The sequence below is a fragment of the Ranitomeya variabilis genome, chromosome 5 (assembly GCF_051348905.1).
Source record: "Ranitomeya variabilis isolate aRanVar5 chromosome 5, aRanVar5.hap1, whole genome shotgun sequence".
Classification (NCBI taxonomy): Eukaryota; Metazoa; Chordata; class Amphibia; order Anura; family Dendrobatidae; genus Ranitomeya; species Ranitomeya variabilis.
This window is the reverse complement of record NC_135236.1, coordinates 648,301,151-648,368,797: the sequence shown is the minus strand read 5'-3', so window position 1 is coordinate 648,368,797 and position 67,647 is coordinate 648,301,151. Positions and strand designations below refer to the sequence as shown.

Genomic DNA, 67,647 nt, shown 5'->3' with positions numbered 1-67,647 from the left:
AATGGGCGCTCAACCGTCCAGTTGGTGGTGCTCAGAAGGAAATAGATATAAAACATATGCGGATATTCTTTGAGCTGTATATGCAATATACTTTATGGCCTGGTAGGTAAATAATGGGGCTACTGGTAGTGAACTTGTTGCCACCAGTATTGATACCATTGGTGTTTGCAATTTAGGGACTCTTTAGTCCACGACTCAATCCCATTTGTGGGTAAACTTTGGCCCGCGACACTCTAAATTTGCCAGGATTGTTTCTGAAAAATTAGGAGTCGGACAGCCCCATCAAATTTGGCACAGTTGTTATATATCTATTAGACGGGCACGATGGTAGACATCAGTATTATAAATGGCATATGACTATTGATGAATAAAGCATAGCTGTCAGCTCAATATACTGTTCCTTGTAAGGGCAACATATTACAGCTACGGGTCTGTACTCACAGTAACCAAAATGGCACAAAAATGTTCCACTGGATGAATATTAGCCGTCTAAAAATTTAGAGGACTCCTAGTCATGAGTCCGGCTTATGCATATGGAGAGAACTCTCAGCTTTAGAGACAGTGGAGATGGGCAAAAATCTGCTGTCATGAATACGCCTGATAGCTATGGGTCTATTTTATTCTTTAACTGGTCCTATATAAGCCAAAATGGTTAATATTTTTGAGTTTTGGCAACTGGAAAAATAAAATTTGGCGGTAACATGCTCTAACATAAGAAAGTATATTCAAACTAGCTTTAATAATTAAAGGGGGTTTCCAGTTTCAGAAAATCCCTACCAACCTCCCTTCCGGCTGCAGTTAAAAAAAAAAGCTGTATTTAGTGGAGTCATTGCCATAACGATGACGGCGCTGCAGCCAATAGCTCTGGCTGACTTTTCAGCATGAGCTGCTGAGCTCACTGATTGGCTGCAGCGCTTTTGATGTGAGGTCAATGCAGCGCCCCAGAGTCCTGGTCGTTGCAGTACCGATGCTCCGCCGCTAAGGGGGGCTGTGGTACGTCTGATGGCACTGAAGGAGTTCATCTGACCAGGTATCACAGACACCAATACATTTCATAGTCTGGCCTCCAGGGGGAGCTAAGGGCACTATGCATTAGGCCACTCCTCACAGTCTGGTAAAACTGGGGGTTGGATAGGAAGTTAGATGAGAAAGCTGACTGGGTTGGAACCAGGCAACATCTTGTGGCAGAGGGTGTTGTAGGGGGAATATTCAGAGGGGTCCCTGTCAGGGGTGGGATCCTGACAGAGGCCTAGCAACCAGAGAGAACGTTACGGGACCGCGCCTGCACTTGATCGCGGCGGTACCCTAAGAAAGGACAAGAAGCGAGGTATATTGTGCTGAGTGAGAAACGAGATCAACGCAACAAGGAGAAATACCAGTAGGAGTCGTGCTGTAAGATCGAGGCAACATCCTACTGAGGCGCGTAGCCGGTGGCCGGAACGCCGAGGAAGTATCAGGCTCCAAGCAATACTTCAAACCTACGGCAGGACAGTCAGCTATAGGCGGGCTGTCTCACACCAATCACCTATGAAGACTTGGGGGGCATACTAGGAGAAGGGCGACACTAGGGTCCAGGAAGAGCTCCGAGCCTACCCGTCATACGGGTGCGTCCTAGCCATATCATCTGGGGGACGAAGAAGAACATCATAATACAGTTGTGAGGGAACACGAGAAACAGACACAACAGTTGTGGGGACTATCCTGTAAGCACAGCAGGGGAGGACCGCAACACACAAGCGCTAGAAGGTAGGCACAGATTTCCACCTGCAAAGGGAACTCTGGAGGTGCCATCGGACCGGCCGGACTTGCGCAGCCTGGTTAACCGTATTCCGGACTGAGGACCCTGAAGCCTTCAGTAAAGAGGTAAAGAGACTGCAACCTGGTGTCCTCGTTATTTACTGCGACCGGCACTGCACCGCACTACCACCATCATCCACATCTATTATTGGGCGCCCCTCAGCAGGGTCACGGACCGGGTCTAGCCACCGTGACAATCCCAGAGCAGAGACTCAGAGGTCCGGTACCGGGTACCCCTCGGCCCTGCGGCAGTGGGGGCGCTGCAAACTTGGCGTCACGAACAGGATCTACTTAAGCCTGAAGAATCGGGTCATGTGTGCCTTGGAACTGTGATTTATTATACTTGGACTGTGACTTATTGCAAAGACTGTGGATTGCCATTTGCCGCCAAAACCAGCCGCCATTACAGCGCTAAGGAGAGCGCAGGAGAAGAAGAGGGGCGTGGAAGTGGGCGTAAACCAGCTGAAGAGCGCGAAAGACAATGACCGCCCAGTCTAAATATTTCTGTACCGTGAGGACGTGTCCGTCAGCAGCCGAGATCCGCCTCCTGATTCTCAATGGTGGGCGGAGACAGAGAAAACGAAACCGCCCACGAAGGAGGGAGCGGGAAAAGGATCAGGAAGCGACCCACGTGGAGGACGCCATGGCCAGCAGCTCGGGACCCGAATGTGGGGTTGAAGCAGAAGTCTCCCCCAACTACCCGGATGAGCACCGCAGCCAATTCTCCACGGACAGCGCTGATCTCTTGCAGGCTGAGATGGGGGACTTGATCCACCAGCTCCTTCAGCTGAACGTGAAGGCCCAGGCTCCGCACCAGGTAGCGCCGGAAGGAAGTCCTCTGGCATCGGATCCTGTACCACTACCGGAGTTGTTGCTGAGGCCCTCGCCGACACAGCCAGCGGAACCCGCCGCGGAGGAGGAGCCTGTATTGGCTGGTGAGTCCGCCGACCCCGTCCCGCTGGCAGAGGGTTTGTTAGTAGGCCCCGTTGCGGCACCCCCTCTCCCTGGGACCCATAGACTCCAGCCCCTGTTACCATGGGAGGAGGCAACGGGTATGGAACACCTCCTGAAAGCCCCGATTCCGCCAACTACCCTGCTGTGTGAGGCCCATGCGGAGCGCACAGTATGCCGCTGGGTGAACCCAGGATCCAACCTCATGGGGTTCCCGGGGTGACGACACGGGAAGGGGAGATGGTGCAGGCCCTGAGCTGGGAGGAATACCAGACCCAGCTGGAACAGCAGTGGGAGGAGAAGAAAAAGGCGTACCAGGCCGGGCTGGAGACCCACCATCAAAAAGACCTGGCGGTCAAGGACCGGGCCCGCAAGGACCCCACCGCTCACCAGGCCCCGCGCAGGCAGGGCACTATTGTCGCCTTCAAGCTCCGCGGAGGCTGGGGCTTTATCAAAGAGCCGGGCCTATACGCTGAAGTCTTCGTCAACCGGCGGGATGTGGAGTCGCATCTCAGAGAGGGCCACCCAGACCGGGATCTCTACCCGGGGGACGAAGTCACATACACCCGGCATTTTGGGGAAAAGGGGTGGTTCGCCCTGAATGTCCACAAAAAGCGCAGCCCCGTGACACCCTCGACTAAGGTGTTGGAGAAGCTGTCCCCCATAGCCAAGGTGCTCCCTTATGATCAGCCCACGGTCATCACCAAGACCACCGTGGTCACTCCAACGTGCATTATGGTCAAGACCACGACCTGCAGCATCGTCACCTCAACCACCCTCGTGGCCAAGGAGGCGCCTCTTCAGGTGGGCGATGCCCCTGCTGCTCCAGAACTGAAGACAGTGGGTACGCAGACCCCCAGATGGGACAACACTCCCCCTTACGCAGTACCAGGCGGTGGGCAATATCCACAGGGGTTGCCTCCGCCGGTGCTGCCTCCTGAGTGGTTCAAGTAAATATCTTAACACTTTGCCAATGTAGATAGTTAACTGTTTGTTTCCCTGCTCTTGCTGCTATGACCCGATCAGGGTTAACTCTTAAAGGGATCCCTTTGTTTACCCGGGATCCCTTCTTCTGCTTTTTGTTTTTGTTTCCTGTTTACTCATCATTGAAAGAACTGCTGAATCATGAACAATGCATGATTACAAACTTTTTGTACATAGTTTGCACCTTCTTAAAGGTGCTCTCTACTGGTTTTACACAAGGAAAGGACTCTTTGCGAAGACACTGGTCTTGGAACCAGCACCGGAGTCCTTACTGCGAACAGACTTGCAGCGTGAGAAGTTGCACTACCTCATAGAGACTTGGTCCCCTCTTAAAGGGAATGTTCACATATTGCACTTATGAACAGTGTTGCCTTAAGATGGTTAAATGGCCATAATGTCTTGAAAGATTAAGTTAAATGTAACTAACTAGTTGATTGTGAGAAATGTTTAATGATGTTGATAGAAGAATGAGGACAGAAAGTGAACCCGTACGGGGTTAGTCAGTGAGTCCTCCTAGGAGCCATACAGAGATGGCTCAGTAATCCTGAACTGAAAGATGGATGATACGTTCTATACTGTGTATAGTAGCAGAAAGGCAGTAGGCCCGGGCAGAAAGGGGCGGTCCTGTAACAGAAAGGAGAGGCAGTAGGCCTGGAGCAGATAGGACAGGCGGTCCTGCAGATGTAAAGATGGAAAACGAAGAAAAAGTTGATTAGCCTTATAATGTTTTATAAGAAGGTCTTTAGTGGATTCAGTGAGTACATCCTTAAAGGCAAAGTTAAATTATTGTTCAAAAATTTTGCACTTAGTAGAATACCCGGTTGGGTAAGAAAAGTTATTTATAGTATGTTATTTAAAGTATTTAACCATGTTTGTAACGTTCAAGTGTCCTCACCTCCCATAAAGGGAAGCTCTGTTAAAAAGTTTACTTGTACTTGCATTTTTAAAATTGTATGTCTTTTTGCTGACATGTATTGTTGTTTTCTTCCCAGTCCAGGAGTACTGGATTTAACCGGGGGGGAGTGCAGCGCCCCAGAGTCCTGGTCGTTGCAGTACTGATGCTCCGCCGCTAAGGGGGGCTGTGGTACGTCTGATGGCACTGAAGGAGTTCATCTGACCAGGTATCACAGACACCAATACATTTCATAGTCTGGCCTCCAGGGGGAGCTAAGGGCACTATGCATTAGGCCACTCCTCACAGTCTGGTAAAACTGGGGGTTGGATAGGAAGTTAGATGAGAAAGCTGACTGGGTTGGAACCAGGCAACATCTTGTGGCAGAGGGTGTTGTAGGGGGAAGATTCAGAGGGGTCCCTGTCAGGGGTGGGATCCTGACAGAGGCCTAGCAACCAGAGAGAACGTTACGGGACCGCGCCTGCACTTGATCGCGGCGGTACCCTAAGAAAGGACAAGAAGCGAGGTATATTGTGCTGAGTGAGAAACGAGATCAACGCAACAAGGAGAAATACCAGTAGGAGTCGTGCTGTAAGATCGAGGCAACATCCTACTGAGGCGCGTAGCCGGTGGCCGGAACGCCGAGGAAGTATCAGGCTCCAAGCAATACTTCAAACCTACGGCAGGACAGTCAGCTATAGGCGGGCTGTCTCACACCAATCACCTATGAAGACTTGGGGGGCATACTAGGAGAAGGGCGACACTAGGGTCCAGGAAGAGCTCCGAGCCTACCCGTCATACGGGTGCGTCCTAGCCATATCATCTGGGGGACGAAGAAGAACATCATAATACAGTTGTGAGGGAACACGAGAAACAGACACAACAGTTGTGGGGACTATCCTGTAAGCACAGCAGGGGAGGACCGCAACACACAAGCGCTAGAAGGTAGGCACAGATTTCCACCTGCAAAGGGAACTCTGGAGGTGCCATCGGACCGGCCGGACTTGCGCAGCCTGGTTAACCGTATTCCGGACTGAGGACCCTGAAGCCTTCAGTAAAGAGGTAAAGAGACTGCAACCTGGTGTCCTCGTTATTTACTGCGACCGGCACTGCACCGCACTACCACCATCATCCACATCTATTATTGGGAGCCCCTCAGCAGGGTCACGGACCGGGTCTAGCCACCGTGACAATCCCAGAGCAGAGACTCAGAGGCCCGGTACCGGGTACCCCTCGGCCCTGCGGCAGTGGGGGCGCTGCATCAACACTAGTGATGAGCGAACGTGCTGGGATTAGGTGTTATGTGAGCATGCTCGGGTGCTAATCGAGGGTCTTCGGCATGCTCGAAAAATATGTTTGAGTCCCTGCGGCTGCATGTCTTGTGGCTGTCCGACAGCCGTAACACATGTAGGGATTGCCTCTCTTTAGTCACCCATTGACTACTGTTATAGAAAAAGAATGATGTATTCCACACGGTGCACTTTTTTTTTTACAAGATGCTTCTGCATAAAAGGTATGTTGACTCATACTGTCTCAAGTGTTGCCAAAAGGACACTTTTGAGGCATATTGGCAGGACTCATTTTAATTTGCGGATTAGACAGAGATCTATTGCAGTCATGTTTTGCAGTTTCTATTGTGAAATCTGGTGACAGATCTGTTTTGAAACCTTAAGGCGGTAGTACAATGTTTAAAAAAAATATGGCTGCTTTCTTCCAAAGACAGCTCCACACGTATCCATGGGTTTTGTGCGGTATTACACCTCAGATCCCTTCACTTCAAAAAAGCCAAGCTGCAATGCCAGTCCCCACCCATAGACAGGAGGGGTGCTGTTTCGGGGGAAAAAAAAGTAGCCATGTTTATCTAATCTTGGACTTGGACATCCCTTTAATATGTTGTATATAGAGCATAGCTGGATTAGATTATGCAAATTTATCAGTTTTTGAGTGGATCCTCTGAAATCATCTTCAAAAACTCTTTGGAAACTCTTCCAATTCATTTTTTTTTTAGGGGAAATCCATTCTTGTTGTTCATATGAGGAGTTTTTGAGCATTTTATTTTTGGAAAAGGTTTTGAAAAACACCTAGTGGAGGAGGGGGGAAGAAAAGTGCATTTAACTTCTATGAAGTGGATCCTGAACGGAAACCTCTTCAAACTAATTTCTGTCCAATCAAAACTTTTCAAATACAGGAAAAGAAAAACTCACGCAAAAACTTTTTCATAATACTCTAAAAGACGTCCGGACCGCTTTTGAGCTTTCACGTTGACTAACTACGGAGTGCCTTTCGAATGGAAAATAGTAGACGAATGGACATGCCAGTTTTTTTAACCACTTTACATTTTTAGTAACCTGAAGTGGTTAAAAGATATTAAAAAAAGCCTGAACATGTGCACAGCAAGTCATTTTTACATAGAAATGCTTATGTTCATTTTTTGATTGTTTTCTGATAGGGTTTCCGCGGCGGAATCAACCTGAAAAAGACGTGTTGTGCACATACCCAAAAAGGAAGGATTTCTGGAAACAGTTTCTGCTTGAAAAACTTTTTATTTTTGAACACTTCCAAAAAATTCGAAGCCATATTTTTGACTTTCTTCCAGTTCTTTAAGAATGATTATGAGATTCTTTACGCATATCACATCACCATGCGTGTGGGCGCCTTTAGGCGCATGTCATTTTTTTGGCTTCAGTAAGATTATGTTCTTATCGACACCCGCCTTTCTGTATGTGATATTTCCTATAGCACAGGTGCTCGCTCTCTGCAGTTCTTCATCTTTCATGCCCTCAAGCATCTGAACTAGTTTTAACACAAGTGTTTAAACTTTGCTTTTACAACCATACAACCATTTAATACCTCCACATCAAACACATACTTTAACCCAGTGCTTCTCAGCGACTGCTGCGCCAGTGCCTATAGTACTTATCCTCTTATTGTCCTTGACCAACCACATAATTAACAGCAAGTTCTACCGCCGCATTATGTAATATGGTCATCAGACATGGCAACTTCTTAAACGAAATGTGCACTTCTAAGGCCGGTTGTGTCTTACTATACATGGGTTAAATATCTCCGAGGTACAGTACATACTTATTATGCAGGTCAGCATTCCTGTTTTTATCATATGTAGATTTTTACTGATTGCATGCAAACCTGCAGGTGTGTCTACACGGGGCGCGGCCGCGTCTGGGGAACATTGCTACATTTCTGTGTGTGCTCCGATACATGGAACAGGTAACTAGACGCAGCAGGATATCCATTGGACAGAGTCACAACAGAGTATACGGCCACTGGACAACAGACCTTCCCAGGTAAGACAAAAAGTTTTCTTTTTCTTAGACTGATAGCAAAATGGCAGTTTAAAGGGCTTCACCGATTTTTCGAAAATCTGGATCAATGCGGCAGATTTGCTATTTCTCTTTTTCTACTCTTGCTAATTCTACATCAAGGTGCTTAAAAATGAAGAGATGTATTTGGCACACACCAGTATATAAGTTTAGATCGTCAGCAAATGTGCCAAAAACTTTGGCACAATTAGTTCACATGTCCGTATGGATACTCCATTTTTAGGACAGACAAACAGAATAAGTGATCCGTTCCGTCAGGCTTCATTAATTGGGGTCAAATAACTCCGAACTTTTTCTATCGTGCTAAAAATTGGAACCCTATAATAATCAAAGGGACCCTTCTGTTTGTGTTCACGTAATTGATACAACGGATCATTTACCCCTTTTGTCTCTTCTAGCGTTAGACTAATTAGCGGGTATTGTTTGCAACAACATTTTGCACCAAAGTAACTAGATATGTGCCCCATTATCTTAAGCCAAAATGCCATAAATTATCTAGTTGTTGTAACCAAAATTTGGTGCCCTTGACCAATACATTTTCTTATAAATCTTGTGCATACAGTGCTCTTGCAACCAGGCTTGGACTGGCCCACAGGAGAATCCTCCGGTGGGCCGCGCTGTGCAAAAATGGGTCATCGCCTTCTTATATGAGTAGTTCTTGGCACAATATACTTAATTCACTATGTACAGACAAAGGCAGCATCTTATTCATTTATCAATCTACCCAGTCCATAGTTATATAAATTTGTGATTGAGGATAATGTCACATTTGGCCGTAGCTGAAAAATGGAACCCTGGTGTTTTGGTAACTGGTGGGCCCTTGTCACTCCAGTCCGACACTGCTTGCAACGTTATACTTTTTTTAATATAAAACTACAGGGATCTTGTAGGTTTCATGGAAAAAATCATTGAAGAAATGCAAGATAAAAGCCGATTACAATTGATGATTTTTAGGGTTGTTTTTAACATGTTTATGAGACCATTGCAATTTTTCCCTAATTTTTCCATCCAGATTTCCTTAACCTTAAAGGCGACCATTCACTTTAATACAAACCTTCTTATATATAAAAAAAAATATGTAGCTTTGTAAAGATTTTACATAGTCTACATTATAATTGGAAGCTGCTGTAGCAATTCTGCAGACTTCAAAGCTTCTATTTTGTAGGTGTATTTTGTGTGTTCTAGGACATGTAGTCTCTACTATTCTTTTACATTATGCAATAATCTGCAATTGGAAAAACTAACGAAAACCAACATTAGCTAAGTTGATAAAGGCAAATTTTTCAACGAGCTCATCCAGTGTTTTTAATAGTAAAAAGAATACTTAAATAAAAATATAGAAGTGTTAATGGTATATTTTTGTCAATTAGCAAAATGCAAGGTGAATGAACAAAACAGAAATCTAAATTGGTTCAATATTTGGTGACCACCCTTTGCCTTTGACGCATCATCACTTCTAGGAACGCTTTCACACAGTTTTTGAGGAACTCTGCAGGAAGGTTATTCCAAACATCTTGATGAACTAACCACAGATCCACAAATCTGTGACTATCGCTTGTGCAAATCCTTCTGTGTCTTCATGTGAGCCCACACATACTCGATGTTGAGATCGGGGGTCTGCGGGGTCCATATCACCACTTCCAGGAACCCTTGTTATTTATGCTGAAGATAGTTCTTAGGTTAGTTTCACACTAGCATTTGGCATGGCTGCGGAGGGCTTCGGACTTCCTCCGTGAAACCCTGCCCACTGTCGCACCTCTTTATTCAGCTCCGCCTATGGCTGCATGCATCCTGCGTACCCTATCTTTAACATTGGGTACGCAGACCATGCCACCACATGCGTCGTTTTCACGCTGCGCCGACCTGAGCCGAACGTAACATGTTGCAATTTTTGCGGTCAGTGCAGCGGGAAAATGACGCATGCGGAGGCATCCGCATACATCCGCATGGCCAGCATACCCAATGTTAAAGATAGGGTACGCAGGATGCATGCAGCCATAGGTGGAGCTGAATGAAGAGGTGCGGCAGTGGGCAGGGCTTCACGGAGGAAGTCTGCAGCCATGCCGAATGCTAGTGTGAAACTAGCCTTAATGACATTGGTTGTATGACAAACAATGCCAAACCACATACTACATCCATCACAACAGCATGGCTCCGCAGAAGAAGGCTTAGGGTGATGAACTGGCCGCCTGCAGTCTAGATCTTTCAGCAATATAAAACATTTGGCGTATTATGAATCAAAAACCTGGCAAAAAGACTACAAATTGTGGAGCAGTGAGAATCCTACATCAAACAAGACTGGAAGAACATTGCTCTCCTAAAACTTCCTAAAAAGAAGTGTCTCCTCACTTCTCAGATGTTTACAAACTGTTGTAAAAAGAAGAGCCCAATGTTACACAATGGTAGACTGTTGTGAACTCTATTTTTGGGCTCCCTCTAGTGGTCACAAGCGGTACTGTGTAGTGTTGTCTTTCTGCAGGTTGGCAGCATCAGCTGGTTCGTTATCCTTGGTTGGTTTCCTATTTAGCTCACCTGGATACTCAGTTCCTTGCCTGCTATCAATGTATTCAGTGCTCTTCAGATTCCTGGTGACTACCTTGCTCCCAGTCTCTCCAAGACAAGCTAAGTTTTTGTTTGTTCAGTTTCTGATTATCAGCGTTCATCATGTTTTTTTGTCCAGCTTGTTAAAATGTGATTTCTTACTTGCTGGTTGCTCTTGGGGACTGAGTTTCTCCCCTCACACCGTTAGTTGGTGTGGGGGTTCTTGAAATCTCAGTGTGGATATTTTGTAAGGGTTTTTTTACTGACCGCATAGACCCCTTTTCTATTTTCTGCTATCTAGAATTAGTGGGCCTCTTTTGCTGAATCTGCTTTCACCCCTGTGTATGTGCCTTCCTCTTACCTCACCATTATTATCTGTTGGGGGCTTCTATATCTTTTGGGGATTATTTCTCTGGAGGCAAGAGAGGTCTTTCTTTCTCTCTAGGGGTAGTTAGTTCCTCAGGCTGGCTCGAGACGTCTAGGATTTTAGACACGTTCACCGGCTGCCTCTAGTGTGGTTGGATAGGTTCAGTTTTGCGGTCAGTCCAGTTTTCCACCTCCCTAGAGCTTGTCCTATGTTTAGTCACCTTGCTGGAGTAATTTGTGATTCTCAACCACTAAGGATCATAACAGTAGACATGGTCCAGAACCAACTATGTTGATGCCAAAAATTTTTGAGCTAATTTAAAAAAATAAATTGTAAAAGAAATGCCTAACGTTTACCTTCTTATCTGTGTTCTGTTTTACATAAAATAAGGCTATAAGAGATGTTCATATCATTGTATTTTTGTTTTCTATAGATTTCAGTGTCCCAACTTTTTTTGCAGTTGTGGTAATATTAATTCACATTTTCACTCCTCAGTCCAGATCACCTGCTACCAGTTTTCTGCACCTTAGTTCCCATTTATTGTGCACAGTTTAGTTACACATCCTTCTTTAAAAGTTGAAGGTATGGGTTTTTGGCCACAATTCTTCCATGAAGACCACTTCTGGCCAGACTTCTCCGAACCATAGATAGGTATAGCTGGGTCCCACTGGTTCCTTTCAGTTCTGAGTTGATGGCACTGCTGAACATCTTCCGATTTTTGATTGGAAGTAATCATGAAATGTCTTTCATCTGCTGCACTAAATTTCTTTGGATGACTAATGTGTCTTAGTTTGTTAATATTGCCCATTTATTGGTGCATCTTCAAAAGAGCTTGAACAGCACATCTTAAACTCTACTTTGCTTTGAAATCTTTGCCTGGGAGAGACCTTGCTGATGCAGTATAACTACCTTGTGTCTTTTGTTGTGCTTAGTCTTGTAAGGGTGTATGACCAGTGACATGAAACTGTCTTCCAGAACCTCACCTTTGTAGCAGAGTTTAGCTGTTCCTCACCCAGCTTTAAGTCTCATACATGTTTCTCTTTAAGTTAATGACTATATTTCCAACTACATATGAAAATGCTGATCATTATCCCTTGTTTGGTATAATTGTTTACTTACACACCTAACTATACAGTAATCCTAAAAAATCCCTGACTTTGTGCACCTGTACCTAGAATTGATGCTATTTTGAAGACAAAGACTGGTGGCAACAAATATTAATATTAGATTGAGATTTTTCTTCTGTTCATTCACTTTACGCTTTGTTAATTGATGAATATGAATATAAAACTTCTATATTTTATATTTTTATTTATATATTTTTTTATAGAATCCAGAATTCTTACTATAAAGCATTTTTTTTTTCCGCATCTGCCTAAAACTTTTGCTCAGTACTGTATACTAAACTTTTTATGCAGATCATAACTTTGATGTTAAAGGGTGAATACAAACCACACTTTTTAGTATAAAAATTCATGGAGGAGAGGGATTTATCAATGTCTGTATTTCAATTTTCTGGCATAAAAAAAAGTTGCAAAATTTGGGTCAGGCCTTGCTTACGCAAAAAAAAAAGTTTGATTTTTGTTTTATAGTTTACAAAGTGGGTGCACATTAGCAGCTGGTTTCTGACCCATGAACACACTTTTGGGGGGTACATTTTATATTTTAGAGCATGTTATAGTGTATGAAACACCAATGATAATTTTCCTCAATGGCGTTCAAGACTCTTCTTCTTTCAAGTCACAGTATATTTCCACCATAACACTCTGTTCTATATATTGCATTTTTAATAAACCTTTAATAAACCTCCTGCAAGCTCTGACAGGGCCATTGATGGGCCATGGGTGCGGTTGGAAGTTGGCAGGTGGCCTCTGGTCACACCTGAGCTTTTTAACAAGAATATATCATGAAAATCAGGGCTGAAATGCTGCACTGCGACACAAATCTACGCTCAGAAAATACTTTCCGTTTCTTATCAGGAGCCTTTTGTTATATGGCTGACTAATGATACGAGCTTCTGAATTATTTGTCGATTTCCATGGAAACTGCTCCAGCACGAAGGGAACAAATAATATCACTTATCACGTTTTTGAAGAACAGAACAAGATCTTCACATTTTCAGCACATTGATATTTCATATAATATACCCGGAAGCCATAAAAGACGTATTGTTGCATTTAAGAAATGCAGAAATGAAAAATAATTTACCACCCATCCCATGTCCCCTATAAAAGTATACTTTTCAAGGGCACAATGATATATATCAATGTCTCACCTCAAACTATTAGAAATGTTAATCAGATACTCAGGGGCAGGACGTGTCGGAGCTTACGACACTCAGATGACCCAATCTGCCCTGGTTTCAGGTAGCTGAATTTTACATATGTTAGAAGAGAAGCAGGACAAAGGCACAGCTGTATGACCTTGGGTTGATGAAGCTGCACACACGCCAGGGATTACGGGTGCCACTTCCAAAGAAAAAGAATCTGTATGTCCGTAGAAAAAAAAGCGGATTGGCACATACCGTCCCGTGCAACAAAATCCTTTATTGTGGCATCATCATACCAACAGCAGGCAGATAAAACAGTGGAGCAAATGCAGACGACGATCGTTTCACGCTTACATTGCGCTTCAACAGGTCATCCTGCTGTTGGTATGATGATGCCACAATAAAGGATTTTGTTGCACGGGACGGTATGTGCCAATCCGCTCTCTTTTCTATGGACATACTGAATTTTACATATGTACTGTGTTTATACAGCGGGCTCAAGAGCTGAGCCTGCCGCATACAGCACAGATGTTGGCGGGGTTACACAACTGGCACTGGAGTATAATTGCTGCGAGCTGAGTCTGATCATGGCAGATTAGCCTCTTGAATGCCAGTTGTGGCATTTAAGGTGTTGGAAGTAGGTGAAGATTTTCCTAGTTCCTTCCATCAGCCATCCTGCATCACACGATAGTGGGGTGCATTGCCAAACAATGCCCCGTTTTTACCATGTTTGCACACCGATGAAGCTCTGGCTGGGCTTCCTAGGAGATACGTGATGTTATAATACCCTACAATATAACTGTGCTGTAGTATATTGTACAAGAGATCAAGTGGTCCCCTAGTTGGACCAATAAAAAAAAAAGAAAAAGAAAATGAAAAATATTTTTTAAAATGATACATATTCATATCATATCCCTTTTTTTCCAAAATGTAAATTGAATCTAAAAAAATAAAAAACATGTACATATGTGGTACTACTGCATATGTTAATGTCAAATTTAGTAAAATATCATAACTTATCCAATATGGTGAATGTCGAAATGAAGAAAAATTCAAGATGTCAGAATTGCTGTTTTTTGGTCACTTTGCCTCACAATAAAATGGAATCAAAGGAGATCAGAAAGATGTATAGTTCCAAAAATGGTAATGATAAAAACATCTCTTAACCCCCAGAATAAAGCCCTGATACAACATTATCAACCAAAAATGTAAAAAGTTATAGCCCTTGGGAGGCGAGAAGGAAAAATTGAAAGCGAAAAATTAGACTCTTTTATCCAAGGTTTCTTATAAACCTGGTATTAGCCCTGCAGATATTTCTCAGGCAGAAAAGCTAAGCAACAACCACTACAAATCCCTCATTATGGCCATAGTGGTTGTTGCTGGTCAGAAAAATTTCAGGCATATTTTATATTGGCAATATGTCCATACCAAAACACATCAGCTAAAGGGGTTGTCCACCTCGGTACTCTGATAATTATATCATCACATAGTGACTTCCTGCTGGAATCTACAACGATCAGCTATGTGCAAGAACCAATTGTTAAATTTTCCTGCACTGCCCCCCACAGTAAAAATGAAGTATTACACATTTCCAATTAAAATCACTGAGATTGTTATGTAATACATGGAAAAATCGGGCCGTTCAGAGATGGTCCTAATAATTGTTTTCTGCTCTGTTTAATAGTTGAGGGTCCTGAATAGGGCATCTCTCCTATAGCTAGCTACTAAAAATTGTAAGTTAATAATCGGTGGAAAGGCTAACAATATCCCAGTCTCGGAGATCATGTCCATAAAAACATATTCTTAGTCGAAAGAAAAATAACTTTTATTCCAATCTAGTGTAAAAGAACACCATCATTATTAAGTTAGTTTCTCTTTTCTTAAATTGCTAACATTACCTATGTAGTGTGTGATCCCACAACAAACTCATGTTGGCAATTCTGTGAGCTAAGTTGGAGCTTCACTGCGGTAAGAATGGCACACATCAGTTGTTCCCCTAGTAAGTAACTACGGACAATAGGAAATAAAGAGTTTTGGGTGCTCGGGGGTGTAACTTAGATAATCAGGGGCGTAGTTAGGGTGGAGCCTAATTCCAATTTGTCTTAATCATAGCAATTAGTCATTTTTATGGCTCTTTAACGACGATTGTGCTGTCATTTCTTGTATTTATACAACTTAAAACTGCACTTTTTTCACTTGGAAAATTTGTAAAATCCAGCACATGATTTCCAGTGTGAATGAAAAAAAACTGCCATGATTGCATTGACGGATTGTGTGCAAAATTCATCAAAATTTGCGCGGAATGTTTAAATTGGCGCAAATTCAAAGATTGTATTTTGTCTCTTTAGCTTTTCTTCTTCCTTTTTACAATAAAAAGTCACATAATCCTTGCAATAAGCTTTTAAATATCTGACATTAATTTCTAACTGAAAAAAAAAATACAGATTTTGTATTGAAGCAGGGTAATGGAGTACTATTGCGCAAAAATTAAGTGACATTTCGAAAAGTCACAACTCTTGAATCGGACTAAAACATCTAGAAAACCAAATTCCGACCCACAATGCTTAACAAAAATGTAACAGTAACTAAACCAAGTAAAGTTAAAGGGATATTCCCATCTCCAAAATCCTTTCCTAATACGTAGTAGGTGTAATAATAGTAATATTAGCAAATGCCTCCAATTAGAAATGTAGCATAGTTCTTCTGATTTGCTATGTCACTTATCCCATGTGCAGGGCATTGCAGTAGCTTAGGTATCCATGGTTACGACCTCTCATATAGTGACAGTTGTGGTCATAACCATAGATACCTAAGCTACTGCAATGCACTACACATTGGGTAAGCGACATAGCGAATCAGAAGAACTATACTACATTTTTAAATTGGAGGTATTTGCTAATATTATTATTTGCCATGGACAGCACAGTGGCTCAGTGGTTAGCATTGCAACGCTGGGGTCGAGGATAACATCTGCAAGTTTTTATGTTCTGTGTGGGTTTCCTGTGGGTTTTCTCCAGTTTCCTCCAAAAACATACTGATAAGAATCTAGATTGTGAGCCCCAATGGGGACAGTGCCAATAATGTCTGTGAAGCGCTGTGGAATAAAATGGCGCTATATAAATGAGGAAAATAAATAAAAAATAAATAAATATTTTAATGAATATCATGCAAATAAAGTCACTAGCGGCGCAAAAAGCAATGATAAATCGGCCTTACATTGCCAGATGCATAGAAATAAGTCTATCCCTGGAAGAATTGTGTTCTATTTCAATACACAGGACATAAAATGTTGTGCCATAGACCTTCATACCTAACATATGTCAAATTTCTTTGCAGGGCGGACTGCTGTGTGTACAAACATAATACTCTTCAGTCATGGAGAACGTGGTCCTAGTCCTTTTTCTCTATGGTCTTGTGGGCTGCATGGTCCATGCCCACTCTAATCATCTGGGAGATATCAGGAGGCTTCTTCCCGTGGGACAGAGAGTGGACGGATTTCTTCCCTTGGACCAGCCAGTCAGGTAAGAATTGTAAGCAGCCACTCGTATAGTCTCGTCTAGGGTAGTAAGATGAGTCAGTAAATGCCAGACACAAGGTGGATGGTATCATCATCATACTTATTCCAGACAGATGGTGTCAAATGAATGAAACTGGAAGGGAGAAGATACAGATTAGATATTAGAAAAAACTTTGGCAGTGGTGAGTTCTCCTTCAATGGAAGTCTTCACATAGACTGGACAGACATCTGCCTGAAGACTTCCATTGAAGGAGAACTCACCATCTCAAAATGAGTCTGGACAGACATCTGTCTGAAGTCTCCCATTGTAGGCCTAGCCGACCGCTGCGCTCTGCAAACGACTTTCGACTAACCTCTGCACTAATCCGTACCTCCCACTCCCGACTCCAAGACTTCTCCCGTGCTGCGCCAATCCTCTGGAATGCTCTACCACAAGATATTAGGACCATCCACAATTTGCATAGCTTTAGGCGCTCACTCAAAACTCATTTGTTCAGAGCGGCCTATCACGTTCCCTAATCAGTCATTTTATGTTTGTGTGTGTGTGTAGCCCATTCACTATCTCATCTACCCCCCACCCCCTGAAGATGGCTGGACCATCATTGTAAATACATCATTGTAAATACACACCTGTACTTTGTATCTCCCCACCTCATTGTAGATTGTAAGCTCTCACGAGCAGGGTCGTCTTATTTTGCTTTATTGCTGTATTGTTAACATTGTTACCTATGACTGTTGTGTTTGAAACTGTTAAACTGTAAAGCGCTGCGGAATATGTTGGCGCTATATAAATAAAGATTATTATTATTATTATTAGGAGAACTCACCATTTCAAATAGATCCTGGACAGACATCTGTCTGAGATGGTTTAGTGAATCCTGCATTGAGCAGGGGGTTGGACACGATGACCCTGTAGGTCCCTTCCAACTCTAACATTCCAGGAAATGTTTGCCAAATCTAGAAATTAAGCTCCCCATTGCCCCCCATCCTAATAATACTCTATAACATTAATGAACTTTATTTTCATTACAAGACCAGATGATAAAATAGATGTGTGTTCACATCTGGTGACATCTGTATTGCACTGTGCTTCGTTTCCATGATGTGTGGATGAATTTCTATGGAAATCCCATTGCTCTTGTGATTGAAATGACACAGGGTAGAGCGGTGGTCTAACTTTAAATGTGCTGTTTTATCACTGATGATTGGCGGAGGTCCCACTGGCAAACATTGAGCACAAGATTATCTTCTGCTAACTTTTATCCTTCATCTCTAGTCTTGGTGTTTCTTTAAGTGATAATTATGCCATAAAAGTGAAGGGAAATCTTTTATCAACATGTTTTAATTTACTCTAAGTAGAATGATTCTGTCATTGTTGAGCTGCAACTATAAGGCGTCTTGTGTTCCCTACCGGGTCCTACTGCCCCTATGAGTACTATCAATGATCGCTGGGGGTCCTGATAAGGATTATTTATCGGGGCCGAGGAGCTTGTTTTATATCTCTGTATTACTGTAACATGAAGTTTTTATTGTGGTCACATAAAGGCTTTGAGTGGCGTTACCTCCAGTGAACTTCTCAGCACTGCGGTGGGTTTGTCGTCACGAGGACAACAGTAATAGTCTACTCGTCATAGCTCAGTCCTGTCCTTGCATTACCTTACTCTGAAAAGGGCGGATGTCATGAGTAATAGATCTGTTTTGTCTCTTTCCATGTAGTGGAGAAGGTTATAAACAGTTCACTTTATTACCTGCAGTTCCTTGGCGTGCATTGTAGAGTCCATTATATTTTGTGCACAACCGGCTTCAGGAACTCTTGGGCACTCCTATGGGCACAATGCTTCTACAAACAACGCCACTCTTGTCCTTAGACTGCAATACCAGGCACAGTCTATCATCTTTTGCAAGAGTGGCATTTAGTTTAGGTAGTAAGCAGCCATGGTTTTTATTCTCATGCTTCTCCATTAATGGCACTTGTTATAGGTCTCTCCCCCCACGCACCATGCATCTCAATAAAGAGAGACGGCACATGGGCTAAAAGCCAATGCATTTTTGGGAATGGCATGCTGTAGAATATAGTAGTGGAGCAGTATGTATGGCTTTTTTAAAGGGGTATTGTTCTCTTATCTCGTTACTTTGGCTCGCAGTACAAAACTGACCATACACACTGTAGGAAAGTTGGCCTAACCAAGGACAGGCTGACTATCCAATATCTGAGGGTCTCCCTCTTTTTCTTCTCCTCGTGCAGGAAAAAAAAAAAAGAGGTGTACATTTTGGATCCCAATGTGCATGCTCCAAAGTAAGCTAAACCACTACCAGGTGGATCTGGAAGAATCCAATTTGTGCCTCCAATTGCAAACAAACCGGCGCATTGCATATGTGTACGGCCATTGTGGGGTATGTGGTGCAAAGTGGAATCCCCATTAAATGATCACATATCAATAAGATATGTCATCGCTTACCAATCAATAGATGTCCAACCTCTGAGTCTGCACTACTCGTCAGAATGAGAGGGACTGAAGAAGAGCTGTGTCTTCTTCCCAATTTAGCCCCTGAACAGGTGCGTGCTCCTTGTTACCTGACTATGCAGAGACCTGCAACAGTCTCCATTGACCTCAATGGAACAGTTTTGCAGTCATTGCCGGAAATATTCAGAGGAAAAACACTGTGGCCTCTTCATTCTCAGGATCCATGAAGATTCCAGAGGTGAGACCCCTACAGATCATATCCTGGCAATTACCAGTTATCGCTCACCTGGTGAGGTGGATCCTCGAAGACTTGGGTCTGAGTGAGCAATTATTGTACAGCACTGACAGATGACGTTGGTGCAGCAGGGATATTCAGATGGAACATTGGGAGCTGGGGAGGCAGAACGGAAAGAGGAGTCAACAGGAATCACAGGATCTGATGAAGCAGAGTTGAGAAAATGGCAACAGACATGACAGAGTTGTATTTTTTTTTCAAAGTAAAACTCAGAGCTGGCAGCAGAACATCATTGTTGACTCAACAATCTAGCAGAGCTGAGTTTGGCAAAGAGTCTAATATAGAAGAGCTGGTGAGCAGTATAGTAGAGCTAAGTTTGCCACAGAGTCCAGTTTAGCAGAAATGACCAGCGGTAAAGCATTCTTGGGTTTGTCACATGGTCCTAGAGCTGAGGCAGTTCATTTTAGCAACGTTGACGCCAATTACCTAAATTTTCGGAAGGCATCGCGTCGCCTGATTCAGCCTGTAAGGCCTGGGTGAATGATGTCAGAGCTGTGTGTCGAATTGCAATGGAAATCTGATGTGCCAATGAACAGACAGAGACAACACCAGGAGATCACAGTTCGAGGTAACTTTGTTAAGATAGAAGGGGTGAGTTGGCAAGAGGGTGACAAATGGTGAGGTAGACATGGCGTCACTGTGACACACCGACTTCCAAAGAAACCTTCATGCAACGTTGACATAATCCACCATTTCTACTATCAAAACAAAGCTTTTGATACAGAGTTCATGGTTTATTGCAAAACATTTGAGATGTTCTTGCACAAGTTTGTACATCTGTATTTGCATATATTTGTTCACAAATGTATTTATTAGATAACTTGGTGAGATATTCTCTGGAAGCTTTGCCGAGTCATAAGTTGCACATTCGCATCTGCCATTCTTGTGTCCCTTGGTACACACAGAGGTGATGTTTTCGTGTGATATCGCGTCACTCAGGGCTGTGTTAGGACAAAGTTTACTCACTTGTTCCCAGTAACTAAATGCAAACAAATAGGAGAAAAATCGCCAAGTCCACATTAACCATTTGGTTCCCTTTCACTGCACCAAGTTCATTTTTTCCCTTACGGGAAATCACTTATAAATCACTGCAGTCATTGAGGTCTATGAAGGCAGCGCTTTCATGGCTTCACTTCGGCTTCCTCAAAGTATTAAAGATGTCGTCTTGATAAAGACATTGATGACATATTGCTAGGATAGGCCGTCAATGTCTGATCGGAGGGGGTGGAGTAACCATTGTGACTCCTGTCCATTAGAAGAGTTGTCAACAGTGTCCAATTTGCTTTGTCAGAATTTTTTTCAGAGGAGGCCACCAATACACCGATAGACAAAGAGGTTGTCCAATTTACAAAACCTATTTTCCTTCATCCAATTCTGAGTTGGTATATAGAGGAGTTCAGAATCACCATCTCTTAGTTGAGTGGATAGTGTCTAACTTGCTGTCCATTGCCGGATGTCAAAGGAAATCTGTCACAAGCAGCAGAGGCACCACAACAGATTACAGGAAGTGGAGGAGAGTCTTCGTGTCTGTACAGGAAGAGGCGTGTCTTTGTCTCTACAGGAAGTGGAGACAGGTCTTTGTCTCTTCACAGGAAATGAGGGTGGGTAATATACAGGATGTGGGGGTGGGTCTTTATCTCTGTACAGGATGAGGGGGCGGGTCTTTATCTCTGTACAGGATGTGGAGGCGGGTCTTTATCTCTGTGCAGGATGTGGAGGCGGGTCTTTATCTCTGTACAGGATGTGGGGGGAGGTCTTTATCTCTGTACAGGATGTGGAGGCGGGTCTTTATCTCTGTACAGGATGTGGGGGGAGGATCTTTATCTCTGTACAGGATGTGGGGGAGGATCTTTATCTCTGTACAGGATGTGGGGGAGGATCTTTATCTCTGTACAGGATGTGGGGGCGGGTCTTTATCTCTGTACAGGATGTGGAGGCGGGTTTTTATCTCTGTACAGGATGTGGGGGCGGGTCTTTATCTCTGCACAAGATGTGGGGGCGGGTCTTTACCTCTGCACAGGATGTGGGGGCGGGTCTTTATCTCTGTTCAGGATGTGGGGGCGGGTCTTTATAACTCACTTTCTGCTCTGCTGTCTATCATACTGCATACAAACAACATAGATGTGGGCTTTCAGTTGAGGGCTGGCAAGCGATTGGACAATGGCAAGCTCAATGCATGTTGGGAAGTGAGGGGAAGGAAATTCCAGCACTTCTATATAGGTGTTTCTGGAAATTGAACAATTATAGTGCTGGCAGAATGCTGACAAAGAGGAAGCATCATATTTCTTGATACAGTGACCTACAAGAGAGTTCAAACCCTTCTGTAAAATAAGGTTCACTTATTGACAAAATGCAAGTCAAGATGCAAACGTTCACCGTTATGTATGATAATTTAACTTCTTGCTATTTTACTTTTATGCTCATTAGTTGTCATTATTTCTGTTTTTATGTTCCTGAGTTAATTCATGATTTACAGTTGAACTATTTAACAGATATAAATATTTTCAATTTTGCAGTAAAGAGGAAACCAGTTCATGGTTCACTAAGGGAAACTCTTCTGTTTATATTGTTTATAATGTTTTTTTAGTACAATGCATTATCTATACGTTATCCCCTTAACGTGGACATTTTGACATGTTTTTTATTCTGTTTTTTAATGTATCTTTATAGGAGTAAGATCTTTGTTTTTTTTTTTATACAGAGCTTTACATTTCCTGTTTAAGATCGAAGTATAAGATCTAGATCTAAATGATAAAACTCTGGCTGTTTGCAGCTACCACTAGAAGGAGATTTGGAGCCCACTAGTGCTGAATATATCATGAATAGAGGTCTGCAGAATTTCAACTTGACCAAATTTTCATTTGAATTCGGCTAGTGCTCCGATTCACTCAAATAAATTGCTGTGAGGGGAGGGAAGTGGTTAAAAAATGACCAAAACCCTAAGGCTACTTTCACATTAGTGTCGTTCGACGCACGTCGCAATGCATCGTTATGTAGAAAAAACGCATCCTGCAAAGTTGCCCGCAGGATGTGTTTTTTCTCCATAGACTTTCATTAGCGTCGCATTGCGACGGAGTGCCACACGTCGCAACCGTCGCGCGACGGTTGCGTCATCTTTTGGCGGACTGTCGGCACAAAAAAAGTTACATGTAACATTTTTTGCGCGTCGTGTCCGCCATTTTCGACCGCGCATGCGCGGCCGAAACTCCGCCCCCTCCTCCCCGGACATTACAATGGGGCAGCGGAAGCGTCGTAAGACTGCTTCCGCTGCCCACATCGGGCATCACTTTCACAACGCGCGTCGGCACGTCGGGCCGACGCATAGCGACGGCCCCGTGCCGACGCTAGTGTGAAAGAAGCCTTACACTCACCTTTCCTCCCCAGTTATTACACATCCTTTGCCTCCTCTCCAGATCTCTGGTCCTCAGCATCTGCCCTTTTTTTCTTCCATCACTCCATTCTGTCACTGAGGCCTGTGATTGGCCTCATCAGATCATGTAGAGGGGGCGTATGTGATGACGTGTGTCACCCACCCAAACGACTTTGTGAAACCAATCACTGGCTCTGTGCTGAGGACTGAGGAGCTGTGGCTGCAGAGGCACGGTACGTATAAAGTGACCGAGGGCGGTAGCCATGGGCGAGCTGCTGCTCCATAACACCCTGGCACTTTACAGGAAAAACATATCCCAATCCCAATGTACTGTGTAGTGTGGGGTAGGGTTGAGCGACTTTCATTTTTTTAAGATCGAGTCGGGTTTTGTGAAACCCGACTTAGTCCAGAGTCGAGTCGAGTGAAGTCGGCCGATTATCGCTAAAAGTCGGGGATCGACCGAAACACGAAACCCAATGCAAGTCAATGGGAAAGCATAGCCGGCAGTGAGTGGAGGCCAGGAAAACACCTACAGTGCCCATTTTAATGCCAAAAACATCCATTCTTGTTTTCTGAAGCTTGTCAATCTAAATTAACTTTATAATAATAGTTGGGCACTGGAAATTGGGGGTGATTTGGCAAAAGTTGTGGGGGGTAGGGCTGGTTCAAGGTTTTAGTGGGCACAGGAAACATGGACTACGTCACGGCGGTGGAGCAGTGAGAGGTAAGTATGTCAAGTTTACAAGTGCTGTGATCCTGAGCAAGCAGGGGGGGCCCACTCGTTGGCATTGGCACTGGCACAGGGCCCCTCAAAGTACAGCGGTGTGTTTGCACGGCGGGGGCGCCTCCCACCAGCAGCGACACTTTTGCGTACTCTGAGGGGCCATGTGCCAGTGACGTCGCCAACGAGTATGCCCCCCCCCACCTGATGAAGGAACCTGCACTTTCATCTGCACCTTCCTCTTTTGTCCCTGTGTAAGGTGGTATAACATGCGGGAAGGGGAACCTGACTTTCAGCAGGGTCAGATTCTGGCTGTGTAGAGTGCAAGGGGAATGTAGTGGTCTAGGTCAATGTACCAAATACACATACCACTGATGCATATCAAATTTCAAAAAGGGAAACGCCCTATAAAGGACATGGGATATAACAGGGTAAAACTCCACTAATATAAATCCTACAGAAGAGCAACGGAGTATAAACACCCACCAGAGTATAAAAAGGTAACAAATTTTTATTGAAATATATAAACAACAGTAACCACACAATATAAACAGACAAGGTACACGTTTGAGCACATGTATGGCGGAACAACCACACTGAAAAGGTAGCACCTGGGGCTCAGGAGTATCATACGCAGATGTCTAGTAGGGACACATTGCTCTCACAGTAATTAACAGTTATAGCTATAAAGTGCATAGTGCTCTGTATGAATGGCACATGTGTCCAGTACCTTACTGCGTCTTAGTTCAAGACTCCAACATCATAATACAGAATGTCCAAATGTTTCTGTCAGTCTTACCCCAAAAACGTCCTATGGTGCCAGTGTGTGTCCGGTGGCCCCGATGCGCGTTTCGCGTGAGCTTCCTCGGGGGGACATGTTTTGTGTGTCAAACCGGGCTGTATTTAAGGAGGTCTAGTCAGCTGTGGCGGCCATCGCGCACTGTAATTGGCGCATGCGCACCGCCATCTACGGAGCCTCGCACATCACATCTCCGGCCCCTGCGACGCTGCGGGCAGGCAGAGGAAAAATCCTCAAGACGTCATTTCCTGCCCCACCGCACTTGAATGCCGGAGAGGGCGATGTGCGAGCACCGCCGTGGCGCGCATGCGCGCGTGCACTCGTGGCCATCTTACTAAAGGGAAGAATTAAGGGCAGCAGCCGCAATGCTGTATATGGTATAAAATACTAGGGCCATGAACATAATAGCCATGGAAATCTGTGTGAACTCCCCCATAACTCTAAACGAAATATGGGGCAAAGCCCAATATGCCCCCTATATGTGAATAAAGTGCAGCTAGTGCAGTAAAACATGTATGTGATAATGCCAAATAGTGATATAGCCGAATATATGGCCACTAATTCTATGTCCAAAAAAAGAGAAAAGGAAGAGAAGTGATACGACTATCAATGACAGTCATCTTTAAATCCACCTCATACGTATCAACCAAAAGGGGACAACAAATCCTAATATATGTATAGAGTAAGTTAAAGTGAAAAAAGTGCAGTTACAAACTATTGATGAGACAGATCATGAGAAGGAGATCTGAAGGTGACCCACTCAATAGATGCGTGCCTCCTAGTACATGCAGGAGCTCATTATACCCCCACCAGAGGCTAGAAAACACGTCTATGACCCCTACATCTTCATCCCAGCTTAATCCTGTTCCCTCCCAAAGCCTCTATAACCTATAAAAGAAAAATAGACAAATACAAAGAAATATTTAAAAAAACAGTGTAGACTACTAAAACACATTTCAGAAGGCAAATCCCCTAGTATATGGTATCACCATCTTGTTGCTACCCTCCACTATCTATTCTTTATGCAATATATATATATCATAGTCCATAACAAATTTGTATGTTCTTCCAAATTCTTCAGATGTCCGAGGATACCGCCGACAGAACCTCCAGAACCTCCAGATGTCACAGATACGCCCAGACGAACACCAACGATGGAGAAGAATACGTGCAAAAATTACTACAAATAACAAAGACACACAAAATTAAAATCCAGAACCAGGGAATAAAAAGGTAATAAGGAGCGGACCCGGAGCTAGAGATTTCATAAGAATGATGCAAAACTATTCTGTTCGTTAAGCCCGTGTGGGGACATTGTCCCTAATACATTGATCCATCGGCATTCAAGTTGTGCGAGTTTTTTCTTTAAATCCCCGCCTCTTATTCCCCCCCTAACATGATCAAACCCAAACACAGTGAGTTCCTTGGGATTACATCTATGGTGCTGCCTGAAGTGTCTGGGTATAGTTTTAAGAGGAACATCATCATCTGCCTCCTTAGCCGCCATGATGTCCCTGACGTGCTCACGCGTTCTGATCCTTAATTCGCGTGAGGTCATCCCAATATAGGATAGGTTACATGTACACTTTGCCATGTAGACCACGTAAGTGGTACTACAGGAGATGTAGTCTGTAATTTTAAACTGCTTCCCATCCACAGAGGCAAATGATGATGTCCTCACAATATATATATCCTATATTGGGCTGACCTCACGCGAATTAAGGATCAGAACGCGTGAGCACGTCAGGGACATCATGGCGGCTAAGGAGGCAGATGATGATGTTCCTCTTAAAACTATACCCAGACACTTCAGGCAGCACCATAGATGTAATCCCAAGGAACTCACTGTGTTTGGGTTTGATCATGTTAGGCGGGGAATAAGAGGCGGGGATTTAAAGAAAAAACTCGCACAACTTGAATGCCGATGGATCAATGTATTAGGGACAATGTCCCCACACGGGCTTAACGAACAGAATAGTTTTGCATCATTCTTATGAAATCTCTAGCTCCGGGTCCGCTCCTTATTACCTTTTTATTCCCTGGTTCTGGATTTTAATTTTGTGTGTCTTTGTTATTTGTAGTAATTTTTGCACGTATTCTTCTCCATCGTTGGTGTTCGTCTGGGCGTATCTGTGACATCTGGAGGTTCTGGAGGTTCTGTCGGCGGTATCCTCGGACATCTGAAGAATTTGGAAGAACATACAAATTTGTTATGGACTATGATATATATATATTGCATAAAGAATAGATAGTGGAGGGTAGCAACAAGATGGTGATACCATATACTAGGGGATTTGCCTTCTGAAATGTGTTTTAGTAGTCTACACTGTTTTTTTAAATATTTCTTTGTATTTGTCTATTTTTCTTTTATAGGTTATAGAGGCTTTGGGAGGGAACAGGATTAAGCTGGGATGAAGATGTAGGGGTCATAGACGTGTTTTCTAGCCTCTGGTGGGGGTATAATGAGCTCCTGCATGTACTAGGAGGCACGCATCTATTGAGTGGGTCACCTTCAGATCTCCTTCTCATGATCTGTCTCATCAATAGTTTGTAACTGCACTTTTTTCACTTTAACTTACTCTATACATATATTAGGATTTGTTGTCCCCTTTTGGTTGATACGTATGAGGTGGATTTAAAGATGACTGTCATTGATAGTCGTATCACTTCTCTTCCTTTTCTCTTTTTTTGGACATAGAATTAGTGGCCATATATTCGGCTATATCACTATTTGGCATTATCACATACATGTTTTACTGCACTAGCTGCACTTTATTCACATATAGGGGGCATATTGGGCTTTGCCCCATATTTCGTTTAGAGTTATGGGGGAGTTCACACAGATTTCCATGGCTATTATGTTCATGGCCCTAGTATTTTATACCATATACAGCATTGCGGCTGCTGCCCTTAATTCTTCCCTTTAGTAAGATGGCCACGAGTGCACGCGCGCATGCGCGCCACGGCGGTGCTCGCACATCGCCCTCTCCGGCATTCAAGTGCGGTGGGGCAGAAAATGACGTCTTGAGGATTTTTCCTCTGCCTGCCCGCAGCGTCGCAGGGGCCGGAGATGTGATGTGCGAGGCTCCGTAGATGGCGGTGCGCATGCGCCAATTACAGTGCGCGATGGCCGCCACAGCTGACTAGACCTCCTTAAATACAGCCCGGTTTGACACACAAAACATGTCCCCCCGAGGAAGCTCACGCGAAACGCGCGTCAGGGCCACCGGACACACACTGGCACCATAGGACGTTTTTGGGGTAAGACTGACAGAAACATTTGGACATTCTGTATTATGATGTTGGAGTCTTGAACTAAGACGCAGTAAGGTACTGGACACATGTGCCATTCATACAGAGCACTATGCACTTTATAGCTATAACTGTTAATTACTGTGAGAGCAATGTGTCCCTACTAGACATCTGCGTATGATACTCCTGAGCCCCAGGTGCTACCTTTTCAGTGTGGTTGTTCCGCCATACATGTGCTCAAACGTGTACCTTATCTGTTTATATTGTGTGGTTACTGTTGTTTATATATTTCAATAAAAATTTGTTACCTTTTTATACTCTGGTGGGTGTTTATACTCCGTTGCTAGGTCAATGTACCAGCAGACTCATGTAGCAGTGGCTGGGCAGTGGGCAGGATGAGGAGGAAACAGATATAGGGCCAAAGAATAAAGTAGGCTAAATGCAGTTCAAAATTGGTAACAGGACTAAACAGGCGGCATTGCTTTGTTGAGTGGAGTAGCAAACCCAGGAGCAGCAGACACTGTTTTAAGGGCCCAAACACACTAATAGGCCAAATGCAGTTTAATATCTGATACTATAGGCCGAAAGCCATAAGGTTGAAGCTCAGCTTTTTTTAGTTGAGGACAAACACCAGGGAGGAGCAAACAGAGCTATTAGGCCCCATCCAGCAATTTAAAAAAAAAAAAAAAAAAAGAGCCAGAAGGTGGAAACTCAGCTTTGTTCAGTGGAGGACAACACCAGGCAGGGGCAGACACCGTTAGTAGGCCCTAACCACCAATTTTTAAAAACACAGCACTTAATGAGAGCCAGAAGGTTGAAGCTCAGCTTTATTCAGTTGAGGGCAACACCAGGGAGGGGCAGACACCGTTAGTAGGCCCTAACCACCATTTTGTTTTTTAAAAAACACTTAATGAGAGCCAGAAGGTTGAAGCTCAGCTTTATTCAGTTGAGGGCAACACCAGGGAGGGGCAGACACCGTTAGTAGGCCCTAACCACCATTTTGTTTTTTAAAAAACACTTAATGAGAGCCAGAAGGTTGAAGCTCAGCTTTATTCAGTTGAGGGCAACACCAGGGAGGGGCAGACACCGTTAGTAGGCCCTAACCACCATTTTGTTTTTTAAAAAACACTTAATGAGAGCCAGAAGGTTGAAGCTCAGCTGTATTCAGTTGAGGACAACACCAGGGAGGGGCAGACACCGTTAGTAGGCCGTAACCAAAGTTGAAGGCCAAATGCAGTTTAATATCTGATACTATAGGCCGAAAGCCACAAGGTTGAAGCACAGCTTTATTCAGTTGAGGGCAACACCAGGGAGGGGCAGACACTGTTAGTAGGCCCTAACCACCAATTTTTAAAAACACAGCACTTAATGAGAGCCAGAAGGTTGAAGCTCAGCTTTATTCAGTTGAGGGCAAGACCAGGGAGGGGCAGACACCATTAGTAGGCCCTAACCACCATTTTGTTTTTTAAAAAACACTTAATGAGAGCCAGAAGGTTGAAGCTCAGCTTTATTCAGTTGAGGGCAACACCAGGGAGGGGCAGACACCGTTAGTAGGCCCTAACCACCATTTTGTTTTTTAAAAAACACTTAATGAGAGCCAGAAGGTTGAAGCTCAGCTGTATTCAGTTGAGGACAACACCAGGGAGGGGCAGACACCGTTAGTAGGCCGTAACCAAAGTTGAAGGCCAAATGCAGTTTAATATCTGATACTATAGGCCGAAAGCCACAAGGTTGAAGCACAGCTTTATTCAGTTGAGGGCAACACCAGGGAGGGGCAGACACCGTTAGTAGGCCCTAACCACCAATTTTTAAAAACACAGCACTTAATGAGAGCCAGAAGGTTGAAGCTCAGCTTTATTCAGTTGAGGGCAAGACCAGGGAGGGGCAGACACCGTTAGTAGGCCCTAACCACCATTTTGTTTTTTAAAAAACACTTAATGAGAGCCAGAAGGTTGAAGCTCAGCTTTATTCAGTTGAGGGCAACACCAGGGAGGGGCAGACACCGTTAGTAGGCCCTAACCACCATTTTGTTTTTTAAAAAACACTTAATGAGAGCCAGAAGGTTGAAGCTCAGCTGTATTCAGTTGAGGACAACACCAGGGAGGGGCAGACACCGTTAGTAGGCCGTAACCAAAGTTGAAGGCCAAATGCAGTTTAATATCTGATACTATAGGCCGAAAGCCACAAGGTTGAAGCACAGCTTTATTCAGTTGAGGACAACACCAGGGAGGGGCAGACACCGTTAGTAGGCCGTAACCAAAGTTGAAGGCCAAATGCAGTTTAATATCTGATACTATAGGCCGAAAGCCAGAAGGTTGAAGCACAGCTTTATTCAGTTGAGGGCAACACCAGGGAGGGGCAGACACCGTTAGTAGGCCGTAACCAAAGTTGAAGGCCAAATGCAGTTTAATATCTGATACTATAGGCCGAAAGCCAGAAGGTTGAAGCACAGCTTTATTCAGTTGCAGCTTCTTTGCAATAATATAAAGAAGACGCGACAGGACAACACTCGGTGGATGCCATATCTGTGTTTTCAATGGAAAAAAACCTTTCAGTTAACTACTTGCAGGAGAAAGTTTTTGTAGCTGGTGGCCAATTTTGGTACTGTACCAGTTTTTGGTTGTATGTGTTTTTGTTTTTAATGTTAAAATGTATGCATTTGATATCTCTCCAGTATTTTCTTTATTATAAGCAAAATACTTATTTTTATATTTTCTGATGTTTTATACCGGAGTGTTCCTCGGGACACGCTTATAAATTTGATAATTGGTTCCAGGGGTACACGGGCAGCAGTGGTCTGGTCAGTGGAGGCCTAGTGGAAGGAGGGACCGCAGACAGGCTTCGAAGGCCTAACATGATAAAATGGGCTGGCTGTAGGCAGTTTATAATTGGTTCCAGGGGTACACGGGCAGCAGTGGTCTGGTCAGTGGAGGCCTAGTGGAAGGAGGGACCGCAGACAGGCTTCGAAGGCCTAACATAATAAAATGGGCTGGCTGTAGGCACTTTATAATTGGTTCCAGGGGTACACGGGCAGCAGTGGTCTGGTCAGTGGAGGCCTAGTGGAAGGAGGGACCGCAGACAGGCTTCGAAGGCCTAACATAATAAAATGGGCTGGCTGTAGGCACTGTAAAATAGGTTCCAGGGGTACACGGGCAGCAGTGGTCTGGTCAGTGGAGGCCTAGTGGAAGGAGGGACCGCAGACAGGCTTCGAAGGCCTAACATGATAAAATGGGCTGGCTGTAGGCACTTTATAATTGGTTCCAGGGGTACACGGGCAGCAGTGGTCTGGTCAGTGGAGGCCTAGTGGAAGGAAGGACCGCAGACAGGCTTTGAAGGCCTAACATGATAAAATGGGCTGGCTGTAGGCACTGTAAAATAGGTTCCAGGGGTACACGGGCAGCAGTGGTCTGGTCAGTGGAGGCCTAGTGGAAGGAGGGACCGCAGACAGGCTTCGGAGGCCTAACACAATAAAATGGGCTGGCTGTAGGCACTTTAAAATAGGTTCCAGGGGTACACGGGCAGCAGTGGTCTGGTCAGTGGAGGCCTACTGGAAGGAAGGACCGCAGACAGGCTTCGAAGGCCTAACATGATAAAATGGGCTGGCTGTAGGCACTTTATAATTGGTTCCAGGGGTACACGGGCAGCAGTGGTCTGGTCAGTGGAGGCCTAGTGGAAGGAGGGACCGCAGACAGGCTTCGAAGGCCTAACATGATAAAATGGGCTGGCTGTAGGCACTTTATAATTGGTTCCAGGGGTACACGGGCAGCAGTGGTCTGGTCAGTGGAGGCCTAGTGGAAGGAGGGACCGCAGACAGGCTTCGAAGGCCTAACATAATAAAATGGGCTGGCTGTAGGCACTGTAAAATAGGTTCCAGGGGTACACGGGCAGCAGTGGTCTGGTCAGTGGAGGCCTACTGGAAGGAAGGACCGCAGACAGGCTTCGAAGGCCTAACATGATAAAATGGGCTGGCTGTAGGCACTTTATAATTGGTTCCAGGGGTACACGGGCAGCAGTGGTCTGGTCAGTGGAGGCCTAGTGGAAGGAGGGACCGCAGACAGGCTTCGAAGGCCTAACATGATAAAATGGGCTGGCTGTAGGCACTTTATAATTGGTTCCAGGGGTACACGGGCAGCAGTGGTCTGGTCAGTGGAGGCCTAGTGGAAGGAGGGACCGCAGACAGGCTTCGAAGGCCTAACATAATAAAATGGGCTGGCTGTAGGCACTGTAAAATAGGTTCCAGGGGTACACGGGCAGCAGTGGTCTGGTCAGTGGAGGCCTAGTGGAAGGAGGGACCGCAGACAGGCTTCGAAGGCCTAACATGATAAAATGGGCTGGCTGTAGGCACTTTATAATTGGTTCCAGGGGTACACGGGCAGCAGTGGTCTGGTCAGTGGAGGCCTAGTGGAAGGAGGGACCGCAGACAGGCTTCGAAGGCCTAACATAATAAAATGGGCTGGCTGTAGGCACTTTATAATTGGTTCCAGGGGTACACGGGCAGCAGTGGTCTGGTCAGTGGAGGCCTAGTGGAAGGAGGGACCGCAGACAGGCTTCGAAGGCCTAACATAATAAAATGGGCTGGCTGTAGGCACTGTAAAATAGGTTCCAGGGGTACACGGGCAGCAGTGGTCTGGTCAACGGAGGCCGATTGTAATGAGTGTCTGCCAGTTAGTAGTCAAAAAACAACAAATAAATGTGAATGTCTCGCATTAAAACAAAGACACTAAAGGGTGCAATCATTAGGTTCAGGGGTGGGATCCTCTGCGTTGTTTCAGACCTACTAATTTAGCGCAAAGTATTTACTGTGGTAAATAGAGGACACTGCCCCTGACTATGTTATGTACCATCATACATGTCAACACAATGGTATTGTCAGTGGCAGGTATGGAAGGATGTCAGCGCATAGACTAAACATTGGTGGAAGTGTGAGAGATAACTGTGGAAGTGGTAGAGCAATGTTTGACCTGGGGGTGGGTGAACTCTCTTGTGGCCGGCGGTACAGGCCCAGGGCCCCTCATGTTACAACAGTGTGTCTGACGTTGGGTGCGCACCACCACCGCCAGAGACACTTTATTGTACTATGAGGGACCCAGTACCAATGCCGTCGGCCAAAAGCGAGTACACCCACCTCTTCAGGCAAACAGCTGTCTCACGGGTGCTTGCGCCAAGTCGCGATACCACGGCCCCGTGTGGTGAGTTTGGCCATTTAGGGAGGTGTAAACATGTCATATGCCGGACAATCAGCTGCAGAAAATTAGACATTAGAAAAGTAATTCACAGTAGTCCACAGGCAAGAGCTTTTCATAGGAAAGCTAGGTGTCGGCCGGGCAAGGTGGGGCAAAAGATTTTGAAATCCAGTTGTGGTTCATTTTAATGAATGTTAGATCGTCAACATTTTGGGTAGCCAGACGAGTCCTTTTTTCGGTTAATATTGAACCTGCAGCACTGAATACTCTTTCTGATAGGACACTTGCTGCCAGGCAAGCAAGCTCCTGCAATGCATATTCTGCCAATTCTGGCCAGGTGTCTAATTTTGAGGCCCAGTAATCAAATGGGAATGACGGTTGAGGGAGAACATCGATAAGGGATGAAAAATAGTTAGTAACCATACTGGACAAATGTTGTCTCCTGTCACTTTCAATTGATGCAGCAGTACCTGTCCTGTCTGCGGTCATAGCAAAATCACTCCACAACCTGGTCAGAAAACCCCTTTGTCCAACGCCACTTCTGATGTGTGCACCCCTAACACTACTAATCTGCTGCCCCCTGGAGCTCGTGTGATAACGATCACGTGCGCTGTGTGCTGGGAATGCCTGAAGCAAACGGTCAACAAGAGTTGATTGTTTGGTTGCTAATATTAGTTCCAAGTTCTCATGTGGCATAATATTTTGCAATTTGCCTTTATAGCGTGGATCAAGGAGGCAGGCCAACCAGTAATCGTCATCGTTCATCATTTTCGTTATGCGTGTGTCCCTTTTTAGGATACGTAAGGCATAATCCGCCATGTGGGCCAAAGTTCCAGTTGTCAAATCTCCGGTTGTGATTGGTTGAGGGGCAGTTTCAGGCAAATCTACGTCACTTGTGTCCCTCAAAAAACCAGAACCCGGCCTTGCCACGCAACCAATTTCCAGTGCCCCCGGGAAAGCTTCCGCATTAAAAATATACTCATCCCCATCATCCTCCTCGTCCTCCACCTCCTCTTCGCCCGCTACCTCGTCCTGTACACTGCCCTGACCAGACAATGGCTGACTGTCATCAAGGCTTTCCTCTTCCTCTGGTGCAGACGCCTGCTCCTTTATGTGCGTCAAACTTTGCATCAGCAGACGCATTAGGGGGATGCTCATGCTTATTACTGCGTTGTCTGCACTAACCAGCCGTGTGCATTCCTCAAAACACTGAAGGACTTGACACATGTCTTGTATCTTGGACCACTGCACACCAGACAACTCCATGTCTGCCATCCTACTGCCTGCCCGTGTATGTGTATCCTCCCACAAAAACATAACAGCCCGCCTCTGTTGGCACAGTCTCTGAAGCATGTGCAGTGTTGAGTTCCACCTTGTTGCAACGTCTATGATTAGGCGATGCTGGGGAAGGTTCAAAGACCGCTGATAGGTCTGCATACGGCTGGAGTGTACAGGCGAACGTCGGATATGTGAGCAAAGTCCACGCACTTTGAGGAGCAGGTCGGAGAACCCAGGATAAGTTTTCACTAAGCACTGCACCACCAGGTTTAAGGTGTGAGCCAGGCAAGGAATGTGTTTCAGTTGGGAAAGGGAGATGGCAGCCATGAAATTCCTTCCATTATCACTCACTACCTTGCCTGCCTCAAGATCTACTGTGCCCAGCCACGACTGCGTTTCTTGTTGCAAGAACTCGGACAGAACTTCCGCGGTGTGTCTGTTGTCGCCCAAACACTTCATAGCCAATACAGCCTGCTGACGCTTGGCAGTAGCTGGCCCATAATGGGACAACTGGTGTGCAACAGTGTCATCTGCCGATGGAGTGGTTGGCCGACTGTGGTCTGTGGAAGAGCTGTAGCTTCTGCAGGAGGACGAGGAGGAGGAGGAGGAGGTGGTGCGAACGCCTACAGCCAACTGTTTCCTAGACCGTGGGCTAGGCACAACTGTCCCGAAATTGATGTCCCCTGAGGACCCTGCATCCACCACATTCACCCAGTGTGCCGTGATGGACACATAACGTCCCTGGCCATGCCTACTGGTCCATGCATCTGTAGTCAGGTGCACCTTTGTACTCACAGATTGCCTGAGTGCATGGACGATGCGCTGTTTAACATGCTGGTGCAGGGCCAGGATGGCTTTTCTGGAAAAAAAGTGTCGACTGGGTAGCTCGTATCGTGGTTCAGCGTACTCCATCAGGGCTTTGAAAGCTTCGCTTTCAACTAACCGGTAGGGCATCATCTCTAACGATATTAGTCTAGCTATGTGGGCGTTAAAACCCTGTGTACGCGGATGCGAGGATAAGTACTTCCTTTTTCTAACCAGAGTCTCATGTAGTGTGAGCTGAACTGGAGAGATGGAGATCGTGGAACTTGCGGGTGTGCCGGTGGACATGGCAGACTGCGAGACGGTTGGAGATGGTATTGTTTCCGCCGGTGACCTAGATGCAATATTTCCTCCTACAAAACTGGTGATTCCCTGACCCTGAGTGCTTTTGGCTGGCAAAGAAACCTGCACAGATACTGCCGGTGGTGCGGAAAATGGTGGCCTTACAGTAACGGAAGGGATGTTGCGTTGCTGACTAGCTTCATTGGCCGAGGGTGCTACAACCTTAAGGGACGTTTGGTAGTTAGTCCAGGCTTGAAAATGCATGGTGGTTAAGTGTCTATGCATGCAACTAGTATTGAGACATTTCAGATTCTGACCTCTGCTTAAGCTAGTTGAACATTTTTGACAGATGACTTTGCGCTGATCAATTGGATGTTATTTAAAAAAATGCCAGACTGCACTCTTCCTAGCATCGGATCCCTTTTCAGGGATTGCAGACTGAGCTTTAACCGGATGGCCACGCTGTCCTCCAACAGGTTTTGGCTTTGACACGCGTTTTGGGCCAGATACGGGCCCGGCAGATGGAACCTGTTGCGATGTTGATGCCTGCTGTGGCCCCTCCTCCACCTCCGCTTCTGAACTACTGCCGCCTGCACCCTGTTCCCCCAATGGCTGCCAATCGGGGTCAATAACTGGGTCATCTATTAACTCCTCTTCGAGCTCGTGTGCAACTTCGTCTGTGTCACTGTGTCGGTCGGTGGTATAGCGTTCGTGGCGGGGCAACATAGTCTCATCAGGGTCTGATTGTGGATCAGTACCCTGAGAGGGCAATGTGGTGGTCTGAGTCAAAGGAGCAGCATAGTACTCTGGCTGTGGCTGTGCATCAGTGCACTCCATGTCAGAATCAACTTGTAATGGGCATGGCCTGTTAAGTGTTTCACTTTGTAAGCCAGGGACGGTATGTGTAAAGAGCTCCATGGAGTAACCCGTTGTGTCGCCTGCTGCATCCTTCTCTCTTGTTGTAGTTTTTGCTGAAGAGGACAAGGAAGCAACTTGTCCCTGACCGTGGACATCCACAAGCGACGCGCTGCTTTTACATTTACCAGTTTCAGAAGAGGAGGCAAAAGAGCTAGAGGCTGAGTCTGCAATGTAAGCCAAAACTTGCTGTTGCTGCTCTGCCTTTAAAAGCGGTTTTCCTACTCCCAGAAAAGAGAGCGTTCGAGGCCTTGTGTAGCCAGACGACGAAACTGGCTCCACAGCTCCAGACTTACGTGGAATATTTTTATCCCCACGACCACCTGATGCTCCACTACCACTACCATCATTACCAGCTGACAATGAACGCCCACGGCCACGACCTCTTGCACCAGACTTCCTCATTGTTTTAAAAACTTAACCAAAGTAACTTTATTTGTTGCTGTCAAACAGCTTACACGGTAAGCTATAACTTCAGTATGATTTCAATATCTCTTAACAGGTTGGTGAAACCACAAGGAAAATCAGGCACAATGTTACACACTCTGTTTTCTGTGGCACAAAATCACAGAGATGCCACACACGCAGGACTGTCACTCAAGCACAAATGTCAATATTAATCTCCCACCTATTTTTTTTTTTTTTTCCTCAGGGAGACTTTAGAAACCAAATAAGATAAATTGTTTTTTTCAGGGACAATTTAGAAACCAAATAATAATAATAATAAAAAAAGCTTTCTATGGCCCAGTGCCCACTGAGTGAGAGATGGCACACACAGGAGTCAGGATAAGGAGTGGCACACAAGCCCTGAGGACAGTATTAATCTCCCACTGATGGATGTAGTGTGTTTTTTTTTCAGGTAGATTTTAGAACCCAAATCAAGCAAAAAAATAAATAGGCTTTCTATGGCCCACTGAGTGAGAGATGGCGCGCACAGGAGTCAGGATCAGGAGTGGCACACAAGCCCTGAGGACAGCATTAATCTCCCACTGATGGATGTAGTGTTTTTTTTTTCAGGTAGATTTTAGAACCCAAATCAAGCAAAAAAATAAATAGGCTTTCTATGGCCCACTGAGTGAGAGATGGCGCGCACAGGAGTCAGGATCAGGAGTGGCACACAAGCCCTGAGGACAATGTTAATCTCCCACTGATTGATGTAGTGTTTTTTTTTCAGGTAGATTTTAGAACCCAAATCAAGCAAAAAAATAAATAGGCTTTCTATGGCCCACTGAGTGAGAGATGGCGCGCACAGGAGTCAGGATCAGGAGTGGCACACAAGCCCTGAGGACAGTATTAATCTCCCACTGATGGATGTAATGATTTTTTTTTCAGGTAGATTTTAGAACCCAAATCAAGCAAAAAAATAAATAGGCTTTCTATGGCCCACAGAGTGAGAGATGGCGCACACAGGAGTCAGGATCAGGAGTGGCACACAAGCCCTGAGGACAGTATTAATCTCCCACTGATGGATGTAGTGATTTTTTTTTCAGGTAGATTTTAGAACCCAAATCAAGCAAAAAAATAAATAGGCTTTCTATGGCCCACTGAGTGAGAGATGGCGCGCACAGGAGTCAGGATCAGGAGTGGCACACAAGCCCTGAGGACAGTATTAATCTCCCACTGATGGATGTAGTGATTTTTTTTTCAGGTAGATTTTAGAACCCAAATCAAGCAAAAAAATAAATAGGCTTTCTATGGCCCACTGAGTGAGAGATGGTGCACACAGGGATGGCACACACACGGATGGCACTGTAGCAGAAATGCAAATCTTAATCTCCCACAAAAAAAACAAAAAACAAAAACAGGGACTGTCCTACAATTACTATCTCCCTGCAGTAATCTCAGCCAGGTATGGCAGGCAGCAATAGGAGTGGACTGATGCACAAATTAAATAAAAAGTGTGGACAAACAAAAAAGATAGCTGTGCAGAAAGGAAGGAACAAGAGGATATGTGCTTTGAAAAAAGCAGTTGGTTTGCACAGTGGCGAACACAGCAATACAGCTATCACGGAGCCTTCTAGGGCAGCCCAATGAGCTACAGCGCTGAGAGAAAAAAAAAAATGTAGCTTCCACTGTCCCTGCACACCGAAGGTGGTGTTGGACAGTGGAAATCGCTACAGCACAAGCGGTTTGGTGGTTAGTGGACCCTGCCTAACGCTCTCCCTGCTTCTGACGAAGCGGCAGCAACCTCTCCCTAAGCTCAGATCAGCAGCAGTGAGATGGCGGTCAGCGGGAACGCCCCTTTATAGCCCCTGTGACGCCGCAGACAGCAAGCCAATCACTGCAATGCCCTTCTCTAAGATGGTGGGGACCAGGACCTATGTCATCACGCTGCCCACACTCTGCGTTCACCTTCATTGGCTGAGAAATGGCGCTTTTAGCGTCATTGAAACGCAACTTTGGCGCGAAAGTCGCGTACCGCATGGCCGACAAGCACAGGGGTCGGATCGGGTTTCATGAGACGCCGACTTAGCCAAAAGTCGGCGACTTTTGAAAATGAACGACCCGTTTCGCTCAACCCTAGTGTGGGGTGTATCGCACTTGTAGGCCGCAGACCTCTGCTGTCTCCTGGCCTCTATCTTCCGGAGCTGCCGCACATGACTCAGAGGACACACTACATTTCAACACATATAAGTTTACAGGACAGTTCAAGTTCATCAGCTTGGAACACGCAGTATTGGGCACAGCACCTCTCATTTCTTGTTTCCCCAAATCAGCACGTGTTCAGCTTTACTATCTGCGCTCCTCCTGGACTATCCCTACATTTACTGGCTCTGTCAGCCCCACGGATTTTCAATTCTTAGATATTAAATTTTAAAACTAAAGTTTTTAAATTGTTTTTTTTTTTTAACTTTTGTCACACTTAAAAAATAAAAAATAAAAAAATCTTGGGACAGGTCCCCCAGCATGTCTATATATTTTATCTCACAAAATTAAAAATGGGATATGAGGCGAGGAGCTTTGGGAGATCATGGTGCACCCTAATAAAATTTGGCAACTGCTCCGTAGCTCCTGCCCCCTTGCTATACCACTGGTGAGCCGATTTTGATGAATCGGTCCCTATTTTTTTTTTGTTTTAGGTTCTTTATTTTCTATTACATTTGTATTCTTCATATATAATTCCTTGATTGGTAAGAAATAATTATTTCCTATTTTGGGGTTTATATAACATGGTCCATTGTCATCCCTTCACCATTACACCTTTACTTTTCTTTTGCAGGTATTACTTCAAAGCGAACAAAAGTCAAAGTGCGGTAACGATAAGAGTGACGCCCTGTGAATCGCCCATCCTCTGGACACTGTCCGTCCTCTCCACTCAGGGTATGATATGACATCCAATAATGATATCCTACAAACAGGACATACAGATTTAATACATACTGACATGTCACTGAATGTTTAGGGTTACAAAAAAAGTTCTACTTATTCTTTGAGAAACAGCGCCACTGACACTGGATGTGTCAGGTAGTTCAACTCATTCACTTGAAAGAGGCTAAGCTGACTGTGGATAAGAGGGCTGTTGCTTCTGGAAAAAAATTATCAACTTATTCATTACACTACACCAGAGAGGAAAGCATTAGTCCCTCCAAATCACAAGTTGTCCCCTATCCATATATTATAGGATAAATTGCTGATCACCGGGGGTTCAATCATTGGGATTCCCATTGATACTAAGAATGAGACTCTGCCAGAGAAAGCAGGGTACATCCCTCTTTTGTTTCCAGCAGTCCCTTGAGGCCAAGCATGTGCCCTCAAGATTGGGCACTGCAGAACCCTATTCTTGGGGTTCAGGAGTTCCATTATTGGGATTTCTTGGGATTCCAGCAATCAGAACCCAGAGATCAGCAAGTTATTACGTTAAGGATAGGGAATAACTTGCAATTTTGGGGAAAACACCTTTTAACCACAACGCGTCCTTGAATCAGCAGGGAGGCAGGCATTAACCACTACCGCAGACTACCAGGGAAGCTAACATTAACGTTAAAGGCCTCCCTCCATATACATTAGAACATCTATTTCGCCCAGCTAATCTCCCAAAGAACAAAAAGATTGTCCATATTCTACAGGTAGGATCCTTTTCTTTCTTTAAATCATCTGTTGGGGTGAGTCGGGAGGGCCCTTTACACATTAAACTGTTGGCTGATACCACTGATTTTGGCAGGTTCAGCTGACTTTAGTCTAATGCGTATGGAGGCCTTAACACTGTCATCCCTGGCACCTCTTCTGCTTAGAAGGTCCAATGTGGCGTCATGCGATATGAATGATAACATTGCTTCGGGACTACTTATCTGATTTGGCACCAGAGATGTCAACAGGTAGCAAGGGGTTCGTAGAGCTCTAGTTTGGTGGCCACAAACTTCTGAAATGTCTGCCCTACCTGGGCCTTGCAAATCTTTTTGCTCAACTCTAGATATAGAAATAATTTCATAGAGCTATTCTTTTTCTTCTAGATTATTCTGAGCATCGCATCTCTTATAAAAAGTATCATCACATGGGCCCTCAAAGAATATTTTCCTTCAAAGGAAACGGTGAAGAATTGTTCTCAACCATAGCGAAGTCTGAAGGCTATTACTTTCTTGACTTCATGTCACTTGAGTCTGACACCAGCTTTCAGGTCTTTGTCTGGACCCAAGGAGATGAATCAGTCCCATGGCCCACACTCCCTGAGGATCCTCGGGTTGATGTGGTCTTGGTGGAAGAAAACAAAGTTGATTTGTCTTGGGAATCAAGCTTGGGATCTGCTGGGGCTGAGTTTGAATACTGCCTGTTTATTAATCGGAGACATAACTACAAGACATTGTGCGCCACTGAGCTAAATGCAAAGAATGAACCTGACTATCATCAAGAATATTTAGATACCAAAGCTAAGAAATCACTGAAAATAATTACAGACAAGTCCAAAAGTAAAGTACATTCCTACCCAACGTCCTATAAGAAGGCCCCAGGGATGATGGGGGATGACAACTTTTTGTCTTCTAAAACTTCGACAGGAGGTCAAAGAATGTGCGTGGGGACTTCTCTAAACGCTACTATTTATGGTCTAAAGCCTAAAAGCCTTTACTACTTTGATGTATTTGCCGTGAACCCTAAAGATGGTACAAGTGTGGCTTACACTGGTACATTTGCAGAGACCAAACCCAAACAAAAATCCCAGCTACCAAAACTTCCCGATGAAGAAATGGTGAACATATTTTTGAAACAGAAAGGAGTTAAAATAATGAGCATTGATCCATCTCCACGTGGACTAAAATGGCTTTTTGTCCATTCTTGCTTACATAAAGCTCATATACAAATCATGGTCAATGGTCGAATTGAAGTTTCTAGGAGTCTTCAAGGAGCTCACAATTTCAAACTTCTGGGAAATGCAAAGGATAACATTATCATCAGCTTAAAATCAAGTAGAGGAGGCCTAGGCTTGGTGAAGCTCTTCACTACAACTGCGCACGGTCATTTGCCATTTTCCAACTTACCTCCTGACATCAACATGTCCATATCTAAGAGATCATGTTCTTCTGCTTCGGTGACCTGGACTGGAAGTGGTCCTGGAGTCAAGTACTGTATCTACGTCAGACACCTAGAACATCATTTGGATTTAAAGCTGATACACAAGCACCAGAACAGCTGCCTAAACACCAATACTAGGTCAAGGGCAGAGAAGGTGGTTTGTCGACATGCTGGAAGTCAAACAACTTCAGAAGAGCACATAACTGATCTGAAACCTGGAAAAGCCTATCTCATAGATCTGTACTTTATTGGTCTCCATAATAACACAATAAAGTTCCCAAGTCAGGTTGTAAAGGCTCAGGATTGGTGTACTTGAGTTAATTGGGAGGACTTCTGACCTTAAGAACATTGCTGGCTGCATTATCATTCCTTAACTTTTTATAAGATGTTACGAGCAATCACTTTATTCTGATGTAACAATAGTGGTCATCAACTATTTCTGCATCTTATAATGGCTAAACTACAATATGTATATTTTCTGTAATATTTAAGGTGACCTGACAGCAGGATGTACCTCTAGAAGAAAATTAGGAACTTCATCAGTCTCCAAACACCGTTTTAATGATCCTTGTGTTATACCTAAATGTATAAAAACTATGCGGAATAATCCGGGACCACTCTCAATCATTGCTGGTCTTTGATGTAATCTGATTGACAGTGGTCCCTGACTAGTCTGCTACCTGCAGGAAGGGATAACAGGAAGAATTTTAAGGGAATTTGTCAGCACCTTTTTAATATGTAATCTGAGGGCATCACAATGTCGGTACAGAGACCCTGATTCTAGAGATTGTCACTTACTACGCTGTGTGTTGTTGTGTCAATAAAATCAGTGTTTTAACAGGAGATTATCATTACAGGACTAGGTGTTATGTTTAACACAGGGATCATTAAGGAGGCTCATAAAGTGTTCCTAATACCTCCTGGGGTAAATCCTGCTGTCAGTTTCATTTTAAAAGGAATCTGTCAACATTTTTTGCTACCTTATCTGAGAGCAGCATAATGTAGGTAAAGAGTAGCTGAATCCAAAGATATATCACTTAGTTTACTGGGTGCAACCGTTCTGACATAAGCAGAGCTGAGAAAGCTGCCTCCGCCCAGGCTCTCCATGTACAAAGTCCATAGACAGTGAGATGCTTATCACAGGAGGGGATGTTGCTGGACTAGTCCAGCAATGTTTATCATTTCATGATAAATCCTTCACAGTTAGTACACAACAGCACCCACTGTGACAAGTGACACATCCCTGAATTCTGTGTTTCAGCCTCTATCTCCTGCTGTCTTCAAATTACATAGCAAAAACCTGCGGACAGATTTCTTTTAACATCCACTTTTTGATGACATGAGTACTCAGTTAGGATCGCTTATCTGTTAGTGAAGGGCACAAAATGCCTTTTTTTCGCTGAAGGTCATTTACAGCATATTGATTTTAATGTGCATCATGCAATTCCTCATTTTCCCTGTAGAGGCACTGAAGAAGAATGTAATACTTGCTGGCAGAGGCACTGCAGAAGAATGTAATACTTGCTGCCAGGTTCATTGTGGATTGCATGTGATTAATGGTGATCACAACTTGCGATCAGCTTTTATTTGGTGAATCTTTTTATCAAAAAAGCAGACCATCCCTTTATTCAACTATTTCACTTTCCCAGGTGGCAGGTTGCTGTAAATAATGTATTATATTTGTATGTTATTATATTAATAAGATACTGGATACAAATGTACAGTGTTGTTTGTATTTCTTTATTATATACTTTTATAACCTAATGATTTATTTATGTAGCTTTCATTTGCCTTGTACATATGGAAAATGTTTTTGTTTCACTTAGGCTGCTTTCACACATCCGGTTTTTGCCGGCAACGGATTCCGTTTTTTTACACTAAGCATGTTCCAATTTTTTTTTAGTATGTGCATGAACGTTTTCCATTCTGGCATTTCTCATCTCTCTCACTCTCTCTGTCCCAGAACCATACCCTTAGGATCTAATGGCGGATCAGCTATTCGGATCCCCGTGAAAAAACGGATCCGTTGAATCAGTTTTTCACAATTTGCGACGGATCTGTTTTTTTCAAACTTTGCCGGATTGAGCCTGATGGCGAAAACCTGATGTGTGAAAGCAGCCTTAATAGAGAACATCCAAAGAGATACACATATGGACCCCAAAAAAAGCATGAATTCTACTTTTATGTTATCTTTATCCATTCACTATAATAGGTCAAGAGTGATGCCTAAAGGAAATTTGGGAGAAAGTCATCAAAACTACTACAGGTGCTTCTCACAAAATTAGAATATCATCAAAAAGTTAATTTATTTCAGTTCCTCAATACAAAAAGTGAAATTCATATATTACATAGAGTCATTATAAACAGAGTGATCTATTTCAAGAGTTTATTTCTGCTAATGTTGATGATTATGGCTTACAGCCAATGAAAACCCAAAAGTCATTATCTCAGTAAATTAGAATACTTTATAACACCGGCTTGAAAAATGATTTTAAAATCCGAAATTTTGGCCTACTGAAATGTGTGGCTGCATTCGGGACCTGGTAACAGTAGACCAGTGACAGCGCAGTGTATCTAATGTTTTTCAATATGTAAGCCAGGGGTGGGGAACCTTTTTTCTGCCAGGGGCCATTTGGATATTTATACCATCACTAGGAGGCCGTACAACATTATCTACTTGAAAATTACTCTGCTTTATTTGGTCAAACATTTAATCAACACTAAGGTGATGGCTGCTTGTCTTTGCTGCGATGATGTTAGGTGGTATTGATGATTTTGCTATTCCAGATTAGTGTCTGGCTGGAGGGCAGGTGACTCTTTGCCATGAATTTTGAAAAGAACTTACAGCAGTAAGTTCTGAACACAGATGTTTATTACACTGTAGGTCTCCTCACAAGGGTAATCACTGCTCACATTACATTTTTAGAACTCAAGCAGTGGGAGGTCTGCAGTATATACATCACATAGGAGACACCAAGACTGCTCTATATAAATCACAAAGGAGGAACCGAGACTGTGCTATATACATCACATAGGAGACACAGACTGCGGTATATATATATCACATAGCAGACACTGAGACTGCTTTATATACATCACATAGGAGACACCAAGACTGCTCTAAATACATCACAAAGGAGGAACTGTGACTTCTCTATATACATCATATAGGAGAAACTGAGACTGCGGTATATACATCATATAGGAGGCACTGTGACTGCTGTATATACATCACAAAGGAGGAACCGAGACTGCTCTATATACATCATATAGGAGATACTGAGACTGCGGTATATACATCACATAGGAGGCACTGTGACTGCTGTATATACATCACATAGGAGGAACCGAGACTGTGCTATATACATCACATAGGAGACACTGAGACTGCGGTATATATATTACATAGCAGACACTGAGACTGCTGTATACACATTACATAGCAGACACTGAGACTTCTCTATATACATCATATAGGAGACACAGACTGCGGTATATACATCACATAGGAGGCACTGGGACTGCTGTATATACATCACATGAGGAACCGAGACTGCACTATATACATGACATAGGAGACACTGAGACTGCTGTATATACATGACATAGGAGACACTGAGACTGCTGTATATACATCACATAGGAGACACAGACTGCTGTATATACATCACATAGGAGACACAGGCACAAACATCAGAAGAGATGCTGGAGGCACATACATCACAGGAGACCATGGGTGCACATAAATCACAGGAGGGGCTAGGACATATATACATCACAGCAGAAGCTAGGGCACAAACATCACAGGAGCGGATTGGACATATACACTACAGGGGCACATACATCAGAGGAGAGACTGGGGGCATATACATCACAGGAGATGCTGGGGGCACATATATCACAGGAGACACTGGGGCATCTATACATCACAGGAGACATCGGGCGCATACATGACAGTAGAAGTCGATGGCATATACATCACAGGAAGGGCTGGGGCACATATGTTACAGCAAAGGCTGGGAGCCTATATACACTACAGGAGGGGCTTGGGGCCTATATACATTACAGGAGGGGCTTGGGGCCTATATACAATACAGGAGGGGCTTGTACATCCTGACGCAGGACACAATCCTTTATTTCACACGCGTGGACGCATTGTCAGTGTCAATTAAAGGGCCAGCAGCTGTCATTTTTCTGGCCGCCAGACCCGGGCACTGCTGTCATCAGGAATATGCCTGGGGGCCGGAGAAAACAATATCACAGGCAATTAACTAAATAAGCAAAGGTGCATACCTTGACAGGTATTTCAGAGGAATTTTTGTACCATTTTGCAAAAAGGTTAAAGCCAATAATAAAGATAAATTGTGAGCTACTCTGTTGGGAGATATTTTTGCTTCATGTGCCTATATATAGTGCCATCTAGTGTTGTAATGTGAATTGCAGTCTGTCAAGGGTTTTGCTAACAAGCGGAGAAAATGTTTTAATTTTGTGTAGTGAGAATTGGAGTTCTCAACAAGCAAGTTAAAGGAAAGATATATCTGCATTGTAAGCCAAAAATAATATATTAAGTGGATACATTTGTGGCACTAATTCCTTGGAGGAGTTTCTGTTCATCTCACAGTATAATTTTCATTACATACAACACACCCTGAATAATAACAAGACTTCATGTATTAATTACAATTTACATTATTAGTGTGGGAAGGGATTAGTAGTTATGGATGCAACCGGTTCTGTGTGTACATAACTCAATGTGGTGACTTGTTCCTGCCCTCTAGTGGTCAAAATGGAACTACAATCAATATTTAGAGCGCCAAATTCAACGTACAGCGTCACTGTCAGGGGCGGAGGTGAACAAAACTGCATTTCTGTATTCACTGGTGAAGAATGCAATGAGAGAATCAATCTAAATCTTCTAAATAATGATGCTTACATGGCAGCAACATATTTGGCAGTGCTGTACAAAGATTGGCATCACCCAGTCAGAAGGTGTCACAATATAATTTCACCATCAAATAAATAGACCTTGGCCAATTTATTAGGAACAAATTTCACTTATGAGTATATTCATGTGTGAGAAGAAACTAACAGCCCACATTCAGATAAAACACATGCAAACTCATGAGTCAAGTGCTGCAAGGCTGCTCAAACAAGTGACACACAGCAGCCATTAATAGGGTCCCAAGCTTGGGTAGGGTTTTCCTATCGGGTATATTGATGAACCATCCGAGCGATAGGTCATCAATATGACATCGGTGGACGTCCGACATTCGGCACCCACACTGATCATCTGTTACAAGCATCAACAGCGGCAAGAGACGACATTCGGCACCCACACCGATCAGCTGTTACAAGCATCAACGACGGCAAGAGACGACATCCGGCGCCCACACTGATCAGCTGTTACAAGCATCAACAGCGGCAAGAGACGACATTCGGCACCCACACCGATCAGCTGTTACAAGCATCAACAGCGACAAGAGACGACATTCGGCACCCACACTGATCAGCTGTTACAAGCATCAACGACGGCAAGAGATGACATCCGGCACCCACACCGATCAGCTGTTAACAAGCATCAACGACGGCAAGAGACGACATCCGGCACCCACACTGATCAGCTGTTACAAGCATCAACGACGGCAAGAGATGACATCCGGCACCCACACCGATCAGCTGTTACAAGCATCAACAGCGGCAAGAGACGACATCCGGCACCCACACCGATCAGCTGCTACGAGCACCAACGATGGCAGGAGATGACATCCGGCACCCACACCGATCAGCTGTTACAAGGTCCAATGGCGGCAAGAGATGAAATCTAGCACCCACACCGATCAGCTGTTACAAGCATCAACGACGGCAAGAGACGACATCCGGCACCCACACCGATCAGCTGTTACAAGCACCAACGACGGCAAGAGAAGACATCCGGCACCCACACCGATCAGCTGTTACAAGCACCAACGATGGCAGGAGATGACATTCGGCACCCACACCGATCAGCTGTTACAAGCATCAACGGCGGCAAGAGATGACATCCGGCACCCACACCGATCAGCTGTTACAAGCACCAACGATGGCAGGAGATGACATCCGGCACCCACACCGATCAGCTGTTACAAGCACCAATGGTGGCAGGAGATGATATCCGGCACCCACACCGATCAGCTGTTACAAGCATCAACGGCGGCAAGAGACGACATCCGGCACCCACACTGATCAGCTGTTACAAGCATCAACGGCGGCAAGAGACGACATCCGGCACCCACACCGATCAGCTGTTACAAGCACCAACGATGGCAGGAGACGACATCCGGCACCCACACCGATCAGCTGTTACAATCACCAACGCGGCAAGAGATGACATCCGGCACCCACACCGATCAGCTGTTACAAGCATCAACGGCGGCAAGAGACGACATCCGGCACCCACACTGATCAGCTGTTACAATCACCAATGGCAGCAAGAAGACGACATCCGGCACCCACACCGATCAGCTGTTACAATCACCAACAGCGGCAAGAGATGACATCCGGCACCCACACCGATCAGCTGTTACAAGCATCAATGGCGGCAAGAGACGACATCCGGCACCCACACCGATCAGCTGTTGCCGCCGTTGATGCTTGTAAGGGACGACATCCGGCACCCACACCGATCAGCTGTTACAAGCATCAACGGCGGCAAGAGATGACATCCGGCACCCACACCGATCAGCTGTTACAAGCACCGATGGCTGCAAGAGATGACATCCGGCACCCACACCGATCAGCTGTTACAAGCACCGACGGCGGCATGAGATGATATCCAGCACCCACACCTATAACAACTGATCAGTAGGGGTGCTGATCGATGGACCCCTATGACCTTATATAGATTTAAGAATTCATTTTTACAGGCACTATCTCACAATATCCAGGAAGATGGGTTTAATCCTTTAACTAACCATGGTTAATTTTTCACTGATGTCTAAGAAGTAAAATCCAAACACAGATTGCTTGTTATGGCCTCGAGGAATCCCCCCCCCCCAAAAAAAAAAATGTCACGGTTTCCCACAGCAACCAATCATAGCTCAGCTTTCATTTAATATACTGCTGCTGGAAAATAGAAGCTGATCTGTGATTGGTTGCTATAGGCAACAATGAACGCATTATAAATATGCCCCATATATTATTTACTATATGGGGAATCTACTGGGGTGGTGGGGTGAAAGATAAATTTATATACTCTCTGGTCTCCCCTCTAGCACTCTGGCACCACTCCAATCCATCCTACACTCTGCTGCCCGACTAATCTACCTGTCTCCCTGTTATTCCCCAGCCTCTCCTCTCTGCCAAGCCCTTCACTGGCTTCCTATTGTCCAGAGGCTCCAGTTCAAAACCCTTACTATAACATACAATGCCATTCACAACCTGTCTCCTCCATACATCCATACCTCTCAACTTTTGAAGAAGGCAAAGAGTGACAAAGTTTGCGGCACGCATAGCGCGTAGCAGCAAACGTAAGGCCACGCCTCTGACCACACCCATTTCACAACTATTCACACCCATATTCATGCCCCAACCACAGCCATTTAGCACTGATGATCACACTGTTTCATAAAAAATAATTATAAACAAAAAAATATGGCCACAGTGCTGCATACTGTATAATGGGCACACATGATGCTCAATACTTTATAATGGCCACACAGTGCGTCATACTGTATAATGGCCCCACATGATGCTCAATACTGTATAATGGCCACACAGTGCGCCACACTGTATAATGGCCCCACATGATGCTCAATACTGTATAATGGGCACACATTATGCTCAGTACTGTATAATGGCCACACAGTGCTCCATACTGTATAACGGCCACACATGATGCTCAATACGGTATAATGGCCCCACATGATGCTCAATACTGTATAATGGCCACACGATGTTCCATACTGTATAATGGCCCCACATGATGCTCAATACTGTATAATGGCCACACAGTGCTCCATACTGTATAATGGCCCCACATGATGCTGCGTACAGTATAATGGCCCCACATGATGCTCCATACTGTATAATGGCCACACATGATGCTCAATACTGTTTAGTGGCAACACAGTGCTCCATGTTGTATAATGGCCCCACATGATGCTGCATACAGTATAATGGCCCCACATGATGCTCCATACAGTAAAATGGGCCCACATGATGCTGGATCCTGTATAATGGCCCCATATGATGCTTTGTTCAGTATAATGGCCCCACATTATGCTGCGTACTGTATAATGGCTCCACATGATGCTGGGTACAGTATAATGGCCCCACATGATGCAGGGTACAGTATAATGGTCCCACATGATGCTCCATACAGTATAATGGCCCCACATAATGCTGCGTACAGTGTAATGGCCCCACATGATGCTCCCTACAGTGTAATGGGCCCACATGATGCTGCATACTGTATAATGGCCTCACATGATGCTTTGTACAGTATAATGGACCCACATGATGCTGCGTACTGTATAATGGCTCCACATGATGCTAGGTACAGTATAATGGCCCCACATGATGCTGGGTACAATATAATGGCCCCACATGATGCTGGGTACAGTAAAATGGCCCCACATGATGCTGGGTACAGTATAATGGCCACACAGAGTTACCCCACCCCCATCATTGCCTTTTCCCCAACCCCTATAATTGCCTTTTCCATCACCACACACACACACCTCTCACCGTGCTCCCTCGCAGCAGCTGGCAGCTTCCTCTCCCGCAGTGCTGAATGATGTCATAGACCCGCGCCACTGACTGCTCACGTCACTGCAGCTCCGGTACACCACCGATAAAGACCTCTCCATGTCTCCTGTGCCAGTCAGTGTCAGAGCGAGGAGCAATATCTGCTCCGATCTGACACAGTTAGCGATCGCGCAAGCAGTTTAAAGTGGCGGTATATTTGGTATGAGGCCATGCGGGAAAAGGAGGATCCTGGCTGGGACAGCGGGACAGTGTCTCAAAATTGGGACTGTCCTGCTGGATCCGGGATGGTTGGGAGTTATGCACACGCTACTCCGCTCCATACACACACGTTTCCGCTCCATACACATGCGGCTCCGCTCCATACACCTTGTACACAAGTGGCTCTACTCTGTACACCTCATACACATGCAGCTCCACTCCGTACACCTCGTAAACAAGTGGCTCCACTCTGTACACCTCGTACACACGCGTCTCCGCTCCGTACACCTCATACACACGCGTCTCCTCTCCGTACACCTCGTCCACAAGCGGCTCCACTCCGTACACAAGCAGCTCTGCTCCGTACACCTCGTCCACAAGCGGCTCCACTCCGTACACAAGCGGCTCTGCTCCGTACACACGCGGCTCCACTCCGTACACCTCGTCCACATGCGGCTCCACTCCATACACCTGATACACAAGTGGCGCCACTCCGTACACAAGCGGCTCTGATCCGTACACCTCGTACAGACACGTCTCTGCTCCGTACACCTCATACACACTCGTCTCCTCTCCGTACACCTCGTCCACAAGCGGCTCCACTCCGTACACAAGCGGCTCTGCTCCGTACACCTCGTACACAAGCGGCTCTGCTCCGTACACCTCGTACACATGCGGCTCCGCTCCGTACACCTCGTACACACGGCTCCACTCCGTACACAAGCGGCTATGCTCCGTACACCTCGTACACACGCGTCTCCTCTCTGTACACCTCGTACACAAGTGGCTCTGCTCTGTACACCTCATACACAAGTGGCGCCTCTCCGTACACCTCGTACACACGCGGCTTCGCTCCGTACACCTCGTACACACACGGCTCCGCTCCGTACACAAGTGGCTCTGCTCCGTACACCTCGTTCACATACGGCTCCGCTCCATACACCTCGTACACAAGTGGCTCCACACAGTACACCTCGTACACATGCAGCTCCGCTCCGTACACCTCGTACACACAAGGCTCCACTCCATACACCTCGTACACACGCGGCTCCACTCCATGCACTTCGTACACATGCGGCTCCACTCCATACACCTCGTACACACGCGGCTCCACTCCATGCACCTCGTACACATGCGGCTCCACTCCATACACCTCGTACACACGCGGCTCCACTCCATACACCTCGTACACACGCGGCTCGGCTCACAAGCGGCTCTGCTCCATACACCTCGTACACACGTGGCTCTGATCCGTACACCTCGTACACACACGGCTCTGCTCCATACACCTCGTACACAAGTGGCTCCACACAGTACACCTCGTACACATGCAGCTCCGCTCCGTACACCTCGTACACATGTGCAGTGCCCCAGGGTCCTGGTTGTTGCAGTAATATAATTCCCCTCTAGGGGGGAGTGATGTTACGTTTGGAGGCAATGAAAGACAACTGAGTCCAGGTATCACAAACATACAACACATTTCGCACTCCAGTCCACCAGGGGGAGCTATGCTACTATTTATTAGGGCACTCTTCACAATTAGGTAAAACTGGTGGTCTGGATAGAACGAGAGGCAGATGCTGGCTGAGCTTGACTCAGGCAGCTGCTAGCTGAGCTCTGCCCAGGTAGTTGGTCCCTGACAGGGGTGGGATCCTGTCAGAGGCCTGAACAGAAAGACACGGAGCTGCGCCTGCCCCACGTGCGGCAGCTTTCAGAAAGAGACACGAACAAAGAACTGTATTGTGGAGAGTGAGGAGAAGTCATAGCAAAAGGAGAGGAAACCAGAAGGAGTTCTGCCCTGCACAGGCTGCCTCCTTCTGAGGCGCAGGATCCCGGTAGCCGGAACACAGAGGGAGCAACAGTCCTTTATGCCTTGCTCCAGAGACCGGCAGGACAGCTAATTTCACATTACCTGCCCGCCCTATACCCAGGAGGCAAGGTGGCACCCACGAGAGGCTGGGGCATGATAGAGTCCCTGTAAAAAACCTCATGCCACCGGTCATACGGGTTTGTCCTATCCATTCGGGGGACAGAGAGAGACACAACATCTAGAACATCTACCACAGTTGTGAGGACCTTATGAGAAGCTCAGCAGTAAGGTACTACAACACCCAGGCACTAGAGGAAGGCTACTGATTTCCACCTGGATAAGGGGACTCTGGATTTGCCTCCAAACCGGCTAGACTCTACCTGCCCTGTGATCTGGTGCCCTGGACTGTGGATGCTGAAGCCTTCAGTAAAAAGGTAAAGAGACTGCAACCTTGTGTCCTCGTTCTTCACTGCTCCTCACACCATCCACCATCTACACACTGGGAAGCCCTGGGGACATACTTCACCTGTGGAAAGGTATACCATCTAGCTGCCATAACATCACCCCAGCGGACCCCTTAAAGCAGCGTCGGTCACCCTGACCGAATACCACAGGTGGCGTCACAAACACTTCCCCTTTAAAGACCTTTCCCTTTTAATATGAACGTCCCTAGGGCCACGGACTGGGTCAGCCACCGTGACATCCCCCTTGAGAACCGAAGGACCCGGTACCGAGATCCCCTAGCCCTTGGGGGCGCTCCACATGCGGCTCCACTCCATACACCTCGTACACACGCAGCTCCACTCCATACACCTCGTACACACGCGGCTCCACTCACAAGCGGTTCTGCTCTGTACACCTCGTACACACGTGGCTCCGATCCGTACACCTCGTACACACACGGCTCTGCTCCGTACACCTCGTACACACACGGCTCCACTCCGTACACCTCGTACACACACTGCTCTGCTCCGTATACCTCATAGACATGTGGCTCCTCTCCATACACCTAGTACACACATGGCTCTGCTACATCCACACTGTAAACCCCTCCTGACCTCACACAAACTTCCCCTCATCCAGCACCATGACAACCAGCTCAGCAGAGTCCTGCATAAACTGAGGCCCCTGATCATGTGACCCCTGACTCCTCCCCTCCTGTGACCTCATCACAGGTCCTGTGCGCACAGAGCAGCCATCCGGATGTTGTACAAAGAAAAGCTGCAGAGGAAGTTTCCCGACGTCTCTTAGCAACCAATCAGTGAATGAATAATGGATCACAGTCAGTGCAGCGCGGGAAAAGTAAGATCCCGGCCGTGACAGCGGGGCAGACTCTTAAAATCAGGACTGCCCTGCTGGATCCGGGATGGTTAGGAGGTCTGATACATCTGTGACATGGTCTCCCGGTACTTACCTGCACACAACCTTCGATCCTCTCAAGATCTCCTTCTCTACTCCACTCTTATCTCCTCTTCCCACAACCACATACAACACTTCTCCCGTGCTTCCCCCATACTCTGGAACTCTCTAGCCCAACACATCAGACTCTCACCTACCACGGAAACCTTCAAAAAGAACCTGAAGACCCACCTCTTCCAATAAGCCTGCAGTGATTCTCAGTCTGCTGAACCGCCGCCCAGCCAGCTCTTCCCTCTCCTAGTGTATCCTCACCCATCCCCTGCAGACAGGTGAGCCCTCGCGGGCAGGGTCCTCTCTCCTTCTGTACTTGTGTGTGCCTTGTTTTTTGCTCATGTTTATTGTATTTGTCTATATTTGCCCCTTTTCACATGTAAAGCACCATGTAATAAATGGTTCTATAAAAATGTCTAATAATAATAACAATATACCTATACCTTCCAATTAACGCAATACTAACTTTGTCTTCAGTATAGCGCCCTTTAATGGTAGACAGAGGCAGCCATATAACCATGTAAATAAATGACTGTTTCAGGTAAAAGCTGTCAGGACTGTGAAAAAAAGAAAGACTTGTACAAATGTGGGGGACCTGTAGCCACTCTATGCCCCATGGAGACCACCATATTCTCTCCTTAGATGCATTGTAATAGTTTTCATCTCATTTATCAAAACCATCTTTCTTGCCCACAACAGCCAATCAGAGGTGAGCTTTCATGTCATGCACAACTCTGGTAAAATGATAGCTGTGCTGTGATTGGTTGCTATGAGCAACAAAGATTATTTAGGATTTAGAAAGTTTTGATAGACTTGCCCTGGTATAATTCAGAGCGTTTTATGATTTTTCGCTATCTAGCTCGCTCATCAATATTCCCAAGATCTCACAAATCTGAGTAATGTACAGTCCCAGCTCATCACTTTGTCCCATCCCCCCAAATGCGTGCATTAGCCTCCGCTCCATAAACAGGATGTCAGATCACTGGATATTTCTGTCTCTGGGGACACAAGTCACATGTGGGAATATGTCGGCATCATAAGTGCAACATTCTGCCCAATACGATCCTGAAATGAATGTCATACCAGAGGAGTTATCAATGGTGGGAACATTTAAGAAAATGATAACGTTTGTGACCATATATCACATTCCCAGAAATGACACATGGGTACTTGCCTCAGTTAAGGTCAGTGTTCATGATTACACCATAAGTAAGAGTTTGGGTAAAAATGGCAGAGTTCCAAGACGAAAACCACTGCTGAGCAATAAGAACATAAAGGCTCATCTCAGTTTTTCCAGAAAACATCTTGATGATCCCCAAGACTTTTGGGAGAATACTCTGTGGACTGACAAGACAAAAGTTGAACTTTTTGGAAGGTTTATGTCCCATTACATCTGACATAGAAGTAACACAGCATTTCAGAAAGGGAACATCATACCAACAGTAAAATATGGTGGTGGTAGTGTGATGACCTAGGGCTGTTTTGCTCCTTCAGGACCTGGAAGACTTGATGTGGTAAATGGAACCATGAATTCTGATGTCTCCTGAAGGAGAATGTCCGGCCATTGGTAGATGACCTCAGGCTGAAGTGAACATGGGTTATGCAGCAGGACAATGATACAAAGCACACCAGCAATTCCACCTCTGAATGGCTTAAGAAAAACAAAATTAAGACTTTGGAGTGGCCTAGTCAAAATCCTGACCTTAATCCGATTGAGATGCTGCCAACATCATTAGGATTGTCAGCCAGATCAGCCTAACCCAACAGGGAGCCCGCTATCAATCAACATAATGTTGGCAGTGACGTCACATGAAGCAGGAGACTTATGAGCGGTGCGTGACCAGTCTGATCTGGGAGAGATTGTCATAGGGCAGCACAGGCTGGTAATTATTATCAATTACCTGCCGATAAGGGCTTAGCCCCATAGGGAAAATTAAAAAAAAAAATTGACTGCAGTGCAAATAGAAACTAATATGTACATTTTATGCCCTCTGCTGGACAGAAGTGTAATTGCAATGCAAGGAAGGCAAAGTTCCTACAAAGTGTCTACGTAAGTCCTATTATAGTTTAATGACTCATCTTTTACAGGATTGGTAGTAAAATGATAACCCCTATGATCAAGTTACATGCAAAGTACTCTATGGACTTTTATTTGCTGAAATTGATGTTTATTACTGTATTGTGTCCAAATTCCTTGGAAACAAAGAAAACAAATGAATAAATTTGGCAAACAGGATTAGCGCTGCTGCAGATCTCCTGCTGCACAACATCAATTCTACTTATAAATGAGTCACAGCGGGTTCCAGCTGTCTGGGTATTAATGCTGTGACGCAGTCGCTTTACCAAATAGCCAACTCCCTGTAATTATCCAAATTCTTCAAAACACTTTTTTTTTTTCCTAAATCCTCTATTAAATTATGGAAATGGAAATATCTTTAAAAAAAATCTTTCTCTAGTGTTTGAGGATGAAGATGATTTAGAAAATTGAAGCAATGTAATTAAAAGCCTAACTGGAATAGACAAACAGAGTGCAGTCTTCTGGAGGAAGTCTAATGATGGAAAAGATTAGCAGAGGTGTAAGAATTATTACTCTAGAACATTGAAAATGTATTACTGCCATAGATAATAGGAAAAAAGCGCTATATAACGTACACATGAAATATTTACCTGCAAAAATTGCTATGATAAAAGGAAGGTACTTCGCGCATAAATTGGCCAATACATGCGAGCCCAATTGCCACGTCAAGGCGTCCTTCGTAATTGGGTCCCTGTCGTGGCAATTGACGCCTTGACATGGCAATTGGGCTCACATACATTAGCCAATTAATGAGCGAAGTACCTTCCTTTATTCATAGCAATTAGCTTGGATGTTCTGGTCTTGTTCTCTATTTGTATAACTCCACTTAATACCCTTTAAATAAAACGAGGACACCATAAATTATTTGGATAATTATGGCCACAGCAGCCTTTATTTAAACAAACATACAATGGCAAAAAACACAAAATAATATAACACGCTGGGAGGGGTCCTTGAAGCTCCCAAAAATCAGGTGACTACCAAACATAAAAATGTGAACATAAAATATACCATAAAATAGTCCCAGCCGTTACCCCTCAGGAGCACCGTAACCACAAAGTTTAAACTGTTCCCTTAACTTCCTGGGAATCTGACAATCCCTTGTGGTAACTCCAACCAAAAAAATCACCAGATCCAGAACCATATTCAAATCCAAATTGAGGAATCAATATCCCAATGGATCCCCCAGACCAATTTATAACCAACTTCAAGGACCCCCTAACTGCCTCAACTAGGGCCTTTGACCACCTCAAATGCCCGAGACCCCCTACACTGAAATGCTAAGGCCCTTTTGATGCCCTCCTGCAAAACAAGTGCCCAGAGGTCACTACCCACCGCATTCAAATGGATCCCATCTGCCAACCAGAAATCATCCTCCCCTTTTTCCAATTCAAAATGCCTAACCGACACCCCTCCTTTCCTAGAAACAAAACTAGACACCGCCCTGTTCACCTTTATTCTGGCCTTATTGATCTTCTCCACCGACCTCGCATTCTGCCAACATTTACGCAGAACTACTTCTGACCACACCGTGATGATCGTGTTTTATATCCTTAACTAGCTCTCTAAAAGGCAGAACCCCAAGATCACCCCTGACCTGTAAAACTAGAATATCGGGAGCTCTGTCCAACCAAGCACTGTTGTGTACCACCTTGTTCCAACCCATCCCCCTAAAACCGAGCCACCTGATCACTGCCGTGCTCCTTGGAAACCCCAGCTGTCTACCCTCCTTCCTAACATCAGCTCGTAACACTCCCCAATGGACATATGAATGGCCCAGTATCCAAATCAACAGCGGATTGGAACCTGAAACAAAAACACAAGGCTTTAAACACCAGGCTAATTACAATAAAGCAAACTTCCCCACAATTCACCTCAGCTCTGAAATTCAGCATCTAGCCCTTGAGGCCTAATGTAACTGCGATAATGCCTAGAACCCCACCTCCCGATCCGCTGCACAGCTTCCACACCCAGCCCACACACCTCTGCCTCCATCGCTGCCCCTATATTAAACGAGTGAGGTGCAAAGTGGGATGCATCCATGCCCAACAACTGCAAACCCTTCCTAAACACCGTACTAAACTGGTATTTAGACAGAAAAGACCCATCCGTGTGACACAGCAAGGGATCCTCGTGACTGGGCTGTAAAAATATTAAAAAACTGAAAACACCTTACTGGACACATCAAGGAATCCTTCATTACTCTAAAAACTACCCACTTACCCTTGCCCTCCTGATCAGTTTTGGACCTTCGGGTCCAAAACTCTAAGCCAGACTATGTAACCACAACATCCCTAGCTGGGAGCTCTCCTAATTTACTTCAAACTTCAAACTCCGAACTACATAAAGCTCCCCCCCCCAATCTCTTCCAAGAAACAGTACACCTACAATCCTATTTCCCCTCTGAAAACCCCTTACCACTTGTTTCACCAAAAACATTTTAGACAAATCCTGCTGACCCCGTAACTTAAAACCAAATGCCAAAGGAGCAATAATCTGGTGAGACCTTTGCCGATGATCAGCCTTCCACTGCCACCACAAAAGCAACACTCCTAACTGATCTTCAACGGTCGATCGATCCACACTCGCCACCAAATGTCCCTTCCATAAAAACCATGCCGACTGGTAAGTAGCCCAAGTGCTGGGAGCCAAAGAGGACCTAATCAAGGACTCCGTGGCCCGGAAAACACACTCCAAAGCTCCGCCGGGCACTCCAACCCATTGTCCTCCGCCTCCGAGCCAATAACGGAAAACATTCCCACTGCAAACAAGAAAGTGAATCAGGAATGGAATTCTCCCCCCCTCCCCCCCCACATGTGAGATGCCGTAACATACGCATTTCTGGACAAGCAAGTCAGGACCAACTGCCGAAGTACACGAATCACTGAAGGTGACAATGTTAATTGCACACACCATCCCCATGTTATCACAATTAAAACGTACCCTCCTGTCCTGGAACTCATGCCTCCATAAATGAACCGCCACTTAAATGGAAAAAAATCTTCAAGAATGCTACATTTTCACCAGGCCTGACAAAACCCAACTACCCAGCCATTTGGATGTGCACCACTGCCCCTTAAAGTCTGCTCCAAAACCAATCCCACCTGCCACATCCGTAAACAAATCCAAAGTACAGTTATCCACCGCCTCCTCCATGAGCAACAAATGGCCGTTATATTGCTCCAAAAATTTACCCCAAACCACCAAATCGGCTTTGTGCTCAGCAGACAGACGAACAAAGTGGTGCGGAGCTCGTTCTCCCGCAGTTTCACTGGCCAGCCAACAAGAAAAAACTCTTCCCATCGGGATAATAAGGCAAGCAAAATTAAGTTTTCCGAGAAGCGACTGAACTTCCTGAAACGACAATTTCTTTAAACGCTGCGCCCTAGTCACCTCCTCCCTCAGCGCTACCACCTTCTCCTCTGGCAGTCTGAATTCCCAATTAACAGAGTCAATACCGATGCCCAATAAACAAAGGTATGTACTTGGATCTTCCATTTTTACAGTAGCTAGTGGCAGCCCGAAACGCTCAGCCACCCACACCACCGCCCTCAAAATGGCTTCACAGCAAGCCAAATCACCAGGACCAGTACATAAAAAAAAAATTAAAATAATGTATCAGAGAATGAAAACCTGACACATCACGGACAACCCATTCCAAGAAAGAACTGAAAGCCTCAAAGACAACATAACATAGAGAACAGCCCATTGGCAAACATCTATCAACGAAAAATTGCCCCTTCCAATAACAGCCCAACAATCTAATACTCTCCGAATGTACCGATAACAACCAAAACGCCGACTCAATGTCTGTCTTCGCTATAAGTGACCCCTCTTCCACAACTCCTAACTCAATGTGCCATTTCATCAAATGCCTTACAGACAACAGAGCAATGCTCCGGAAAAATCCCGTCATTCACACACATGCTTCGGGGATAAGACAGATGCTGAATGAGCTGAAACTTATTTGGCTCCTTCTTAGGCATGACTCCCAGGGGGGCAACCACCAAATCCTCAAACGGAGAGTCACTAAATGGTCCCGACATCCAGCCCAAGGCAACTTCCTTACCCAACTTCTCCAAAACCACCTCCCCATATTGCTCAGCCGACTGAAGATTTTTAAGGACCCGGGGGATATCAAACGGCGTAGTAGGAATTATGAAACGGTCCTCAAAACCTGACAACAATTCCGCATTGCCTTTGTCCGAATATCTATTTAAATAGGGGAACATCGCAACCAGTCTCACTGGTGTCTCCCCTTGAGTATTGTTGCTCCCTACCTGTGACTTGTTTTTCTTAAAACATCTGGTGGCCCCATGGGAGGAACCACTGCAATGCGAGCAGAGATGCTTGAATTTACAGTTGGTTCCAAACTTACACTGGCTTTCGTTAAACTGCCAGCATAAGCCCGGCTTTTGCACACCCGATTGACCTGATTGTCCCCCAGTCCCTTGAGTACTGGACTGACTATTGACCTGGCTGGAGCCCCCAGCCGTCCCCGTGAAAGGAATGACCAAACCTAGTGGGAGCCATAGCCCGTAACCAAAGGCCTATGTCTTTTTGATCTCACCGAATCGCAGGACGAACCGCTTTCCTCTGATGGAACTGCTCATCATATCGGAGCCATGCTTGTCCCCCATAAATCCTATGGGCCTCACCAATGGAGTCCATATAACAGAAAAGGGGAGAGCAGTCCTCTGGCGCCTTTTCACTTATAACACTTGCTAAAATGGCGAAAGCTTGAAGCCATTAGAGAAATGTTTGAGAGATCAGGTGCCACTTACACTTCTCCTCCTCCTACTTCTTACTATCATCCTTCTTGCTTTTATCCAATTTTAATTTTTCTAGCGGAAGCAGGGAAAAATCTTGACATATTCATCCTTCCAAATTTTTTCCCCAACTTCGTTTTTAAGATGAGCCCCCAGCAGACCCTCAAAACACATGTACACCTCCCCATGCGTCCTGTCATCCAAATTAATTCTACATTCCTTCTCCTTTTCCATCTGCACTGACACAGAGACGGGATCAGAAAATTTACCCAGCGCCCCCGATGCCCTACAGGCCAAACCATACCCACTAAATTGCGCACCAACCCATGCCGCTAAATGCCCAGGAGCTACCCCTCCCCCTTCCAAATGGGTGAGCAACTCTCTTACATTTACCAGGATATCCCTAACACCTTCACTAGCCAAATCTACTCAAACACCGACCCCTTGACCTTCGCCTACCGATTCAACTACCTGACTCCCACCCAACCTGGGAGCTGTGATCCCTCCAGTCGGAAATCCAGAATCCTGACTTCGGCCCACTGTGCCAATCTGTCCCACTGATCCCTTAGGTGCCTGAGGTTCGAAGCCAGGTGCCGCTGTAAATGCCGATGCTATAGCCCTGGGAAGCCACACCACACTGGAAAGGGCCGATCCCGATAATCCACTTGGACCAGCAGGCTGTGTCTGTGATGGGGACCCTCCAGCAAAAAGCCCACTGTCTGCTAAACTCCTGGGCAGCAGTGGGGTGGTTTTGACCGCAAGTACAATCATGGGGGAATTCGGAGTTAACACCGGGGGCATTGACAGGGCCGATAACCATGCTAGCAGGGACATACTGCCCACAGACGAATCCACCTGCTGTCGATCACTGCTGAGGAGGCAGGCCGCCAGCCGTGACGTCACTCCTCCCATGATGCCTGACGCGCACAGGCCCCACACCCAACAGAGGCTGAGGCGGAGGCCTAACTGCCGCTAAACCCAACCTGGCAGATGGATTCCTCCCAGACTGGTGCCTGCTGGTGCGGTTCCTATCCAGTGCCCAGCCTGGAGGGTCCCCAGAGGGGCTCCTGCGCTAGGACTGGGAAGCCGAGTCAGACAATAGCTGCATCAGAGGCCTCACCTGACGAGGACGTCGCTCACTTGGGGAGTCTTCTGCCACTGCCCCCACTCCCCACCGATAATCTCAGCCACCTGTCTCTCCAGCCAGCTGCGATGCTGCCACAACCCTGAGGCTCTCCGAGATTTGAGCCATGGACGCAATGGTAAGCTGTGGTATGGGAGGGACTAATCTTGACCCCTGTGAGTGGGAACTGAGGGGGCCCCACCCCGGACCTGGGCATGTAAATGACCCCAACACAGTACCACCCCACTAAATTGATGCCCCCACCCCCTCCAACCCATTGTCATGCCGGACTCTGCCCACGCCGTCGAGAGGGCGGTCGGCTCTGCTCCGGCCTTTACTCTTAGGCTTGTAGATAGACTCACTGGTGTCAAAAATTTGTGAACTCTTCATAATTCTCCATATTTCTGCAGAAATGTGACCTAAAATGTATTAGATTTTCACACAAGTCTTAAAAGTAGATAAAGAGAATGAAATCAAGCAAATGAGTAACAAATAGTGGACCTTGTCATTTTTTTATTGCTGAAAATGATCCAATATTACAAGTCTGTGAGTGGTAAAAATATGTGAACCTTGTCTCTCTCAGTATCTGGTCCGCTCCCCTTGAGAAGCAATAACTGGTAATTATTGATTAGTCTTGCACATCCTTCAACATCATTTGTATAGGAGGATCAAAGGGGTGGTCTGGTACCTAAAATTTATTTTCTTGCTATCTATCTTTATAGCCGAAACATGTTGTCACAGGAAGCTGGGGCTGCACTTATTCCCCGCAGCTTCTATGTACCCTCCTGGAACAGGACGTCATGAGAAAAGTGCTGCAGTCACTCACTAGTTTCTTGCATCGCTGCCCCTCTCAAGACGTCCTGGATCTTGGGAGACGGACACTGTAGCAGAGGTGAGTACAGCACCGTCACTCTGCTTCTATCTCCACTGCTGCTGTAGCTTCTGTGAAAGAAGATATTGTCAGACAGCAGAGATAGAAACAGTGAGTGACACCAGTAGCACCCACTGATGACGATTCTTTTGGGGGTGGTGCTAGAAGCTGTGGAGCGGCGCTGATGTCACTCACTGCTTCTTTCTTTGTAGTCTGACGATGTTTTCTTTCACAGAAGCTACAGCGGTGGCAGTGATAGAAGCAGTGGCCAGCACTGCACTCACCTCTCCCACAGCACCCATCACCCAGAACACAAGACGTATTCAGAGGGGGTAGCAATGCAAAAAATTAGTAAGTAACTGCAGCGCTGCACCCTGTGACATACTGTTCCAGGAGGGGAGATGGATGCTGCAGGGAGTGAGTGCAGCCCCAGCATCCTGTAACATCATGTTTGAGAGTCCTCTCGAACAAAACGTCACAGAAAATACGGTGAAAAGACATTTAGAGATTAGCAGGATAGGGCAAAGTGTAGGCTATTGTATAATAAAGCAAATTTCAAGAGTGGTTAGGCTGGGTTCACATTACGTTTGCAGCAGCTTGTTCAACACATACGGTAACGGGCTGCTGTAAACGCAAGTGCCGGTTTGGCAGCGCGCTAGCGCAGATAGAGCATCTGCTAGCTCTATCTGCGCTAGCAGTGACGGACCCGGAAACGCTGCAGCCCGTGTCTCAGGGTCCGTCACTCAATGACGGCACATCCCAAGCGCACGCCCATTGTGGGCGGGCGTTAGTAATGCGTCCGACATTGGAGTCAATGGCGGCGTTAAACAGACTACGTTACACCGCATTATGCCGCTGTGTCATGTAGTCCATCTAATGGACGCCAGCAACGCAGTGTGAACCCAGCCTTAGGGTGTAACATTAGATAGTAAGACAATACATTTTTGATGTCAGACCACCCTTTTAAGGAACTATCTATTATCTGGCTTAGAGCTCATTCGCACATCAGTTTTCATTCATCAGAGTGTGATCCAAATTTTATTACAGTATGGTCCGATATTTATCATTTTTTCGCGTTTGTGAATAAAATTAAAACGTTTCTCTACCTTCTCCTTTTTGTTAGTTAAAATTGGGCTGCGCTAGTGGAGCGCCCCCAAGGGCTAGGGGAACTCGGTACCAGGACCTTCGGTTCTCGGGGGGATGTCACGGTGGCTGACCCGGTCCGTGGCCCTAGGGACGTCCGTGTAAAAGGGAAAGGTCTTTAAAGGGGAAGTGTTCGTTACGCCACCTGTGGTATTCGGTCAGGGTGACCGACACTGCTTTAAGGGGTCCGCTGGGGTGACGTTATGGCAGCTAGATGGTATACCTTCCCACAGGTGAAGTGTATCCCCAGGGCTTCCCAGTGTGTAGATGGTGGATGGTGAGAGGCGCAGTGAAGAACGAGGACACAAGGTTGCAGACTCTTTACCTTTTTACTGTAGACTTCAGCATCCACAGTCCAGAGCACCAGATCACAGGGTAGGCAGAGTCCGGCCGGTTTGGAGGCAAATCCAGAGTCCCCTTATCCAGGTGGAAATCAGTAGCCTTCCTCTAGCTTTGTGGTGTTGTATGTTATGGACCTGGTGGTTAGGTGCACCAGGAATGACCTGATAGTTAAACACGGAATCAGGACGAGCTCTGGGGAAATGGGAACTTTGCTGACCGCAAACCCTATAACTATCAACACAACTAGAAACAGCCGTGGAGCGTGCCTGACTCTGCCTAGACGCCTCTTCACAGCCTAAGAGCTAACTACCCCTAAAGAAAGGAAACAAAGCCTTACTTGCTTCAGAGAAATTTCCCCAAAGGTAAAAGCAGCCCCCCCACAAGTATTGACTGTGAGATAAGAGGAAATCACAAACACAGGATGAAATAGGTTTTAGCAAAGAGAGGCCAGTCTAACTAAACAGATTGAGGATAGAAAAGGGATCTTTGCGGTCAACACAAAAAGCTACAAAAACCACGCAGAGTGTGCAAAAAATACCCCCGCACCGACTCACGATGCGGTGGTGCCACTCTGCACCCCCAGAGCTTCCAGCTAGCCAGGTAGTTTCATGATAGCAAGCTGGACTAGAACTTAGCAAGAAAAACCATATGTAACAAATGAACAAGCAGGAACTTAGCTTGTGCTGGAGTAGACAGGTCCTCAGAAAGATCCAGGAGAGATCTGAACCAGTACTAGAACATTGACAGCTGGCATGGAGTAACGATCTGAGTGGAGTTAAATAGAGAATCAGCCTAGCCCCAAACGAGGGCAGCTGGAGAAGGAATCTCAGAACCAGCAGCTCCACTCACAGCCACCAGAGGGAGTCCACGGACAGAACTCACCGAAGTACCATTCATGACCACAGGAGGGAGTTCGAGAACGGAATTCACAACAGTTGTAGTACCTTACTGCTAAGCTTCTCATAAGGTCCTCACAACTGTTGTAGATGTTCTAGATGTTATGTCTCTCTCTCTGTCCCCCATTATGGATAGGACAAACCCGTATGACTGGTGGCTTGAGGCTTTTTACAGGGACTGTAGCATGCCCCGGCCTCTCGTGGGTGCCACCTTGCCTCCTGGGCATGGGGCGGATCAGTAACATGAAATTAGCTGTCCTGCCGGTCTCTGGAGCAAGGCATAAAGGACTGTTGCTCCCTCGGTGTTCCGGCTACCGGGATCCTGCACCTCAGAAGGAGGCAGCCTGTGCAGGGCAGAACTACTTCTGGTATCCACTCCATTTGTTATGACTTCTTCTCACCCTCTCTACAATACAGTTCGCTTTCGTGTCCGTTCTTAGGAACTGCCGCACTTAGGGCAGGCACAGCTCCGTGTCCCTCTGTCTGGATCTCTGACAGGCTCCCACCCCTGTCAGGGACCAACTACACTATGTTCCAAATTATTATGCAAATGACATTTTTCTCGGATTTTCCTAAATGGTCAGTGCAAATGACAGTCAGTCTAATAAAAGTCATCACCCCTTAGAGTATACATCGAATTTTATTGAAGAAACCTCCCAATGATAACAGTATAATCTCCAAAATGAATAAAAACTCAAAATGCACTGTTCCAAATTATTAGGCACAGTAGTATTTCTAAACATTTGATTTGTTTTAAAGAACTGAAAATGCTAATTTGTGGAATTTACAGCATTAGGAGGTCACATTCACTGAACAAAAAAGGTATTTAACTCCAAAACATCCTAACAGGCCAAGTTACATGTTAACATAGGAGCCCTTCATTGATGTCACCTTCACAATTCTTGCATCCATTGATCTTGTGAGTTTTTGGAGAGTTTCTGCTTGTATTTCTTTGCATGAAGTCAGAATAGCCTCCCAGAGCTGCTGTTTTGATGTGAACTGCCTCCCACCCTCATAGATCTTTTGTTTGATGATACTCCAAAGGTTCTCTATAGGGTTGAGGTCAGGGGAAGATGGTGGCCACACCATGAGTTTATCTCCTTTTATACCAGCCAATTACTCAGAGGTATTCATTGTCATGCATGAAGATGATTTTGTTCCTGAAGGCACGTTTCTGCTTTTTAGACCATGGAAGAAAGTTGTCAGTCAGAAACTCTATTTACTTTGCAGAGGTCATTTTCACACCTTCAGGAACCTTAAAGGGCCCTACCAGCTGGTTCCCCATGATTCCAGCCTAAAACAAGACTCCTCCACCTCCTTGCTGACGTCGCAGCCTTGTTGGGACATGGTGGCCATCCACCAACCATCCACTACTCCATCCATCTGGACCGTCCAGGGTTGCTCGACACTCATCAGTAGTGTTGAGCATTCCGATACCGCAAGTATCGGGTATCGGCCGATACTTGTGGTATCGGAATTCTGATACCGAGTTCCGATACTTTTGTGGTATCGGGAATCGGTATCGGATCCATATTAATGTGTAAAATAAAGAATTAAAATAAAAAATATTGATATACTCACCTCTCCGGAGGCCCCTGCACCTTACCGCTGTTAACCGGCAGCCTTCTTTGCTTAAAATGAGCGCGTTTAGGGCCTTCTGATTGGTCGCGTGCCGCTCATGTGACCGCCACGCGACCAATCACAAGCCGCGGCGTCATTCTCAGGTCCTAAATTCCTAAATTCCTAAATTTAGGACCTGAGAATGACGTCGCGGCTTGTGATTGGTCGCGTGGCGGTCACATGAGCGGCACGCGACCAATCAGAAGCCGTGACGTCATGGAAGGCCCTAAATGCGCTCATTTTACACATTAATATGGATCCCAGGGCCTGAAGGAGAGTTTCCTCTCCTTCAGACCCAGGGAACCATCAGGATACCTTCCGATACTTGGTGTCCCATTGACTTGTATTGGTATCGGGTATCGGAATCGGCGATATCCGATACTTTTCGGGTATCGGCCGATACTATCCGATACCGATACTTTCAAGTATCGGACGGTATCGCTCAACACTACTCATCAGTAAACAAGACTGTTTGAAAATTAGTCTTCATGTATGTCTGAGTCCACTGCAACCGTTTCTGCTTGTGAACACTGTTTAGGAGTGGCCGAATAGTAGGTTTATGCACCACAGCAAGCCTTTGAAGGAGCCTACACCTTGAGGTTCGAGGGACTCCAGACGCACTAGCAGCTTCAAATAACTGTTTGCTGCTTTGTAATGGTATTTTGGCAGCTGCTCTCTTAATCCAATGAATTTGTCTGGCAGAAAACTTCCTCATTATGCCTTTATTTGCATGAACTCTGTCTGTGCTCTGTTTCAGTCACAAATCTCATCAGGGTATGATGATCACTCTTAAGTTTTCGTGAAATATCTAATTTTTTCATACCTTGTCCAAGGCATTGCACTATTTAACGCTTTTCAGCAGCAGAGAGATCCTTTTTATTTCCCATATTGCTTGAAACCTGTGACCTGCATAAAAATGTGGAACATCATTTTTGAGTAGTTTTCCTTTAATTAGAATCACCTGGAAAACTAATTATCACATGTGTTTAAGATTGATTTCAGTGATTCATTGAGCCCTGAGACACAATACCATCCACGAGTTTATTTGAAAAACAAAACAATTAAATCTTTATAACACTTAAATCCAATTTGCATAA

At 45.5% G+C, this 67,647-nt stretch overlaps 1 protein-coding gene across 1 annotated transcript; it reads left to right on the top strand.

Moving 5' to 3' along the window:
• The first annotated feature begins 7,499 nt into the window (after positions 1 to 7,499).
• LOC143776688 (protein NDNF-like) lies at positions 7,500 to 43,267 on the top strand. The gene is made up of 5 exons (XM_077266349.1): positions 7,500 to 7,695; positions 7,778 to 7,929; positions 16,479 to 16,663; positions 39,262 to 39,362; positions 40,493 to 43,267. Exons 3-5 carry the CDS (start codon positions 16,518 to 16,520, stop codon positions 41,860 to 41,862), a joined length of 1,617 nt encoding a protein of 538 aa, XP_077122464.1. The 5' UTR covers positions 7,500 to 7,695; positions 7,778 to 7,929; positions 16,479 to 16,517; the 3' UTR covers positions 41,863 to 43,267.
• Positions 43,268 to 67,647: the final 24,380 nt, after the last annotated feature.

Coding starts and splice junctions, on each gene's coding strand:
- LOC143776688 (XM_077266349.1), top strand. CDS start 16,518: ATGGAGAACGTGGTCCTAGTCCTTTTTCTCTATGGTCTTGTGGGCTGC. Junction 16,664..39,261: donor CCCTTGGACCAGCCAGTCAG/GTAAGAATTGTA, acceptor TTTCTTTTGCAG/GTATTACTTCAAAGCGAACA. Junction 39,363..40,492: donor GTCCGTCCTCTCCACTCAGG/GTATGATATGAC, acceptor TTTTTCTTCTAG/ATTATTCTGAGCATCGCATC.